The sequence below is a fragment of the Talpa occidentalis genome, unplaced genomic scaffold (assembly GCF_014898055.3).
Source record: "Talpa occidentalis isolate TD23 unplaced genomic scaffold, MPIMG_talOcc4v2.1 talOcc4.7, whole genome shotgun sequence".
NCBI classification, from domain to species: Eukaryota; Metazoa; Chordata; class Mammalia; order Eulipotyphla; family Talpidae; genus Talpa; species Talpa occidentalis.
Window position 1 is genome coordinate 127,492,027 of NW_023605083.1, and position 70,708 is coordinate 127,562,734.

At 51.0% G+C, this 70,708-nt stretch overlaps 1 protein-coding gene and 1 long non-coding RNA gene across 4 annotated transcripts in view; one reads left to right on the forward strand and one right to left on the reverse strand.

Moving 5' to 3' along the window:
* Positions 1–5,436: 5,436 nt before the first annotated feature.
* RGS9 (regulator of G protein signaling 9) lies at positions 5,437–56,528 on the reverse strand. 3 transcript variants are annotated; one of them, XM_037495178.2, is made up of 19 exons: positions 56,334–56,528; positions 47,774–47,870; positions 45,255–45,305; positions 43,750–43,856; positions 43,498–43,549; positions 43,182–43,240; positions 42,118–42,194; positions 40,065–40,146; positions 33,338–33,400; positions 25,223–25,252; positions 24,070–24,131; positions 22,765–22,878; positions 21,816–21,931; positions 19,957–20,044; positions 18,355–18,493; positions 17,753–17,838; positions 15,619–15,736; positions 7,197–7,633; positions 5,437–6,220 (listed from the first exon to the last, which is right to left on the reverse strand). In XM_037495178.2, the coding sequence occupies exons 1-19, from the start codon at positions 56,388–56,390 to the stop codon at positions 6,070–6,072; spliced, it is 1,986 nt and encodes a 661-aa protein (XP_037351075.1). In that variant the 5' UTR covers positions 56,391–56,528; the 3' UTR covers positions 5,437–6,069. The 3 variants fall into 3 exon arrangements, with proteins under 3 accessions (XP_037351075.1, XP_037351076.1, XP_054544526.1); XM_037495179.2 differs by having other exon boundaries at positions 33,329–33,400; XM_054688551.1 differs by lacking the exon at positions 33,338–33,400.
* A 9,399-nt stretch (positions 56,529–65,927) lies between these two features.
* Positions 65,928–70,708, forward strand: part of LOC119230671 (uncharacterized) — a 9,337-nt gene continuing 4,556 nt past the window's right edge. The window contains exons 1-2 of the long non-coding RNA XR_005121784.2: positions 65,928–65,979; positions 68,786–68,967. This is a non-coding gene — a long non-coding RNA (uncharacterized LOC119230671). The remainder of the gene's footprint in view (positions 65,980–68,785; positions 68,968–70,708) is intronic.

Below are 70,708 nucleotides of genomic sequence, written 5' to 3' on the forward strand. Positions count from 1 at the left end.
ACATCTGCAAAATTAAGGTACATGCTGTCCCTATATTGAGGCTTAAATGTAAATATTGAGGATTAAATGGGAATACAGATCAAGGAGGGACTCTTTGAGGGGTTTTTTTGGGGGGGAAAAGTCTGTATCTCAGCTTTCTGGGCCAATAGGGAAAAGAAAAAACAATTAGGATAATTAATTTAGCTACTTTCTATGTGATTTTTCTGGAGGTGTTTGGAAAAATTAAAAAACATGAGGACAAAGCCTGCAGGCCAGACCCGTTCCTTTGCTGGCCCAACCTGGCTGTCCAATGAGGGAAGTTCCTCTCCCCAGCGCCTCTCCCTTAGGGAGAGGCTCTGAGTTCCTAAGAGGACAGCCCAGCCCTCTCTCGTTGGGGATCCGTGAGGCTGGGACTCCCTCTTCTGGTGAAATGTGAGGAGGAGACAGTGCCTGGAGCAGAAGAGGTCTGTGGCGCCCCTTGTCCCTCACACTCCTCACTTGCCCTCTGAGGTACCTCCCAGGACCCCTGGGGTACTTGGCCGCTATAGGCTCTGTAAAGACCCTTGCGCTTCTCTCTCCTGGCAGCGACCCAGGGGGAAGCACTGTCTCCTTCAGGCTGAAAGAATCCATGGCTTCAAATGGGCCACCAAGGGACCCTCCCCAGAGGCTGGAGGCGCAGGGGCCTTGGGAGGCCTGCAGAACTTGCTCTGCTTGCAGCCTTACAACAGAAGGAAAACAAGCACATCCCCAAAACATTGACTGACATAATGGGATGCTAGAGGGGACTCTTGCTGTCTCCATTTCTATAGTGACCCCAGAGGCTGGGAACAAGACGGTGGATGCCAACCACTGGCCAGTCCACCTGAGGTGCTGGGCATATGGGCAGGACCAACAGAAGCGCTGGGGCAAAGGCCATTCCTGCAAACTCGCTGTAGGGTAAGTAAAAAGTATCAGGCTTTTCCGCCCTCCCACCATTAGATTAAATGCATGCCTGATGGTGGACACCTGGCGGAGGGTGTGGGCATGTGTATGTGGGATTCACCTGGGCTGCGACAGGGCTTTTAAGGGTGACGTCGCGGAAACAGAACTACAAAGAGAGAACCAGAGCAGAAGGGACCAAGAGCAGAAGCAGCAGAGCAGCAGAGGCCATGAGAGAATGCCGAGATCCCAAAAAGAGTGAAGATTCGCCGGGGGTTAGGAGGCCTGCCAGCCTCCCAGGCCCCTGGCACCCCTGCCTGCCGTGTACCTGGTAAACTCAACAAAAGCCTGAAAAAGCCACCGAGGGCTCCAGGACTCTCCTTTACCCATCTGCTCGGGTCATAGAGATCCTGCTCTGTGCCATCCTGCCGGTGCACTCGCCCTTTGGGGAAAGGGGTGCTTTGCCCTCTCGGAAGCTGAGAGAGAATTCATAGGGCCCCTGAGAGGACTTCACTTGCACACAGAATGCCAGGGAAAGAAACAGGAGAGCTGAGAACAGGTGAGTCCGCGCAGCAGAGAGGTGGGAAAGAGGGCAGGGCTGCCTGTGGACAAGGACACTGGGGTGACGGCTGCACAGGGGAGCCAGGCTGGAGTTAGTTTTTGTTTTATAAATGAATAGCAGGGCCTCCCCTGGTGGCGCAGCGGTTGATCACTGGGCTGCGAAGCTGCCCACAGCATCTGCAGCGCAGGTTCAATCCCCAGTCACCAGCGGGGGTTCCACATGGCATGACAGACCTCTCCTGCCCTGCCCACTGCTCCCCTCAGCAGTGTATTTTGTCAGTCTGCCTGCTCTGCTCCCCACTCTGGCTCTGGTGAATCCTCTCACCCTCCCGCACTTCTGACTGTACCCAGTGCTTATATAAATAAATAAATAAATCTTTAAAAAAAAAAATGAATAGCAGGGCCTCCCTGGTGGCGCAGCGGTTGAGCGCTGGCTTGCGAAGCTGCCCGCGGCCTCTGCGGCGCCGGTTCGATCCCCGGCTGCTCCCCGGCCACCGGAGGAGGGTCCCACATGGCGCGCAGACCTCTCCTGCCGCCCGCTGCTCCCCTCAGCAGTGTACTTCAGTCCTTCTGCCTGCTCTGCTCCCCGCTCTGGCTCTGGTGAATTCTCTCACCCTCCCGCGCTTCTGACTGTACCCAGTGCTTGTATAAATAAATAAATAAATAAATCTTTAAAAAAAAAAAAAAATGAATAGCAAATCATAACACTTAATTTTAAGAAGTAGAAAGTTGAGGATGTGCCCTCAACTGAGAAGTGGACTGAGGGGTGCTCAGTGGCCAAGATAAAACCTGTGCAACTAACTGGGGGCATTTGAGGTCCCTGTGGCCCTGGAAGCTGAACCCAGAAGCCCCTCATATCTAGGGGGAAAAAAATCATCTAATTGAGAACAAGCATGGAGTCCAGGAGCACATAAGGGTTACGTGTCAGTCCATTAAGAACTTCCTGTTTCTCCCTTCGGTCCTCCAGGAACCACAGTCTGCAGGATGAGAGGGGCAGCAAGAGAAGAAGAGCAAAGCAGGAAAAGGAGAAGAAACAGAGCCCCTCTTTCCAACCACAGCCCCACTAGGAGGTCCAGGCTGAAGAAAGGACAGAGCTTTCCTCTGGATAAAGGTCTGAGTTTTGTTCCTTACCCCAACCTTTGAACTGCTTGCATACAGAGCTGGATTGAGATTATTCTTCTTAACAGTGCTTGGAGGGTCTATTATCTGTAGGTTGGGAGGGGGGAGTTATGGAAACTGCCAGAGCTGTCCTCTAGGGTTAAAGAATTAATTCAAGGTATGAGCTTCAAGGGAGAATTGAAGGAGTAGGAAGGAGGTAGGGATGCAAAGTTGTTGTTTTTTTCCATACCCTGTAAAGATGTGAACAGACAAATGGCTACATATGCACCACCTCATTTGCTTTATCTTCAAATAACACTATAAAGAGGGTTTATCCCCCAATTCACAGATGAGGAATGCAAGGAGCTATCCCAAGCTGGAAAGGGCCAGGGGGTCACTCGCATCCTGCAACCTCACATTCCTCAGTGACCCACAGAAGCAACTTCCCCCGCTGTGACTGATGGAGCTCCATGAGCAACAGCAGAGCTGCAGGTGGAAGTCAGCTCTATCCCAGGGCCTCTTGTGGTCCTTAGCACCCAGCAGGTACTCAGTCTGAGTGACTGAAAAGTAGCCCAAGCATGGACTGGAGCTTACCTGCATTTTATAGATATTTACCAAATGTTTGGCCAAACAAAAACTAATCAACCACTCCTACATTCTCCCCTTTTCCATACTTTCCATTCCTCACCTCTCATGTGGGAGAGACTAAGTGGCCACCAATATTCATTCTCCCATCTTCCTCCCTAGTGTTAGAACCTCCAGGTGGTTATTCACAAGTTGATATAACTAGAGACTACATTTCCCAGCCTCCTTTGCAGGTAGGTGTGGTCATATGACCAGAGCAGACCACTAAGAGGGGAGTAGAAATAACACCTAAGTCCAAGTTATGAACTTAACAAACTGTCTTCCTATCACTTCTTTTCCCCGTGTTTTAGAGGAACACAGACATGGGGGTAAAGAACCAGTTTCAATCACTTCCCCAGTCTAGACATTAGAATCACCTGGGAGAGTCTTTTAAAATCCCTCCAGAAATTCTGATGTGATTGGACTGGATGTGTCCTGGGCATTAGGATCTTCCACGTGAATTCTAATATCCAGACGAGACGGAGAATCTTCTTAGCAGTGACCAGGGGATGAGTGGAGCAACAAGATTCAAAAGGTGCTGGTCCCTGGATTCTCTTTCTTCTTGGAGTTCACTTGCCCTGGAGTGTCCCTTCCTGGGACAGTTATGTGATGGAGACAGAAACTCCTTTGTGTTTGACTCTTCCTTCGGGGGGCTGTTTTTCTTTTTTTTTTTTTAAGATTTATTTATGCATACAAAAACGGGGGTACAGGCCAGAGGTGCAGGGGGAGAGAGGATTCACCAGAAACAGAATAGGGAACAGAACAAGCAGAGTGACCGAAATACACTGCTGAGGGGAGCATAGGGCGAGACAGGAGAGGTCTGCTGCACCATGTGGTTTGCTCCCTGGCCGGGGATCAAACTCGTGCTGCAGTGGCTGCAGATTGCTTCATAGGTTGTGTCTTAACCCCTTGGGCCACCAGGGAGCCCCGGGGGGGGGCTGTTTTTCACAACACTCCACCTTGGACCCTACCTAACTGAACCAGTGAACCCTGCAGTCCTCCATCTTTAATGTTGGGGATCCACATGGGTTTGGTGTCTCTTTAGGACCCCAGGGGCTCAGGAGTGGAGCCCCAGAAGCAGTGGTATTGGGAGTCCAGTCTGGAGATGCTCCTTATTTCCCACACACGGGCCAGTGGCGGATGATGGGTATAGATTATTTGGCCTTTCATCTCATTTTAGACCAGGTTTGCAAATGAAGACATCAAATTAATTAGCCCACTTGCCTTCCAAGGAAGGTCTGGCTTGTATCACTTACTCTGAGAGGCGTTTCCTTACCCCTAGAAGTGAGACTCTTGTAAGCCCAAGACAGTGGACTCTGGAGACACTGAATGAGGTGCTTTTTCTACACTGAAGTCCCTGTGGTCTCTCTGCAGGGTCAGCAATGCCAGGTCTGGGCCCCACATCTCCCCATTATGAGTCTTTAGAAAGTGCAGAGAAACAACAGCAGCCCCAGCATTTAAGGGCTAACTAAGGCCAGTTGTTCGGGGTTAAAGGCAACTGAGGGGGCTTTTATCTACTGATTGAATTCTGATGAAACAAAAATCAATGACAAGGGGCATGTTCCAAGCAGCACAGAATGTGACCTGTCGCCTCTGCTGCAGGGTTTCCCCACAGTGGTGCTGGTTTTTTGGACCAGAAAACCTTCCATTGTGAACTGGGAGGCTGCACCTTGTAGGATGTTTAGCAACATCTCTGGCCTCTACCACCCTCCTCTATAGCACACCCCCCACCCACCCACCCCTTTCTTATCAACCAGAAATCTCTGCTGACTCTGCTCAGCATCCCCTGGGGGCAAAGCTTTCCCCTGGAAGAGAACTGAGGTTCTAGAAGCAAGGGGTCTCGCCCACAGCTCCAATCCAGGGCTAGCAGTACCTGGCACATAGCAGGCTCCATACATACTCATTGAGTAAGCAACTGGAAGAAGAGATGGTGGGTGTGAGTGTGCACTGAAGCCCAAGGTGTCAGGAGTGGCCACTGGTGGATGCTGTGGACATGAAAATGCACACCCAGACCTCCTGTGCAAGGGGTGTGTGGATTGAGGGCCACCAGCTCATCCAGACCCGTTGCTCCCAGCCAATGACCTTGCATTGCGGGATACCAATGTAGAACATATCCCATAAGCCACGGGGACCCTACAAGGGTGGCTTTGGCTCAAGGATACCCCAGTGACATGACTAAGACTTTCTTGGAATTATGCTGCCTCTGAGCTTGTCCCTGCCCACTCCCCCATCCCCAGAGCTCAGCCCTGCCCGTGGTCTAAATCTCTCACCCCTTCATCTGCTGCTACACTTCCTCTTTCACGGGTATTTCCCCCAATAAATCCCTTGCCTGTCTAACCCCATCTTGGTGGCTGCTTCTTGATGGACCTGAACACACCCAGTATTCTAGAAGGAAGTCTTTCCCCAGCACCCCCTTCCTGTGTGACGCCACAATCTGGGGTGCCCCACTGGTGAGCTCTGTGGATAAAAGCATGACGCACAAACCAGTTTAGACATGGAGGGAGATCTTTAAAGTAACTCAATGTCCCTTTGTCCAGAAAATCAAAGAAGACATGAGTTTAGCTCACAAAAAAAAAAAAAAAATAGCTCATGAATAACTAATAAAACCAGACACAGCTAACATTCCATTCCTGGAGACTCTGACAAGTTCGCCTTTTATCGGTTTTAAGGCAGCAAGTAAAGTGCTTGGATGCACATGCCTTTCTTCTGCCCAAGGGGAGGAAGCAGCAGGGGAGGCGGGGAGCCCAGCCAGAGCTTCCCCATCACCCACCCTGCTTGTCCCTCCGGCTGGTCTCTCCCGAATATAATCTCAATGCACTTTGGTTCAAGAGCAAGCGCGTCTGGCGTCCCTCCGTGGAGTCTGACGGGAGCAACTCCCGTCGGGCCAGCTCAGCCAGCCTTCCCCTGGGCCAGGGTCTCCCAGGGGCAGATGACCTCCTTCTCTGTGCCCTGCTCGCCCGACTCTCCCGCACCGGCATCCTCTGGGTCCACCAGGCAGGTGCCGCTCTCCATAGGCACATCCATTTTGATCTGGAAAAAGCTTCAAGCACAAAAAGAAAGCACGTAGTATGGGGGCGGGAGGACCCCAAATTCCCACCTAAACTGGAGAGAGTGACACCCAGACATTTTTGCCAAGAGCTGTGTGTGCAGCCCCCGGGCCTGGAGGACACTCCTGTTTTCCTGCTGAATGAAGGATCATTTGAAAGGCGCATTATTTTCATTTTTGAGGGGCTTACGTTTTTCTGGTTTTGGTGAATTCAGGATGTTCCTATTGAACCAGGACTGAATTTTCAATCCCTTTGAACTGCCTTCAGATGAATCAGTGGCCTCTAAGAAAGAGGCTCCAGGCCCACAGGTGAGGCAGGGCAACGGCCGCAAAGCTAGAACATTCCCTCACCTGGGGCCAGTTGGGAAGAATCAATAGACATGCCTGGATTCTGAGGGCCTGCTGTGAACCCAGAGGGCTGCCTCAGGAAACCTGGCTTCTGGGGTTCAGGTTTGCAGCACCATCCAAAATGGACTCAAGGGGGCAACCTCTTGGCTGATCGTGACACTGTTGTTTTCCCAGAAACCACTTCAAGAAAACCATCCCCGCAAATCCCTCTGAGAGTTTGTGTTGGTGAGTGTTGAAGGGGTGGGGGGCAGAGCACCAAAGATAGGGAGGGGGACTGGAGATCCCAAAACCACGCCCTATGCACCCCACCACCATTGGTTCTCACTGTGACCAGTGGCCTTTCCTGGCCTTTAAAAATGCAGCAGATGTCTTAGACCTTCTTGAGATGGGGCAGGGTGGGAAGGAAAAACATATCAAGGGGGAAAAAATGGGAAAGAACTCACACCGTCTCCTTTACCAGCAGACGGGGGGCGGTGTGTGGGGGCTGTCTGGAAGCTGTCCAGCGGCCAGGGGGGTCAGAAGGCCCCTTTGCGGGATTGCTGGCCCAGAATCCTCCATTCCCCAGCCCCCAGCTCTAGCACCCACACTCCGCAGCAGCCCCACCCCCACCCCGGGTCCTTACTTGGGGACTCTCCTGGACTTCAGCCGTGGCAGCTGCTGGCCCACTTCCCCCAGGGGCTGCACCTTCCCGTGGGCCACAGCGGGGCACTTGGGCGACAGCCGGGCAAAGACCGGGGAGGCTAAGCAGCCTCGTCTCAGAAACCTGCTGAAGGACAGAGCCATGCGCGCCTTGGGGGCGCCCCGGGCCTGGCTGCTCTCGGTGAAGCAAGGTCCCCGCTGGCCCCCACCGGCCTCATCCTTCTGCTCGGAGCCCTCCAAGGCCACTCTGATAGGCGAGGGGCACACGGTGCTGCTGGGCCTCCGGATGAAGCGGGCGGGTGAGGGGAAGGGCCTGCGGGGCGAGCGGCAGGAGGGGGACAGCGGGATGGAAGGGGAGGGGGGCACGCAGGTCCCGGTGTACACGGTCAGGTGGGGGCTGGGGGCGGTGTGCTGGCCCGGCTGCAGAGAGAGAGAGAGCTCAGGTGAGTGGTGAGGCAGGACCGCAGGGCGAGCACAGGCCTGCTCTGGCTGTCCCCTGGTACGTCATCAGGAAAGGTGCCCAGAGCCGCTGTGACTATGGCACAGCCACACAGGGGCCTCCTGCCAAGGGGCCGGCCTGGCCCACGTCCTGGGCACCATCCCCAGAGCTGGGAAGTTTCAGCCAAAGACACAAAATGACCGTCTTCCAGGCCTGAGTTGCTGGATGTGGCCGGCTGAATTTCCAGTCACCCCAAACGCCAGCCCCTGCCCCATGCCACACCCCCACACCCCTTCTCTACCTTGGGTTCCCAGCAGAAGAAATGGAGACACTTCTCCCAGAGTGTAAATGTGGCAGGAGGCCCAGCTTGGGCCTTGCTGAGTCTCCCAAGCCCAAGACCGCCCACCTTGTCCTGAAATCCAGCCTGTGACCACACTGACCTTGACTGACCTTGGCTAACACCTGGGGATGACCTAGCTCCAGCATGGTCCTGAGCCACCTGCCGGCCCGGCAGGGGTGGCCAGGAGGAAAGGCCGCTTGTGGGACATGGACAAGCCACGAGAAGGAAACGGGAAATCCCGGGCCAGGACGTCTCTCCATGGAGAAAGGAGAAGCAGCCCAACCCCCTGGGCCTGGGAGCTGCCTGGGCACTGGGGTGGAGGAGCCTGGGACAGCTTTAAGTGAACAGAAGAAAATTCTAGCTGGGAGTTCTGGGAGGAGCTCTGCTTCTGCAAGGGCCCATCGGCCGGGGTCTGTCTCCCAAAGGCCTGTGTGGCCTGCACCGCGTCGGAGCCTGGCATGAGTGGAGCTGGGGTAGTACTGGTCCCTGCAGGCAACGGGACCCTCTGGGACAGTGAGGCCAACAAGGTTTCCAAGGGAGGATTGGAAATGTCTTCTGGAAGAGCGGGAACAAGCCTCTCTGAAGCTGCCGCCATCTTGGGAGTCCCTTGCTTAGAGGCTCCCACCTGCCCCGGGGCCTGGGCCCTGCCCTGCTCCAGGTCACCTGGGTGTGTCACCCACCACAGGGGAAGCACAGCAGCAAGCAAGGCTGGCCTTTGGAGGACAAGGAAAGAGGCCACAGAGGGCTGGCCTGGAGCTAGGGGGTGCAGGGGTTTCTCCACTCTTGCCCACCAGCTCCCTGACGTCCTAGCAAGATGCCATTTTGAAAGAGCAGCTCAAAGCACTAATTCCTCTGCTCAGACACCCACAGCCCACAAAGCAGAACCAAGCCCAGTCTGGGCCCCAATGCATCTACTTCCCAAGCCATTCCAGGTTCACCCCAACAACACTGCTGGGAATAATGAGGGGCTCTGAAGTTTGGGGGCCACCAGCTGCAGGTGTCCGTGTGGTCTCACAGTCAGCACCACCCAGGTGGTCTTTGTCTACAGACAAAGATCCTGTCCCACCCCCTACCCACTGAAGAGGGGTCTCAGGTGGGGAAAGCATCTAGCCAGCACCAAGTTTGGGGTGCCCAGCACTGCACTTCCAGGCCCTCCCACAGAGACACATGTCTCCACATAGGACAGTCTGCAGAGAAGAGCAACAATGGCGGGTAGGGGAGCCCTGGGGTTTGGGAGAAATCAGGAAGAGATGAGGATGATAGGAACTTAAAGCAAGGAGAATTTCTCCTTTGTTGGCTGTAAAGCTGGAGGAGGCCAAGTGGCAAGGAATTTGGGGAGCTTCTAGAAGCTGAGAGCAGCCCTCCTTGAACAGCCAGCAAAGCCTGGGGCTGTGAGCATCACGGGGAGAAACTGAAGCCTCGGAATGATCTGAGTGAACTTGGAAGCAGATTCTTCAAGAGCCTCCAGGTAAGAACACAGGTGGCCAAGTGAACCTGGCACGGTGGCGGGGGGTGGGGGGTGGGGCTCCCTGAGTGGTGACCCGGCTGAGCATCACCTGCAAGAAATGGTGGCTGCTGGTGCTAAGCTGTTCTGTGGCAACAGGTAACTAGTACGGTGACTAAGAATCCGAACCCAGGTCCGTGCAGCCTAAAAGCCCAGCTTGTCTGGCTGATCAGTGTTGCCTTCCCCTTCCTGAGGGGCTTCAATTAGACTTGAGGCTGTGGACAGTGAGACCCCAAATACCAAAACCAGGAGATGGGATTTGTTAAGAGAGTTGGAGGCATCCAAGTTCTCCCCCTTCAACAAGTTGACTGAGAAAACGCACACCCCCCAATGCGTTCCCTTGAACCCCACTTCCTCAGCATTTGTGCTACACACCTGTAGAAAGCCCCACTGACAGGTAAGAAAACTGAGGCTTGTGTTGCTGATGCAACTTGACCGAGATGGAGGAGACACTCCATCACCTCCCACCCAGTGCTGTGTCTCCCTGCACCTCCCACATGCACCTCTCTGTCCTTCTTCTCCCAACTCCCCTCTCCCAGAACCTTCTCTTTTCCAGGACGAATGACAGGGCAGGACAGGTAAGGGCGGTGAGGCTGCCCTGTGTCACTTACCTGGCCCAAGCAGCTCTTGTCTTCTAGCCCAGTGGGTCCTGACACTCCACACTGGATGGCTTTCTGCCCCTCCCCGTGCCCAGGGACCCTCTCCCAGAGGCCTGGGCTCACCCCTGCGATGGCAGCCCTTCCTGCCCATGGCACTCCACCACTGGGGCAGGCGGCAAAGCAGCGGCATGCATGACAAGTGACAAAGAAAAGTGACACGATAGAGACACGGTGAAGGAGAATTGGGTTCGGTGCTGCTTTATTACGTGTAGGAAGCAAGCAAAGGGGGCGAGGAGCATGAAATGGAACAGGTACATTGACAGGAGGACACGATCACAGGCGTTTCCACGGAAGGCAAAGCAGATGGCGCACAGATGCGATTCACTTTCGGTCCTGAGACTCGGAGGGAGCCCAGGGGCCACCTGAACTCCCACTTCCTGGGAGCAGGACGGGGAGAAGAGGGTCTCATTCAAGTTCAGCATGCAGGTGTGCAGCGCCCCCTCCAGTGATCTCTCCCACCAGCCATATCATCTGGCCCAGCCCACACCAGATGTTCCCATTTTGAAGAGACCTTTACTTCACCCCTGAAATTCAGGTCTGACCGGTCACTGCTGCACCTCCCCCTACAGTGACCTTTAGGGCTAACCGTCCCTAGGTCCGGCTGGGCAACCAGCGCGCAGGGGGAGAACAGCAAAACCCTACATACCTGCTGCACCTCCCCCCGCAGCGACCTTTAGGAATGGCTTTCGCCAAGGTCCCTAGGTCCGGCTGGGCAACCAGCGCGCAGGGGGAGAACAGCATAACACCCTGAAGCAGAGGAAGTGCAGCGGAAGTTCCCTGAAAAGGCAGAAGCTTATCAAAAGATAACGACCACCAGGAACCACTACAAGAATGCTAAAAATCTTATCCCGTCTTTCTAGAACTACACACTTTAATCCCTTATTTGTCTTTCTAAACTTCCTTCTTTCTTCTATAAAAGTCATTGCTTGTTATGTAGATCACCTCCCTGATGGTGATAGACTGAGCCCATGAGCAAGCTGATTTCATTGATATTCATTGTCCCTGTGCCTTTGGAAAACATATATATATTGGTCACAAAGAAAATTACACTCAGATTTTCACTCTTGAAGTGTGTCTGTTTGTCATTTCTTTCACCGACGCCCTGACCACCCTGCACGCTTCTCTCAACCCTGAGGTGGCCTCATCGTCTACTGCTGTGCTGGTCCGCGGCAGGTCACTATGCTCTGCTGCTAAGCCCCCTCCTGGGAGCTGCAGGCACAGGACGTGACACCAATACCCAGCGCTTCCCCCCCCTCCCCAATATATCCTAGTGGTCCCTGGAGAGCTGGGAGGGGCTTCATGCAAGACTGAGAGATGCAGAGGAGGAAAATAATTGGACAGCCACGCCCTAAATGTACCTTGGGAAATGCTTAAAAGAATAAAGAATCACTGGACAACACCGACAGACGGAAGAAAGCACGTGCTTACTCTCAGACCGTGACACTCTAGGGGTGGTGGTGATGGTGAGCATGACAGTGGTGAAGATGGTGGTGGTGATGGTGATGATGTGGCAGAGCATAGTGGCGGTGGTGACAGTGATGGTGGTGATGATCACGGTGCTGGTGATGCTGATTGTGAAGATGGCAGTGATGATGGGGGTCTTGGTAATGATGATAGCGATGATGGTAATGGTTCTGATAAGAGCAGCTGGCATTTATTGAGCATTTATTAGATGCCTAACAGAGTGCTAAGTGCTTACTTGCATGTTACTGTCCCTGGTCCTTGAATTTCCACTTAATCCTCACAACAAAAGCAGTCTCTTCTCTAAAAGCCAGGCTGGAAAATGAAATTCTACAAGGGAAATTCTAGTACCTTATAGCAGACCTTATAGCATATGCACTCTCTAGCATAAGAGACCTCCCGCTATGGGTAGAGGGGCTCAAGCTGCCTCAGAGCTTGCCTAAGAGGGAATATCCTAATGATATTTAAATGTAGCCAACTCCTGTCCAAGTGAATACAATTGTTGATGCTGTTTGAGATTCAAATGGGCCCGGGGGGGGGGGGGGGGGGGGGGGGGGGGAGGGGAGGTTGCCACTTACTAGAGTCTGGCAGCGGACACTCTTACAAAATCTCAAAACTGGGTAGACACCTGCAGCAACTTGACTACTAACCACGGAGATTTCCTGGTGGATTCCAGGGTTGGGGAGCAGAACACGAGCAGACACTTAGGATGGGACTGAAATGTTGATGCTTGGAGCTGAGATAATAGTGAAGCCAAGCAAATATATGAAGTCCCAGATCCTCCAAAAAGAATAGAGACCAGGGCCTCCCCTGGTGGTGCAGAGATTGAGCACTGGGCTGCGAGGCTGCCCGCAGCCTCTGCAGTGCCAGTTCATTCCCCAGCCACCGGCGAGGGTCCCACAAAAAAAAAAAAAAAAAAAAAATAGAGACCATCCAGGGTGAGTGGTCCAGGCTGGTCATTGATCATAATCATGTTCACCTACCAATTAACCCAGTACCCCTCTGCTTTGTCTTCTCCTGATCCTCCCAGCCTCGCGATCCTTGCATGCCCTCCCAAAGCAACATGTGGCTTCCCACCCTGTTGTTTAATTGTCTTTCCTGCTGGGCTGGAAGCTTTCCAACCTGTCTTTCTCCCACCCATGATCCTAGCACCTGGCATGATGCCCAGAGCACCTGGTAGACTCTTGGGGGATGAGAGACTTGGGAAGCAGACACATCTCACATGTGGGGACCAGGATGGTGGATGGTGGAGTCTAAGGTAAACATGACATAGTCTGTGCCCCATAGAGTTCATGGTGAATTCAACATCCTGCCATCCCCACCGCCATTTTGCTAGCTCTGTAATCTCAGCTCATATGGGGTAGCTAGAAAAGATAGCAAATATCTCTGATTTCACGCTTCTCAAACTTTCCCACAAAAGTAGGACAAACAGCAGGAGAGCCGGGTAAACATGCTTTCCCAGGAGTCTGAGGGCAAAGCTTCAACCTGCCACTGCCAAGCATGAAATGTCTTTGAAGTCTCAAATTTTATCTTAAAAAATTCATGTATATTTTGCATTCTAATTCATAATATATTCATGATTATTTTAATGTGAAATTTTAAACCACCTAACTTTCTTCCCATTCCAAATCTTCAAGTAAAGTTGCTGCCCCCGGCTGGGTACCCTCCTGGAATTAAACAAAATCTGTTTGAAGAAGCTGGGATCTGGTCCCAAGGCCTCATTTCTCAAGTCAGGAGGGAACAAGGTTAAGTGACTCACTCAGGACCACATGACTAGTGGTAGAACCACGTCCAGAGTCCAAGAGACCGTCTCCAAACCCAGGGCTTCTCTTCATTCATTCTTTTACCCACTTGTGCAATACACGTTTATGCAGCACTTGCTAGGCCTCAGGTATTAGGCTCCAAGTGGTAAGTAAGAGAGACATGGTCCCTCCCGTCATGTCATTCAATTTACAATGACTCTACCTGAAATTTCTACCTGGAGTTCCCAGGTAGGACCTCAACATTCTTCAAAAGAAAGAAGAACAAAGTTGCTCTTTCAGAATATAAACTTGCCTATGATTAGGGAAAGTCGGGAGAGTAATGGAATCATTTTGTTAACATAAAACCAAGAGCCACAGACTCTTTCCAAGGGCCTACTAGACCTTGTACACACCTGGCCCCGCCCACCTCACAAACCTCATCTTATACCACTTGCCCTTGTCCAGCAGGATCCATTCACCGCCTTTCAGTTCACTCCAAGCCATTCCTGCCACAGGGACTGTGCCCATGCAGGCTCCTCTCCCTGCAGAGGCCTGCTGCCTAGCCCATATTCTTGGTCTGACCAACTCTTTCTTACGCCACTGCTTCTCTGTCACCAACTTACAGAGGCCTCCTTAACTCACAGGCCTTCCATCCTCCCTGTCACGGCACCATACCCATTTGCCATGAAACGCATTCAGAATTTGTGCCGCCTGTGACTGTTGTCAATGGCAGTGTGGCCCCAATGGCTCACCCCACCCTGCCAAAAGACTTTGAAATTTCTCTCACTCAAGAGCTAGAGTCCATTTCTCCACCCCTGACCCCAGACTGCATTTGGGACCCCAGTTGGGTGAGCTGAAAGAGACCAGGTGCGGTTCCAGCTACATCTCCAGAACCCTCTGCATCACTCACGCCCTTGCGGTTCTGCCATCCCCATAGGATCGCGCCAAACTAGCTGTTGGAGGATGAGAGATGAGAGGCTGGTGAAGCAGAGCACAGAAGCATTCCACTCGACCCGGCCTGGGCACCGAACATCAAGCCCAGACAGAGTGAGTCCCTCCAAGGTCAACAGAGCCACACAGACGAGAAAGAAACAGAGTTGGAAGTCGCTCTAGTTTTGTGGTCATTATACAGCAATAGCTACCTGAGAGTTGCAGTTGATTTCACTACTTTTTGGTGAGTCCCAGTCCATAAGCTTCACAAGACAGGGAGCATGTCTATTATATTCACCAGTGCCGGGCACGCAGTAGGCACGCAGTCAACATGTGGAACGAGTCTTTTTGTTGTGCAAGAGCCCTAGCTCACTCACCAACTCATTCTCCCTGCTTTGTACTCTAACCTAAGGGCACAAGGCAAACTTAACTTCAAGTATTACCTTCTAGGCCTCCCAAGGCTAGGGGTGACCTGTCCTCTGCGCCACCCCTGACCTACTGCGGAGGGAAGCACAACATCTGGACTGTACCCAGGAGCCCTCTCTCTGATTCTCACTCATCTCGAAAATGTAACAGACATCTACCATCCCTCCTCCCGCGAAGGGAGACATCAGCACCTTCAACTTCATCCACAAGACAGCAAAGACCGTTTCCACTCCCTGCCCTGGAAGTCACAGGCTGGAATCCTTCTGCCCTACACGCTGCTCTTCCCCGGCATGCAACAGGGCATGGGGAGACCACAGAAGGAGGAAGCCCAGCGACCCCCTATAATTGTGACCAATAAAATGATCTAGTTGGGTGTTTCCAGGCAAGTGTAGCAGGCATCCGGCAGGTGTCCATGTATATAGGGGATCCTTGTAGGGGCACCTGCTTTAGAAGCAGGGGCTGAATTGCAGCGATGGGATGAGGAACTTCCTAAAGCGATTTGAAACAAATGTGCATGGAAGCACCATGCCTGAGGCGGGTGGGGGTGGGAGAGCCTTCTCTAATGTCCGAAAGCAAACGTTGGTACCGAGGAACCTGGTTTTCCCTATGCAAAACCCCCACTATGAGAACCCCCAGAGCTACTCCACCAGGCAACCCCTGCCCTCCACTGCTGACCCTGACAGTCGCCCTAATTGCTGCAGAACTAGGAAGCCCACCATGCAGAGGTCAAAGGGACATGGGGTGAGACTGACTAACGGGGCTTGGATTCAGCCAGACGCCGACCCTGCCCCTCTTGGTTCAGCTTTCCCAAATGCATGCCTCTGCCCCTCCCCCAGGGGGTGCAGATTTATTTAGGAGACAGCTCTTTTCTGAGTTGGCTCCTACGGTCCAGCTTGCTCATGACCTGGGTGATGTCCACTGTGTTGGCTGCTTCCCGGGCCTTGGCTTCTTCTTCCAGCTGCCTCAGGATGACGGGGCTGGGGCTGGAGCGCAGGTGACGCCGCATGAACGGGAGGCTGGAGCTGGAAGGAAGGACCGGGCAGAGGTTGGCAGAAGGCACATGCTCTAGGCCCTGGCAGGAGAAGGGGCTGGGAGGACAGAATCTGGGCTTGTTCCGATTGCCCAGCAAACCTCCACGGGGGTCCTCACAGAGTGTGAGCTCTCAGGGGACCAGAGTGCGTCTCTGCTGTGGTCACACAATGTTATGTTAGACATAAAGGAAGCTGCTTGGCTGGTGACATTCCAGATTCAGCTTCTACAAAGCTCAGAAATCAGTTTGTCATCTTAACTCCCTATTGGCTCTTCCTGAAATGAAGCAGGGTTTGGACACTAGAAACTGGAAGGTTCTGACCTCACGGGAGAGTCCAGCATTTGTTTTCCAAAGCCAAAGTTCTGGCAGGAAGGAGAGGGCAGGCCCGTGCAAGAGGGCTGGCCTGGAGGGGCAGAGAAAGCCCATAGGGCAGAAGAGGGACAGGAGCTGGTGGCACCACAGGACCAGCTGGAGCCTTCCAGAGAGGCTCACAGTGGATTCTCTCATCTGAGGCCATGGGGCCAGGACAAAGCTCCATGTGAAATGAGGTGGAGCCCCACTCCCTGCAGGCCTGGAAACAAGCATTGCAGCAGAAGTGGACTTGAAACCTAGGGCCCCGCCCCCCAACAAATGTCTGGGCTACTAAGCACCTAGAACTCTTCCAGCCGCTTCAGGGAGGAGGAGAGCCCTCCCTACTTCTGTCTGGGAATCTGTGCCTGAAACTGGGTCTCCAACCTGCCTTGTGAAGAAGGAGGCTTAGGGCTTGATTTCACTTAGTCTAGAAAAATTAAGTTTTCAACCTTTTATACATTGTCTTACACGTCGAGTCAGGAAGCAAGCAAGCCCACTGTGATCCTCACAGATTTACAGGCTGAGCTTCACCTGCTAAAAGCAATGAAGATGGACCCCCCCCCAAAAAATTCATATTATTTAGTAAATTAATAAAATTTTATTTAAATTTTTTTAAAGCATGCACACTTGTGTGCTTGCTCCCGGCAGCAGGGAAGGCATTATTCGACCACAGTACCTCACATGGAAGCCAAGCACTAGGGTTAGTGCCCCCAAGCCCCAGATGATTTCTCAGGCCCCCCAACTTGCCTCTGGAGAGAGAAGTCTACGGCTCTCCTTCCTCCCCCTGCTCTCTGCAGAACTTCTGAACTATTACAGCCCTTAAAGGGCTTAAAGTGACTTAAAGGAGATGCTTTCAAGTCCCAGGACACTGACCTCCCTTCCTTGCCGGTAAACCTCAAAGGATGGCCCCACAAATATCTCCTTTCTCTCCTTTCCACAACAGGGACATTAGCCTCCAGACCGAAACCAAGTTGGTTATTTTTTTTAAGCTCCTTTAATAAAGCCTCTGATGCAAACACCCCTCTTTTGAATTGACCGAAGGTGCTAGAAAGGAGCCCAGCATGGGCTGAGCTGGAAAACAGGGGACACTGACCTACCCCAATGGCTCAGACGTGTGCGGGCACCGGGACAACCTCCATGCAGCTGTCCAAGCTGCCCTTTGGTGACTATATTCGGAAACTTTGATCACTGCAGAGTTTCCCCCCTCCCCAAAAAGAGTTCAATTGGCCCCTCAGAACTGGATTTCATTCTTTGCTGAAGGATAACCATCTACCATTGGGGAGAGTCTGCTATTCTCTTGAGGTGTCTGGAGTCTACGAGGACACGTGGATGTAGCTAAATGAATCCCCACACGTCAGCGTGCAGCTGGAGAAAAGCAGCAGTTAAAAGCCAGTGAGATGGTGCTTCTCTCTGTGATAAAGGTAACGATCAGTTTGAGAATCGAAACTCTTTCAAACCAGCATGAGGGAAGCAAAGTACTCTAGCAGTAATTACTAAGGAGACCTTGCTGGGGGGATTTCAGGGCATTTATGGAGCCAAAGAGGCAATCACACCCTCAGAAACACTTCCCAGTCCCCAATATCCTCATCAGGCAAATATCTCAAGAGAGACCCTCGCTCACTCTCTGCGCCCAGCAATCCCAGACCACCCCACTTGCCTTCTCTTGGAGGTTTCCTGAGGCTCGATGGCTTTGGCCAACATTTCCTTATAGATTGGCGATTTTAAATAGCGAGCATAAGAATCCTGGTGGGAACAAGGGGAAAACAGTGATGATGCAAGAGACAGTGTCAACCCCAGTGAATTCCCTGATGGATCCCAAGGGCTCCCCCACCACCCCAGCAGCAGCAGCAGCAGCAGGAGCAGCAGGCCTGCAGAGTGAAGGAAGATGCTTCCTCGTCTGAAAGGCGCTTTGGAAAGCCACAGTCCCCAAGCATGGTCCCCTGCCAGCTGCATCAATTTCACCTGGAATTTGCCAGAAATACCACTCTCAGGCCCACCCCAGTCCTACTTTGTCAGGAAATTTGGGGGTGGGACAGTCTGAGCCTTCTCAAGGTCCTGTGACCACTCTGGACAGAGAAGCTGGTCTATACCCCCTCCCATGCCTCACCCCCCCCCCCACCACACACACACATTAAAATTCACCCCTGGGTTCTTGGTGAAGCAAGCATGAGACAAGAAGCATCCCCGCACCCAAGCACTCCCACCCACTACCTTCTTCCAAGAGAAGGGTCCCCGCGGACCCTCCGCACCCGCCCACACCTTCTTCATGAGCATGTAGATGTGGGTCTGCGCCGCGTCCAGCACGTAGCGGTGTGGGTGCCGCAGCCCCTTGACCGTGATGTCCATGGTCTTGCCGTCGATGTTTATCCACCGCCTCGCCCCGGGGGCCAGGAATAGTCTGTGGGGAGGAAATGCTAGCATGAGTAGCTAAGCCGAGTCAGTGAATGAAAAGCTCACATCTGCTTGGGGGAGGGGCTGGCATGCGGTGAAAGCCCTTTTTTAGGACACACTGAAGAGTTTCCACAGTTGGCAGGCAACCTCTGAAGCAAGAAAGCTGCTCGCCGGTGCTGGAAGGTGAGTATTTACTTTGGTGTTTCCTCCCGAGGAGACAGAGCAGAGGACATGCAGTGACCCCAGCTTGGGGGGGTCCTCTGACTTCACTCTTCTCACCCCTTAATTTCCCTGGAGCCCATCTGGAACCAGGCTCAGCCACCTCCAAAGTGGTGCTTGGGAGCTCTAGACGGGGTCTCCACGTGTTTGGGGGTGAACCTCCCCGGCTGAGTTTGGAGGCAGCCCACGATCCCAGCACGGTGGTCTGAAGACCAGGGCGCCCTGGCCAGTGGCCCCAGGGGGAGCCCTCTCTCAGCCACGCCTCCTGAGTCCCACGGCCCCATTGGGGCTTCGGACACTCGAGCTCTTCCCAACATTTCCCGACTGAATTGTGCTCACTCAGATATTTTGCCCAACTCCTGAGCTGTGCTTTCAAATTCTGGAATTCTGCTTCAGGTCCCATAGCTGGGGAGCCTGGAGAGGAGGGCACTAACAGAAAGATGGAGGTGAGTCCTGGCTGCAGATTTGGGGGCTCACAAGATGCCCGCCCACCAGGGTCGGGTTCTAGGAACCAGTGTGAGTCTGAACCCGAAGGGCTGGACCTCAGAGCCCTGAGGGGTGTCCACCATGGCCGGTGCCCACAGAGGGAGCAGCAGGGACGCAACCACTGCAGGTGGGAGCAGCTCCAGGCTGGGCAGGGCAGGGGTGCAGACTGCAGCAGCCCTGGGATCCCATCACAAATTCACCCTTCTGTTTGGAGCTTGGCCCCTGGAGAGGTGATTTGGGGACAGACGGCTGCACTGTGCAAATGGGAGATAGAGCCACTCCGTGAAAACAGGAGCCAGGCCCAGCGTCAGCGCCAGCTGGGCTGACGGTCTTCCTGGGGGACCCTCGGAGAACCTCCCCGCCTGTCATGGTCTGCAATTCTGTAAGATGCTTCCGGGGAGAGGTTTCCCATCTCTCTGTTTTCTTTCTTCTCTCTCGGCTCTTTCTAACTCACACACCCCTCAGGAGACCTAAGGGGCTTAAGTCACAGACAAAACACTTTGCACGGTAATTGGGGGCAGCTTGGTTTTTAACTCCCAGGCACGCTCCCGCGGGCATGTGCATCAGTCACGTGCTCCCCAGACATTCCTCAGAGGAGCCCGCAGAGCAGTGGTGAGTATTTATAGCTTGGTGGACAGAGCAGCGATGACAGTGACATGTGGGGTGCAGGGCGCCCCCCCCTAGTCTATCTCCACCTCAAATGCCAGGGGGTGACCAGCAGGGGGTCGGAGGGGAGGCTTCTCAGACAATCTGGCTAATCCTCACTTGTAAATCTCCTCGGCTTTCTCCTTGACCTTGGACTGATCTCCATACTTCAGATCTTCACAGGCTTCCCAGAATCCCAGATTCTCCCCTGCACAGGCGGGCAGGGGTCCACACAGATGAAAGCCAGGCAGGAAGCAAGTCGGGGAAGAGAAAAGAAAAGCGTCTGCTGAGAATGAGCTCCTGCGTGGTGAACACCCCCGTCCCCTACAGAGGACCCCAGGTACAGGTGAGCCTGGACAGACACTCCTGGGGGGTGGGGGCAGGGGAGCCACACCGTCTCACCTCCCACGCCCGGGGTCACGGGCAACCCGGGAACCTCTCCTTCGTGCTCTTGGGAAGGAACTGCTTGCACCCAGCATGTCCCCAGCCAGGGGGTTCCCACATATTATATATGATTTGATTTATATGAAATGTCCTGAATAAGCAAATCCATGAAAGTAGATTAAGTGGTTGCCTAGGGCTGGTGTTGGGGGAGGCCAAAGGAAGGGGGTTTGGGGGGAGTGATCTGGGGAGCAGAGGAAGACAGAATAGGGAATGATTTCTAATGGGCAGAGGGTTTCTTTTTGAAGTGGTGAAATGTTCTGGATTTATAGAGTGGGGCTGGTTGCATACTTCTGTGAAGATGCTAAAACCACCGAAGTGCAGGCTCTCAAAGAGGAAATGTTAAGCATGCGAATTATATATCAATAATAAATTAATTAATTAAGTGACTCATACCTGAAACCTGAGGAATCTCACAAGGAGATACCAATAACACTCTTTTAACAGCACAGGGAAACCTTTTTTGATGGGTTCTCACTGTTACTAAGTGACGTGGGGTCCGCTCAGGCATAGTTTGTCATTTTGCCACTAGATGGCACCCCAGCCGCTTACTCGCCAGGAGCTTCTGGCCGAGGCTCAGAGGGCTCCCTTTTTCTGTCTGTATTTCCTGGGTTCACCATAGCATGGCAATTAGCCTTGAGTAGAGTGAAGGGTTTTCATAAATCCATATTATAGTGTAATGTGCTGCAACAGGCACTCATACAAGCTGATGGCATGTCCAGAGAGACTAGTTTCAGGAGCAATGTGGGACTTGAGGCCCAAATGTAACACTCCCAGACCGCGGATCCGGTAAGGAAGTGATAAACCTCATGAGAGTAAATATTTCGATGAAGGGGTGACACCAATTTAATGCTCAGCCTAATGGATTTGGTCCTAAGTAGGCCTTTGGTTTTTCCAAACGTTTCTGGAAGCAGTATAGTAACATTACAGGTGCTTACCCTGAGGAGGGATACAAAGTGTAACCCCAACGACCCTTAACACTCCAAGGGAATGGGCCATCCTGGTGGTGCAAGGGGTTAAGTGTCAGCACTACGAAGCTACCCGCAGCCACTGCAGCACAAGTTCGATCCCCCGCCAGGGAAGTGACCCACATGGCGCGGCCGACCTCTCCTGACTCGCCCGCTGCTCCCCTCAGCAGTGTATTTCGTCAGTCTGCCTGTTCTGCTCCCCACTCTGTCTCTGGTGAATCCTCTCACCCCTTCCCCCACCCTGCACACACCTCTGACCTACACCCCAGCTCTTACATGCATAAGTAAATAAATAATCTTTAAAAAAATAAGACCCCAAGGGAAGCTGACCCGGAGCCAAGGCCCAGGTTATCCATAAAAACAACACATCAAAGAATCCCTGGGGAACATTCAAAACCCCCAGAGATTCCACCCCAAACCAATTAGAAAGGCACCTCAGGATGGGATCGAGGCAAATGTGTTAAAACCTCCCCAGAGAATTCGAATGTGCTGCCTGGGGAGAGAAGCAGCACCCAGCTGAAGGAAATCAAGCAAAAAAGCCAAGCTTTGCTAGAAAAGTTAAAGACCCACCACTGAATTCTTTCTTCAGAAAGTACTGGAAGCTCTGTCGACCCTTGGGGTCTCGAATCAACTCACTGAAGTTGAATGCCCACCGCTCCACCCGCATCTTGGTGGGGACCTCCACCCTGCAAGGACAGAGAGGTGTAAGTCATCAAATGCTCAGTGTGAAGGGGGGCCGTGCCCAGGGCTCTGCCCAGACATCCCCACCCTCCCCACCCCTGCACCCATGCACAGGCCAAACAGTCGCTTGCTGGAAAAACGCAGCCTTGGCCAGTACCCCGGACTTGACCTCCAGGGTTCAGCCTTCCCAGTGGAGGGGGAGGCCCACAGTGCAGCCTCACAGTTCCATAGGCTCCCTCAGCCTTCAGGGCAAAGAATGCCAATGTCCCCATGGAGACTGCCCAGCAGAGGTCAGGCTGCCACACCGGGCCAGGCAGGGATTCAGCATATCCCGGTGACGTGCTGTGGCCACTGCTGCCTACCACACAGGCACCCCTCTGGAGTACACGTGGACACGCACCCCTCGCCCCACACCATTTATCATCTGTGCAGCGACCCCAGCACCTCTTCTCCGAAGCCCACCCCTCTTTCCCTCCTCCCTGTTCCCAAAGGTCTCCCTGAGCCCAAGTAGGACATTCGAGCTTCGCTGGCTGAGCTCTAACATTCTAGGAAATCACAAAACTCAAGGGTTTTTCTCTCATTCCTCTGGAATCCCCCCATAATCCAACACAGACCCTGGAAGCAAAGGTTTCCAAGCCCACAGCATCACGCCAGCTACAGGAGTTGTAGCTGCAGCATGAGCAGGGCCTGAGGTTCAGCTCCAGGGGCTCAGGACCAGCCAAGCCAGGATATGAAGCCCGGGTAACAGCGCCAGGACACCAAAAATGGAGAAGGGTATGGCACGGGGCTCCTAGCTCAAAAGTCATTCTTTTAAAGCCCCAGCAGACAGAACACATACAATTTGGCATTCAGGTCCCAGAACTGGGTGTCATCGGAGATCCAGGGGTTACTGGGGAGGCAGCCTGACATGAGGGCGTCATTGGAAGAAAACTGCTCGCTGTATTTGACGATCCTGAAAAGCAAATGCAAAACCAGCTCCTAGAAGTCCCACGCCCAAGACATGAAATCAATACTCAGGTTGGCTGACCAGCTGCCCTGCTTTTCCTATATTGACTCAATTACACACGTGTCACTGTCTTCTTAGAAAACTCAACCCTCAAGACTGCTGGGTATCTGATGAGCTCTGTCCCGGTTCTACTTGTGAAACGAAACATCTCCCAGTCCGATCGTTTTGTTGCTTTGCTTTGTGAAAATACAGCCGCCTTACATTTTTCAAAATCCCAAACCAACTCTATCTGCCCCCGTTCTGGGGCCCAACCCAGAAGCACCGGGTTGCAGGGACTCCCTGAGGTTCTGTTGTCACAGTGAGTGCTGCCCGGTCAGGCTAATGCCTGTGTCTGGAACTCAGACCCATTATTCAAGACCTGTGGTCTCACTGAGTGAGGGGTGACTCTGCAAGACTTCAAGTCCATCTAGTCAAGTTGGAGCATCTGAGCTAACACGTTTCCCAGTATTGGGGCAGTTTGGGAAAACCTGGCATGCCCCACCCCCCACTGGGGAGCGGTACCCACAGGATACTCAAGGTCCCACCACCATGGGACAGGGCCCCTGAGACAGTTCAGAGCCCGAGAGTGAGCTGGGCAGAGCCCACACCTCTTCATTTCCCCCAAGGCCTTCTTAATCTCCCATCAGATCTTTGCAGAAGGGAAGGAAAAAAGCCAGCCCACAAGCCCAAGCAGGACTGGCGTCAAAACTATAGTAAAAAGGCACTGAGATCAGTAAAAATTGAAAAGTGGGTCTAAGGAGTTTCCAGCAGCCTTGAGTCTCCTTCAAGTTCCTTCCTATTTAGTTCCATGAAACCGGGTTTCTCAAACATCAGAGTACACTTATCTGAGAACAATCTGCATCGTTATAACCCAAAGCGACACTCACAGAGCACACGCACTCTCGGTGTGATCCGGGCTTAGCAGCGACAGAAAGAGGTCGCTGGAGAACGTGAGTGAGGTCAGGGCACATTTTCATGGGCAGGAGGGATTTTTGCAAATTAGGGACTGGGGAAGATACCAAAAGATATCTGAAGGTTTTTACAAGAGGTTACGGTGACCCCTAACCAGCTTGGAAGAGAGACACTGCACAAAACAAAGCATCTCTCTTGCCTCATTATTGCTTAGCCCTCACCAAGACCAATAAACAGGGACCATACCCTCCAAGGGACACAGAAGACTTCACGGTGGACCTCATTAAAGCCTGTTGGTAATACATGATCTGGAAGAGAGAGAATTGTTAGAAAAATCCAGTTCCCTGCCCTGCTGTGTCAGCAGCTGACACTCACATCTGCCCTCCAGAACGACACCCGTCCCACACCCTCAAACCAGCCACCCAGGACAAAAGGACTGAGTCACCGTAGACAGGTGACACCAAGCGCCAAATTAGGAGCCTCCTGTATCGTTATAACCCAAGGCAATGCCCATGGAGCACACGTGCTCTCATCTGTGATCCAGGCTCAGCTAACTCACATGTGTTAATATGGAAAAGGCACCATTGAAAACAGTAAGTTCTAAGGAGCATTAAAACTAGACCCAGGAACAGATGCTTGGCTTTCCCTCATGCACCTCTGGCTGACCGAAGCAGGTCTAACTTCATAGCCAACACTTCCCAGAACTCAGTCTTGGGTCCTGTATACAAGATTTGCCACCTGGAAGATTCTGAAGGGCCCTGGTTCTGGAGGAGCAAGGATCAGCTGGTGATGCAGATACCCTGAAACCTTTGCTCCCCCATTTCTCAGTTCTGTGGCTTCTGAGGATGTTTCCTACCCCAGCTCTCCGCATAAGACCCACTCAGGGCCTCCCCGGTGGCGCAGTGGTTGAGCGCTGGGTTGCGAAGCTGCCCGCGGCCTCTGTAGCGCCGGTTCGATCCCCGGCTGCTCCCCGGCCACCAGAGGAGGGTCCCACATGGCGCGCAGACCTCTCCTGCCGCCCGCTGCTCCCCTCAGCAGTGTACTTCGGTCCTTCTGCCTGCTCTGCTCCCCGCTCTGGCTCTGGTGAATTCTCTCACCCTCCCGCGCTTCTGACTGTACCCAGTGCATGTATAAACAAAACAAACAAACAAACAAACAAATAAATAAATAAATAAAACATGCCTCTATAAAAAAATTAAAAAAAAAAAAAAAAAAAAAGACCCACTCAGATCAAACAAAAGATGCTTTGTCATTCTGTGCCTCCGTTCATTTGGAAACAATTGTTTGGAGGTTCCACGTGGCTTTCATTTCATTACCGAGTGCAGAGCAGAAAGCCAAAGCACATAGAATCTGTTCAGGATTTGAAATCAAATTTTGCTGGAATTGGGAGACTAATTACCTCTTTTTTAACAGCGGTGATTGTTTGTTTCTGTAAAACAAAGAAGCAAAACCATTAAACAGGGGCCATTAAATGACAGTTCCAATACCCACTTGAAAAATAAAAATCCTTCCCCAGGAGGGAACTGGTCCTTTTCTTACTTAAAAGCAGACTCTCCCCACCTCCACCACCTCCACCCTATTCTACGCAGCCACTGGAGAATTAGGCCAAGTAAGAGCTGGGATGAGGGAAGAGTGTGATTTACCACTGTAACTTTACCTTGCCCTCCTAAAAGCCAAGGTAAATTAAAGACTGAATGTGGGGTTGGTCCCAAGCTACCATAGTTGTAGCAACAGAGCCACCGGAGATGGACTCTGAGGGATAAAGATGGGAAAACACACAAGATGCAACTTGAGTGTTTCTTTTCTCACGAGAGAGTTCTAAAGGAGCCGGGATATTCATTCCTCAGGTATGCCTAACAATTTGACCAATACCACAAGTGAAAAAAGAAAAGCCGCATAATCAAAAACAAAACACACAATTAACAAACTTAAGACCAGCACCCACTGAAAGCTGAGGCTCAGCGTGGAGACATAATTTGGAAGATCCTATCAGGACCCAACCTTTCACTGAGGCTGCAGAGCTTCATCCTGGGGGCCAGCTGGATGGACTCATCCAGGACTCATAAAGGACTCATACAGTCCTTTCTCTGGACTGTATGAGTTACAGCAGAGAAAGGCTGGCTGCAAGAGGGACTCCATGTTAGGATCTTAGAAACTCCTGGAAACCATCTGTCTCCTGAAATCTTCTACACTCTGACAAATCTTCTACACTCTGAGCCTTCCTGTCTCAGTTTTCTGAGGTTTGGTTGTGTTAGGGGCTACCTGGTGCTGACTCTTATACTTCAAGCTGAGCATTTTAACTCTTAGCTGCAAATATCTATGCTGCTTCATGCAACCAAGTCTTCCCTTGAAATAGAGTCAGAAGTCACTGGAAGATGTGATTTCCCTTAGCCAGTTAGTAAAACAGTGCTGGCCCAGAGTCACTGACAAGGAAAGAAGGTGGGTCTGATCTGGAAGGGCCACATTCTCTTGCCTTTCTAATTCAAAGCAATATTTACTCGGGTTGCTTCTACAAAAACAGTGCTGGCCCAGAGTCACTGACAAGGAAAGAAGGTGGGCTGATCTGGAAGGGCCACATTCTCTTGCCTTTCTAATTCAAAGCAAAATTTACTCGGTTGCTTCTACATAATTGCTTTTCACTGGAAACCTTTTTGGCTGGGTGGGGAAGTAGAGAGCATTATCTCAGAAAGGTAAAGCCCAGGTGGGTGTCTCTGCTTTGCACTCACACACACTCCTCCTTCCTATCACTCATCACGGTTGTAATTATATCTTTGTTTGCATGACTCTGTTTAATGTACATATTACCCACAAAGAACCAGGAAGAGCAGGGAGGCCATATCTACCCTCCCAGCTTAATGTCTGGTGGAAAGTAGCTGCTTAACAAATAGCAAATAAATGATAATCCCAGTGCGCTCAGTGGCCCAGAAAGATGGAGATATATATTCTAAGCTTAATAGATTATTTTTCCACTTAAAAATTTAAAACACTCCCCCAAAGGATCCAAATTGTTTTGGCAACACACTGATGTCCTGCTCCTGTTCTCTCCAAACACAGGACAGGTTTTTAGAAGATGCACGTTTCAGGTCAAAAAGGGCCCTGGGGCCAAAGTGCATTTGCAGTCAGATACTGCAGTGAGATTCTCCTGTTAGATGCTGAAGCTGATTATTAAGAATGGTATCTGCTGATCTACGTCCTCTGCTCAAAGAGGAAGCTGGACTTCAGTGTAATAATAACCACCTAGTGCAAAGCAATTTACACCTCCCTGAGCCCTTACAACGTTTAAAAGAAGGAGGGTTTATTATTCCACTTTTCAACTGAGCAAACCTAGGCTCTGAGAGGTTCTGGACAATTTTCTCAGCATCTCTTTTTTGGTAATTGGTCAAGATTCAAACCTAGAACTACCCTTTACAGTGATCCATGAGAAAGAGAAAATAGCCTGCTCTCTTCTTCAATTCCTCCCTTGCCCTGGAGCTGTGAAGCCACAGGATGAAAAGACTCTGCCCAGTCGCTTTATGTAAAAATAAAACAAAAAAGAGAATTAAATCCCTATCACAAGATGAAACACAAACACAGGAAGCACTCTTTAATTAATGTTGATGATGGTAAAACAAACTCCCAGCTACAAGATAAATAAGATCTGAGGAGCTAATGCACAGCATGTGACTATAATTAACCACACTGTATCATACACTTGAAAATTGCTAAGAAACTACATCTTAAATGTTATCACCAAACACACACACAAAGAGACACACGCACGTCATAATTATGTGAGGGGAAGGAGGAGCTAATTGTGATAATCATTTTGCAAAATATGCAAATATCTGATCATCATATTAATATTACACACCGTAAACTTCTGTAAGTTATATGCCAATAATATCTCACTAAAACTGGCGGTGGGGAATCATTAATGATGTAAAGATCCTAATCATGCTGTACCCCTCCCTCCCTGCTCAGAAGATACTGTCATTTCAAGTACCAGAACCCAAAATGTAAATTCCTGTCAGCCATTGCTCTGTGGACACTTCCTGTCAGCCACTGTTTTGTGGCCACTTTCTATCATCCACTGTTCCGTGGCCACTTCCTGTCAGCCACTGTCCCGTGACCACTTCCTGTCAGTCACTGTCCCGTGGCCACTTCCTGTCAGCCAATGTTCTGTGGCCACTTCCTGTCAGTCACTGTCCCGTGGCCATTTCCTTGCAGCCATTGTTCTGTGGACACTTTCTATCATCCACTGTTCTGTGTCCACTTCCTGCCAGCCATTGTTCTCTGTGGCCAGTAAGACTCCTGCAGGGATGAACACAGATGAAATGAGCCAGATTCTTAGTCCTGATGTTCTCTGCACCCCAAGGGAGCTATCCTTACAAGTCAGTCACCCACACATTCATTTCTAGTCGACCTAACATGGTCTGACTTTGGACTAATATGTTCGTCTCTGGGGCCATTTTCTCAATATTAAGCGTTTACAATTTTTTATATTTTTATTCACTTCATCTGATTTATTACCTTTGTAGGGCTCTGAATTGATGGTATGGTTTACTGTGGCTTTCTGATCCCCAGAACTTAGCAGCCACCTTTTGGGAATCAGAGAGCAGTGGGTTCGCTTGAAACCGAGGCTTTCCTACCTCACCTTGGATTGTCTAATGGATTTTTAGCATTAATTTCTAGCTTTGAAAATAGATGCCCCTCGTCCAGCTTCCTCTAGATTGATATGCTGAGGATCTCTGACCTTATAGGGGTTTGTGTCTATCAGGGTGTTGGTGGAAAGGCTTCTAGACTTTTCTAAAAGACAAAGAGCGAATTTGATCAAGAGGGGGATGGGGGAGAGGTGAGGATGGTTCAGGAAAGAGGCTGCACTCTGGTATCAGACTCAAGTCCCTGTCCTGCTTCTGGCGCCCACATAGCTTTGGATGAGTTATTAAGCCTCCAAAAGCCTCTGTTTTCTCCTTTATAAAAAGGGAATAGGGAAAAAGGAGGGTTGAACGAGATAATAGACACAGGCAACCAGCACAGCAGAGACTCAGCACACACTGGCTGTTGATTTGGGCTCATATACTCTCCTGAGAATAACAGCGTTAACCCTCATCACAGAATAAGGTAGATGCCCCTGCAATCTTTAAAACTATACTAGCAACAAGAAAAGCTGTTCACTGTTTACCTGAAATTCAAATTTAACTGGTCATCCTGTTTTTATTTGCTAAATCTTACTATCAACATTATTATTGATTTGTCAAACGTGATAAGAAACATTGATTTAAAGAAAAGCAAAGTTATTAAAAATTACATGATCACACATACTTCTAAGCAATTCAAAAAAAAACCACCTTAAAGAAAATAAGGAAACATTTTCACCCTGGAGTTCATGCACAAATCCCTCGCTTTCCCAGCCTTTCATTCCTGCTGGCGTGAAGTCACTTCTTGAGCCCTCATCCTTGGCTGCAGAGGGATGCCCTGCCTGAGGATCCTCAAATTCCCTGCATTCCTGGAATACTGTCTTATTTTTTTTCCACTTGCAGCGTTGTCCAAATAGGGACACAGTGAGAGCTTGTTTACACAGCTCCGTGGCCAGCTTGTCAGCCTGAAGCCCGGATCCGGCCGCAGACAATTGTCAGGGCAGGCGGGGTCACGGGGTACACTGCAGGCGGGAGCGAAGGAGCCAGGGAGAGAGGCAAGGCCCTGGGCTCAGGCAGCCAGGCAGGCACCTGCGCAGACACAGCAAGGGGCGGGCAAGCCAGGAGCAAAATGCAGATGGGGAGAGCCGTGAGAAGTGGGGGATCACAGACACTGAGGGTCAAAAGGGGATATCTGGAACTGAAGTGGTTAATGCGAAGCAGACAGGAAAAGAGAAAGGCGAGGCTGTCCATGGAGACAAGAGTTCAAGGCTGTGACCATCTGATGTAGTATCTGTCCTGCCAGGTACTTCCTGCTCAGGGGAAGGGGAAGGCAGCCCTGCCTGCAAGCTGTAGGACCCGGTGCAAAACGAAATGCAGGATCCTTGCCCTGACAGATATACGCATACGTGCATACATTAAACATACGTTGCAATGGAATACATGTAAAATACTGTGAGATAATATGTACATATAGTAAACCAAGTGGGGTCCCGACTGACCGTAGGGAGGACCCTGGGCCAGCATATAAATCATCTGCCCAAGAACCTGGCCTTGCAGCAGGACCAAAGGGCAGGGCTAGGGGCAGGTAGGGGGATAGGGGTGTCAGGGAAAGGCAAGAGCTATAGAACAAAAGGGGAGACCTAAATTTGATCCTGGCTGGGCCAGCGTGGGCAAACTGCTAAATGTCTGCCTCTATTTTGTCATGAAAAATGGAACTGCTGTTCCTTCTTTATCAAATCCCTTGAGAATTTAATGAAATCCCACACACATCCAGAAGCCATGACACAGACATCAGGCCCCACAGTGGACGTGGAGTGGGTTGGATTCCGGTCAGCCAAGGGTCAAATCCCTACTTCACCATGTCCCAGTGTGTCTTGGCGAAGTGGCCCAGTTTCCCTGCCTATCCTCTCACCTCTGAAACTGAAATGGTAACGAGACCCACTGCCTCCTCAAGTTGTGAGTCATCCCTGAGCCGGGACCTGGGGGAGCCCCTCAGCCCCACGCCAGGCCCCAAGCCCTTAGAGTCACCCCTTCCCCGCCAGCACCAGTCACTAGGGGGCCACAAGAAAACCGTCCCCACTCAGAGGGTCCGTGGAGGGAAGCTCTCACTCACTGAGGCCCCAGGCTCTGCAGAGCACAGAAACTAACATGTGGGGCCATGTTTCTGCCTTTCACCCCAAGACCAGTGTGCAGACCAGCACCAACTGGGCTGCTCTCAGCAGCTGTCTATAGGGCTAGGCAAGGAGGGTGCAACAGGAATCTCATGTAAGGGCAGAAGAAAAAATTGACTAGAAAACTGATGGCCCCCAAAACAGGGTCGAAGGTCCTTGGGGCCACAAAAATCCTCTCCCTCAATATTTGGGGGAGTGTCCACACTGGCGACCATTCTAGACACTTGGAGACATTTCACAAATGAACTCATTTAACCCTCCAGGGAAGGAGTGATCATCATTCCCAAGTCTTATTAGATGAGGAGACTAAAGCTTCGAATGGCTCCAGGGCTGGTCCCAGGCCACAAGCCCAGGCAGCAGCAGAGCTGGGGCTCACCCCCAAGCTAGCTCCCCTCAGCATGCCCGGCTGGCCTCCTGAATGACCATGTAACCCTGTCGGGATCGAGGGAGGAAGGGCCAGCTCTGGACACCACTGCCCAGCCAGGCCAGGGGCTGGCTGCCACTCTGCTTCTACTTCAAAGGTCAAATGCTCCCTGAATTAAAGGGAAAGCAGGGGGACTCTGTCCACTTGGCACCCCGTATGCCTCCAGATAATGGAACCGAGAAAGATTTCTCTGGGGGTGGCCCCAACCCCCAATACCAGGCCTGTTCCTCCTAGGACCGGGCAGCCACACTGGCCAGAGACCCTCAGCCTGAGGCGCTGGGTCACCCAGGGCCCGGGACTCTGCTGGCCGAGCCTCCTTTCTGACACTTGATGCTGCTTGTCTTTGGGGTTTTTTGCCTGCGTTTCAAGAGAACAGATCTCGTTTCCAGTTACTAATGCTCAGAAATGGCATATTCTCTCTGCAAGCTAGCTCTGCTCCGAACAGAGACAAAACTAGGACACCGTTGTACTCCCAAGGCCTCATGAAGATACTTCATGTTCTGGGCCCCTCTCCCCTCAGGGCAGATAAACACAGCAAAAGAAGGGGTGTTTGTGGGAAACGCTTGAGGCTGATAACACAGCCCCCGCCTGCCTTCCCAAACCGCTGTGTGTGCGAGCCGCTGGGGTGGGGGCAGGGCCGCAGGGGCCAGTTGGCATGAAATGACAGCTCTTTGTTCTTCTTGATATTCCACAGTGACCCGGGTGCACAGATCGGAGAAAGAGAGCTGGTGGGAGAAAAAGAGACAGAGAAGATGAGGGTAAACCAGAGAGAAGCACCCCGTGGCCAACACCAGCAGGGCGGAGACAGCCCCTGCCTCACACACACTGAGGGCACCGCCAGTATCTGGCAGGAAAGGATTTTGAGATCCAAAGGCAAGCTCCCTGCCTCTCCCTGAGCTGAAGTTAAAGTACACACACACACACACACACACACGCATACACACATGCACACACATGCATACACACACGCACGCGCACACACATACACACACATGCATACACACGCGCATGTGCGCGCACCCACACAAAAAATCGCGTGCGCACACGCACACACGTGCGTGTAATCCTGGCTGGCTGGGGGCAGACTGAGCAGTGTGCTTTCCACCTCGACCCTCCCCTCCTCCAGAGAAGCTTCCAGAGCTGCCAGTTATCCTTAAAAAAGGCAAATCTTCTACCAGGGTTCAGTGCTTTCCCTGATGATTTTGTTTCCATGGAGACAGAACCTACCAGGCCTCGGCAATTACCTGTTCTCTGAGGCAGGGAGCGTGGAGAAGGCCGGGAAGCTGACGGTGCCAGGTGTGGGTCAAAGGTAAGGTCACCGTGTGCTGGGGACAAGGTACCTCAGGATGTCCCCCCAGGACGCCCTCTGGCACTGGGGGGGGGGGTACCCACTGACATCTTGAGTTCCAGATCCAAATGAGCCAAAGTTCACACACATCACAGAGCTGCCTCGCCTTGTTTTTCCTGCTCCCTCTGCCTTCTCCTGCCTCTTGCTTCTCCCTCTTTGCCCACTTGGGCCTGAAGGCTTGAAGAGGACAGAGAGAGCCCCAAGCCCTCCCTGACCAAAGACAGCATTCAACAGGAGGCAGCGAAGTCTCTCAGACTAGTTAATATGAGCTTCAGGCTGGTTTAGTGGGATCAGTGAGTCTCCACCGGGCAGTCCTGTCCCCCCGGGGTACACTGGACAATGGGTGGACTCAGCACGTCAGACTGGGAGGCCAGCAGGAAAGGCAAAGATCCTAGGCCGAGGCCATGGCTGCTCCCCGACACCCCACAGGAAGCCCTAACCTGGACACTCATGACCGACGTTTCTTTAAATAAAAAACCCCACAGGAAATTGAAATCGGTCATCCGTCGTGAATGGCGGCCTATTGAGGGACAGGGTCCTCATCAAAGAAATTTTTAAACAAAACTTAAAAAAAAAAAGGTGGAAATTGTTTGTAAGATTGCCACCCCACTGACATGTGAAATTCCAGGGGGAGTAAGGTCTAAAGCCAACTCTGATTCCAGGGTGTTGAGCCTGCAGCTTCTAGTTGCCAGGGGCCTGGGAACTGGCTGAAAATGGGCGGAATGTCTGTGTATTTGGATAGAAGGGTTCATAGCTGGCAGCAGATTTTCAAAGGCTTTTCTGTGGTTCAGAAAAGTCTACAAACCCGCTGTCTGGTCACAGGGCTGTGCTCTGCAGTCTCTCCAGGTTCAGGCCCCAGGCCATGGCCTCCCTGCTCTGACCCTCACACCATCTGCAGCCTCATAGCCCGACCCAGGCCTGCCCACAGTCTGCAGCAGACACCCACCTGGTTTACCTGAACTTCATTCGGATTGGTCACGCGATCCAGGCCATAGTCCAGCACATTGTTCATCCCTGGCTGGATGGAATAAAAATAACATAAGGATCGCTCCAAGGAGATTCTGATTAGTTTTAGAAGTTGACAATTATTAGATTGAGCTGAGAAGGGCTTGTGGCCCAGCCCACATGGGGCTATGAGGGTAAATAGAGGGGCTGCATAAGCTGGTGAGTTGTACTGGGGCTGTTCTACTATCATGGCATCCAGGAACAGAACATGGTGGAATGGATAGATGGGTAGATGGGTGGATGGATGGATGGATGGGTGGATGGATGGATGGGTGGGTGGATGGATGGATGGGTGGGTGGATGGATGGATGGGTGGGTGGGTGGATGGATGGATGGAGCCCCATAAGAGCTCACTAAGATTAGTACATGTGATTCCTGCCTCCTTCCCACTGGGGGAATGCTTTAAAGAATCCAGACATCAATCAGCATGTCTTTTCAAAACTGGAGGAACCTCCTAGTTGTGAGGAAGATCTTGGAAGTACTTCCCTCTCTGCAGGCACTCTCCCTTCTGAGAACTAGCAATAAGCCCCCTACCTGTCAGGCTCTGGCGAAGATTTAACAAGATGGGGTGTAAGGCTCTCAGCACAAGTCCACGGCTGAGCCAGGGGCAGTACCACTCTAAGGTCATGTATGCAAAGGCCTGACCCAAACCTGTGTCTTAGTTTTCATCAGTTCCTTTCTCCACTGGATCACTTAACTCTCTAGATGCTCTCTTGTTTCCTGGAGGCCAATAATAAGGGTTTCCTGCTTCCCTCTGAGCTGGTTGGGTGCCAGGCACCCATCAGTCACTCAACACCCGTGACTAATCAGGCTGACTGCCCCAAAGCAGAGGCAGGGAGCACCCGGTTTTAGTCTCATCAATAGAATCCACCACATTTTTAGCTCAGCAGTAAGGCTGCCAAATAAAACATAGGACGCCCAGTTTGAAATTTGAATTTCAGATGAACAACAAGTGATTTTGATACACAATCTTATATAAAAATATACTCCATATGTTTCAGTATAAATACACAATAAGTATAAAAAATATTGAGACGTAAATCATTGACTGCTTATCTGATATTCAGATTAACTTGGCACGCAGTTGTATTTGCTGAGTCTGGCATCCCCGTTCATCAGGCTACTGGGGGCAACCACTGGACATACAGTGGGCGAGAAGGGGAAGAAATAGAAAGTAAGTGGGGAGGAGAACAAGGCAAAGAGGCTAACATGTCCTCGCCCTGGTGGTTACACGTGGACCTCGAGCTGCAGATGTTTGTCGGGCGCTTACGAGCACAGGCGTGCACTTGCCCTGGGGACCCGCAGTGAGGGTCACAGGGACGCCTCAGACATTCCCAGCAACCATCTCCTGGCATTCCAGCCTCCTGGGGAAGCAGCCACTTGTCAGTTAACCCTGCAGATGACAAGAGGCGCCAAGAGACAATAGAGAAGCCCGAACCTGTGCTAGTGGGCCCCTGCTGAGCGCGGAGGAGCCTGCACTGGGTGGGGGGTGGGGGGGTGGGAGGTCTAGAAATTGCCTCCCCCCCACACAGAGTGACCGAAGACATCACACACACATTCACACTCACACCATCACACATTTGCACAGTCACCCTTTACCTCACACCACCTTAGACTCAAAGATACACCCTTGGCTTACACACTCTCACACTTAGAACTCACACCCTCACCTCACAGGCAGGAATGCACAACTTCCTTACATACAGTCACATGTGTTTGCACACTCATGTATTTGCACACTTACATTCATTGATGCACACTCTCACCTACATGCACACACATACTCATGCATACACACCCTCACACTTAGAATTTACTCATTCACATGATCACATGCTTGCATACACAGGCTGTGACACACACTCTTTGACTCACATACACACCCTCATGCTTGCTTGTATATCCTCACACAACTCACACTCGCACACACTCACACACAAGAATATACTCATATCTACACTCACACATATATCCACGCTCACATGTTGGCACACACATGTTCACATAAACTCACATGCATGCACACCCAGGCCACACCCAAGGAGCCTTGACAGTCTGGCCAGCTGCCCTTGCACAGGCTTGCACTGGCTCTGCAGCTTCAGTGCACAGATCCTGAGCTCCTCCAATTCTTCCCTTTGAACTTGACCCCCTCTGATAAATCCAGTGCTCAACAGTGCACCCACATAACCATGTTGTCACAGGGTTCTCAGAGCTGTAACCAGCCCCAGGCTTCATTACTCTGCCATCCTGCCAGTGCCAGCCCCTCCTGACTCTGCAGCCACAGAACAACCAGGATATCCCCCTGGCTGCCCAGCACCAGGCATCACCTCTCAGGACCCCAGTGGCCTCAGTCATTCCCTGCAAGCTGGGGTCCCTTCTCAGAGCCCCGCCTTCAGAACTCCCCCTAGAGCTGCCTGTGTGGGGACATGGGCCCCTGCCCCAGGCTCTATTCATTCACTCCTTCATCAAGTGGCATCAAGTCTTTGGTCTCTTGGGCCTCCCTGGTGGCGCAGGGATTAAAGTCTCAGCACTGTGAAGCTATCACCAGCCACTGCAGCACAAATTCGATCCCGGGCCAGGGAGCTGACCCACATGGCGCGGCAGACCTCTCCTGTCTCCCTGCTGCTCCCCTCAGCAGTGATTTCAGTCAATCTGCCTGTTCTGCTCCCCACTCTGTCTCTGGTGAATCCTCTCACCCCCCTGCACCTCTGGCCTGCACCCCAGCTCTTGTAGGCATAAATAAAAAAAAAAATAAGTCTTAAAAAAAAAGGCTTGGTCCCTGGGACAGTCACCAGAGTCACTGCAGATAGTTTCTGGCTCGCAAGTGGGTGGCTCGCAAGAAGATAGATAAGCAGAGCTGATTGTGTGCGCTAGTAGCAACCAGCAGTATCCCTGCGGCAGGTGGCAGCAGATAAGGAGGCACACAGGTGCATTCAGCCCATCACCAGGACGCCCACGAGCAGCCCCCGCCGTGGACGGGGGTAGTGACTGCCTGGACAGATGCCCCAGCTCCACCCCTTGGGCTTCAGCCAAAGTGGCAGTTTGCTATGCTCCGTAATTCAGATGAGGAAAGGCCCTTCCGTGCCCCACCACCCACAGCTCCAGGAAGCCATTCCCAGAACCAGCCCTCCAGAGCAGGGCACCGCCCGGTGAGCTCTGTCCTTCTCCCCCCTAGCATGTCAGTCAGACCCTCTCGGTGCATGTGACAGAAAACAAACAATAAATGAAACACCAGATGGTTTCCTAAACAAAGGAAAGCGGGGAAGAGATGGAGAGACGTGGGCTGAAACAGGGAGGTGAGTTCAAATGGAAGGGTCAGAGAAGGGGACCCCAAGCAGATCTCGGCTTCAGTATCACTTCCAGCAAAAGGTGCTCCCAGACCCCCATGCAACGGGCCCTGCTCTCCGAGCTATCCCTGTGTTGTGCACGTCACACATCCAGGTGTGCCATGGCCCCGGTCTCCGTCTCTCCACCAGGCATCGGGAGCTTCCTGTGGGCCAGGACCACATCTGTCTTGGCTCATTGTCCTGGTCCCTAGTAAGTGTCTGGCGAAGACCGTGTGTGGACCATGAACATTGCACTTGTTTGAATCTGGATCAGAGCAGATGAAGTTTTCCATCCTGCTTTTGTGATATCATCTTATATGCTGGGCGATTTCCTTGCGTCAATAAATGGCTTTGGAAGATATTATTTTAGCAGTTTCACAACATCCCACCCTGTGGGTAGATTTTCATTTGTCTTGCTATTCTCCATTTTAGACATTCAGCCCAACCTCATCAGGAAGCGGAAGGCCGCCATCTCTCCCCGCCCCCGGCACAGGCGGACCTGGTACATGTCTGCATTTGTGGTTGAAACAAGGTCCATGGAGCTTGACATTTGGTAAGTGACAATTTCACTCAAGCGTACACCACCCGAGGCAGCCTGCCCCAGACCAGGGCTGAGCAGAGGGCCAATTCCTTGGCGACACAGAAGCCACAGAGAGGGGCAGCAAAGTCACACGGGAGCCCCACAGTTGCATTTCTAAAGGCGCCGTGTCTCCTTCTGTCCATTTACACAACTAGCTGTTGTCTGCATCCTGCCCAGATCTGTGTTTGGTTCCCTTTGGGTAAGAAATGGAAGTGGTGTGTGGTTTTCCTTCTTGTGGGACGCTGGGTCACACTGAGCTCAGCACGGGAACTGGCTGCTGTCAGAGCCCTCCCCACCACCACCACTGACCTTGGCCTCTGCCGTGGCCATGATCGACTGTCATCCCTTCCCCTCCCTTAAATCCACCATCCCTGGCTGTGCCCCCAGCACTGGGGGCTTATCTCTGGGAGAGCACTGCTCACCTGAGTGATGGCTATGGCTATTTGGATTTTAATATCCCTTGAGCTGAGAGGAGGCACCACCCCTGGGTGCTCCCTCCAGAGCAGCGTCATGTCAGATAACAGGGATTCACACCCAAGCACTGCGCAAGGTGCCACCACTTTCTGGGCCTCGGTCTTCCCATCTGAGCAGTGGGACAATGATTCACCGCCACCAGGTGAAGTAGATGACCTTGCGGAGAGCTTACACCACACTCAGTGTCACTCCCAGTGGCGTGGTATGCCCAGCCCCGAGCCCCACAGCTGGCAGAGTCAGGCCCCATGCAGGTTCCATGGACTCATGAACAGACATGCAGACAGGAGCTCAGGGACGCAGGCCTGTCCCTGCTCCAGCATGGGGAACGTTCTGTCCACAGATGGGCTGCCTGGCTGGCTGTCCTCCCACAGAACCGACAGTTTGTTTGGGTCTCCTGGAGACAGTCCCGAAGATCCTGGGCTCCCTGGCCCATCAGTCAGATTGTGCAGATTCCAGGACAGCTGACGTCACATGGGATGCTCTTCCGGCAGCACGAGCCCCTCACCTCCCAGGCCGCCGAGGGCTGAGTGTTCTAAGGCAGGACTGCAGGCTCCAGATGCACTCAGCCTCATCTTTGACAAACTGTCCAGTTCTGACTTCTGGCAGCACCAGTGAGATTAGGGGTGAAGAGCAGTTTAGCAGCCGAGGAGGTTTACAATTGCTACCAAAGCCTCCTTCTGAGCCTTGGGCCCGCAGTGCTCACAAAGCCCCAGGCACACGGGGAAAAGAGCTTAACTGCGCTAAGACACAGCCGTAGGATAGGAGGGAGGCCCTATGACCCGTGGGTCCCTATCAGTGTCAGATTAGCCAACTGTCAACATCCCTGAGCCTCAGCTTATCACCAAAATGGGGGTAAAAATTCTGCCTTCCACACAGAGGTACAGGTGAAATGAGACAGGAAATGCGGGAGGAGGCAGAATCAGGTCAACCATGAAGATAACAATGGCAGAGCTGGGGATGGGAGTAAGGAAGTGGGGTAGTAAGGGACTGGGGGTGGGGGGTGCCTTGGCCATGAGGGAATTAGGAATCACAGAGACATGCTGTCACGTTTATGTCCTCTGAGTCACATTGGCCACCACCATCGCTCAGCCATTTCCCTGCTATGGGGGCTGAGAGCTCACGCCAGAGAACTTGGGTCACTGCTTCTTTTCCCACCTAGCTGAGGGGCAGAGGGCAGAAAGGGACTTGGCAGGTCATGTGTGCAGCAGTCTTGACCACTTTGCAAAGCGCGCCGTCACACTGGCACACCCACCCTGCAACCCGCCCACTACCTGCAACCCGGAAGCCACGGTCCATCCTTCAAGGAGCAGGATTCCCTTGTCCCAGGGCTGCTGGGCACCAAGGCATCTTGCCAGATGGGTGGCTTTCTGCTTTATTCCCTCCTCCTCACTAGTCTCCCCATTAGGAAGAGATGACCCCATGCAGGCTGAATAATGAAATACTGCTGAGCCGCCGAGGAACAGGCGTGAGCTTGGGGCTCTCTCCCCAGCACCCCGTGCTCAGTCATCACCCTTCACCCAGCCCCCTAGGTTCCCGTGTGGGCAACTGGTTTGTCTACAGGAGTCCTGGAAAGAAGCAAAATCAGGCAAACTTCTTGGGCATCCACCCCCGGACCTTATCTTCGACGAGACACCCAAACTGATGCACAGAGAGAACATCTTCACTTTCCAGGATCCCTTCACCTGGTCTCCACCCTGATCTGTAGCCAGCACATGGGTCAGACACACGAGGAAACTGAGGCAGCAGAGCTAACCACAGTGGGGGAAGATTCTACAGCACTAATGGACAAGCCTAGAGCCCTCTGCAGAGACAGTCTGGGAGCCAGAGACACTGGCGCTGTGAGCAAGAGGCTCAGTGCCCAAACTCCTCACCTCCTCCCAGCTCAGCAGGGGGCACTGGGTCCAGAAGAGGAGGGGAGGGCCAGCTGGCACCGGGCCTGGATCTGGCGATGCAATTTCAGTGCTCTACAGCATTTTGTTTTTCTGCTTTGGCGCCTGTGTTCTTTTTTTCTTCTTCTTATATTCCTTTTCCAAAGCACACTGAACAAACCAACAAAAAGTCCTACCCTCCTGAAGGCAAACTCACCCAGGTCCCCCCCTTAGGATTCTGCACCTCTTATCCTCAGCAAGGGCTCACCCAGGGCCCAGGAGACCAATATGCTTCCTCTTCCAAGCAAGCAGGGTGGGGGGCAGCCCTCCTGCTGATTCAGTTCTAGCTCCAGAGGGAATGAGCCAGCGAAAGGTGTGGTGATACAGGAGGAGGGAGAGGAGGGAGGTACCAAGCCGGAGGATACTCACAGGGCACCGGTGCACCAGCCAGTACGCCTTCTCCTGGCAATCCAGGGCATACCTGTCTGCCTTGTTCCTTTCCTTTCCAGTCCTGAAAGACCAAAAGCCAAGTCAGAGACCAGTGGCCTGCTCTGCAATGCTTCTGATTCCTGATGACCTCTGGGGTTGCTTTCATCGTGATAAAAACATAAAAAAACATAATAAAAACATCACACAGATGTACCAGGTGCCCAGAGTACTTTCACCTGCATGAACTTATTCCATCCTCCTGGTGACCTTTTCTCATGTCACAGTCCAGGAGACTGATGTCCAGGAGACTGACATACAGGAGACTGACACAAAGAGAGGCTCAATGCCCTATGGAGGGCCCCCCTCAGCAGGCGCCAGAAGTGGGACCTGAGCTGGCTATCTGGCCCCAGAGCCCAGCTCGCCCAAAGAGCCAGAGGCAGTGTGGGGTGCAATCGCCCTACCCTACCAGCCTAGAATCGAGTCGACTCTATCAACTTCACCACTGGAGCCATGACACCCTGCTTCTTCCTTTCTCCCTGCTTTTAGCATGGAACACTATTGTTCAGACCCTATTTAAACGAGGCCAGAGGCCAGAAAGAGTCCACGCATGCATACATCTGCAGGACCCACCGTCCCCCACAGGAGATGCTGCTGTTTCTCCCTCCAGGGAAACTAGGAGGCGAGGGGTCCCACAGAGGTTATTTAGGAGGCTTGTTAGCCTTGGATTCAGGAAGAGCACAGGGGGCTCAGCATGACAATGCACTTTCCAGTCTGGCCTTTTTCTGCTGTTTGTTTCTGTGCAGACCCTAATTTGTTGTTGCAACAGCCAACTGCTTGTGCTCAAGGTCGACAACCAACCTCATCACCCTGTGGCCCAGCAGGCACCAATCAAGACCAGAGCTCATGGCCCTAATCTCAGCCCCACTCTGTCATGCCAGCCATTCATGCCAACTCAGGGGCTTTGCTGAGCCTGACTTTTTACTGTCAAAGGCTATTTAATGTCCCTGGCATGGCTCGCCCTGTCCCATTATGGGTAGGAAATGATGCTGGCTTCCTTTCACAGGAACCAGGTAGCGTTAATGATCGTGCACGGGCGCCACTGAGCACCATTTCCACGGCGACCTGCGCGCGAGCTCGGTAATCCTCCCTTCCCCACAGCGTGGGATGACGCACTTGTCCTCTCTGAGACACACTCAGTGCATTTATTTGCCGGCTAATGTACTGTGAATAACATAATAACATCCAGAGAGCCAAATGGGGGCACGCCGCCATTCCAGCGGGGTGGTTTGCCAACCTCCTCTGGAAATTAAATATAAACACTGTTGTTTATACTGTTGTTTCAACTTCCCCTTGGCAACCTAACTGCATTTTCCACCAGGTTAACTACCCTGTGGCTCGGGAAGATGGGCCACGGGTGGCCTGCGGCACAGCGGAATGTCCATAACATGACAGCCTTGATAATAGAGTCCATCGCTAACTTACTCCAAAGGTCTTGCTGAAATTATTCCACTTTGTTCTATTATGATTTTTTTTTTTAAGCAACAGAATGACTTCATCATTCATTCATGTATCTCTTGATCCCCCACTGGGCATATACAGGTGAACCAAAAAGACTGTTCTGAACAAAATGTTTATGTTCCCCCAAAATTCCTAAGTTGAACTTGGCTCCAGCTCAAGGAACTGCATCAAGATGACACCCTCCTGCCTCCAGATTCTGGTTCCACCTCCATAGGACACCCTTCCCCACGCCTTGCCTCACCTCTCTATCCACCATCACCACCATATGATTAAATTAACATGGATAAATCACCTGGATACCTTGTAGGAAGCATCCAGGCTTGAGGTTGTTCCTGCAGCTCCTTCTGCAAACCCCAGGGTATAGTCCCACCTCATGGTTCCATTACGGCTGTTTGTTTATCTGCCTGCCCCACAAAGCTGTGTCTTTTTATTCCCTTTGCCCAGTCCCGTGTTTGACACAAAAATGCTCAATAAAGGTTTATGTTAACAAAAGAAGGGAGGGAGGGACGGATGACAAGCATGAGCTCTCACTCACCTGTACTGTTCCTTGGCCTGCATAATGACAAAGTCCCACTTGTAGTTAATCTTTTGGTTCAAGAAATTGTAATTTTCCTAGAGAAAGACAACAAAGTGAGACTCTGAGCTCCTTGACATCAGTTAGGGCAGAATCCCTAAGAGGGTGAGGGCATGGCCCCGCACCACCCTGTGCCACAACCACAGACCCAGCAGAGGTTTCACTCCAGTTTGGCAAGGGCCTGCGTTTGGGTAGCACTGGATTCTCAAAGAGACTTCAGGACAAAACTACAACTTGGTTTGAGTTTTCTTTAATACTGTTATCACAAATATGATTAGTAAGGGGAGATAAAGTGGAAACGAAAATGGAAATTCAATATTTAACAATGGAGCATCACAAATCCACAGAGATAAGCCCAATACTACTGTGATGTTTGTTCTTCTAAAAACATGCTCGCTAAGAGTAAAAACACATGGAGAGAAAAGGGAGAGGATACTGTGGTGGAGGACTGTGGGTACCCAGACCCACAGTGGGGGTGGTGTGGTCACATGCATCTGAAGAGGTGTGAACCTGTACCTCTGAATCACATACAGTATTTTAAACCAATGTTACCCCAATTAAACACATAGCCACACACACAGCAAGGCTATTGCTATTTGCCAAGAAATATAACTTTTTGAGGGCTAGGGTGCATACTTGGAGAAATATGACTCATTCAAGCCAAAACAAAAGCCTATAATATGGTTTTTCCATCACATACTCAAGCTCAAAATCTGTTAGTCATGTGATATGCATCATCATGCATGTTAATTAAATCATAATGTTTGGGGATGGCAAAAGGGAGGTGGTGGCCACTGTGTCCCCAGTAGTCACTGAGGTGAGGGCTTAAATTACTACAGTAGAAACTGAAGCTACATGGAGGGAAGAATTTGCTTCAGCAAGCTGCTAAGTAGATGGATGAATGGATGGATGGATGGATGGATGATGAGGGTACACTTAATGTAATAATGGGGGGAACAGGAAAAAAACCTCAAGACCATATCCCACTGAATTATAATAAGTTATACTTGAAAATATCTCTGTACCTTTTCATATTCTTCTAAAATCCCTTTCTTCTTGATATTTCGCTTGGCTAGATAGATGGCTAGAAAATAAAACAATGACATTTTCTATCATCATCATATTTCAAAGCCATACTTGCAGCCTCTCTCTATGCACAAGGCTGCTATGCTGTTTGATGGAGGGAACACTCAGCAGATGCGGTCCCCTCCCCCAGGGACACTCCCAATACAGATGTAAACCGACATAAAGGTCACATTAAGACAAATGCTACCGAAGCACATCAAGTAAATAAACAGCCTGTTAAGTGCTATGAAAGGCAGACATGGAGGGGAGTTTTACCATAGTCTGTATCTTCAGCCGGCCACTGCTGGGTGGGCCAGAAGTAGGGCGTCTACAAAAAAAACCAGGAAACCTTACTTAAACAATGAGCTGAGACACCCTAGATTCCCAGTCCTGTGACTGAAGACTTGAAACTACCTTGGACCCTGTACTGTTTCCATATTCCTGGTCTATGAGAATATAAAGGCAACCAATTATCTTTTCAGATAAGATGAACCCATATTAACAGTCAAGGTCAAGGTCAAGACTCACCTGAAATCGGTAGAGGCTGCTATCAGGCTTGAGAACCAGATTCTTAGGGTCTTGCAGTGGATAAATGTAGCCATACTTGACAATAAAGTTGCCCAAGTTCTGTGCCTCTGGGGAGAAGCAGTTGAGACATGAAGTTAAAAGTAGGGGCCTAACGCTTACATAGCACCCCAACACTGGAAGAGATGCCCCATCCTAAGGGCTCTTTGTGCAAAGAGTGAGGACACTGGTTCCCGAACTGAGCTATGGACAAGTATGAGCTGGGGAGTGTGTTGAAAGGAAGATCCCCAGCCCAGCAGGCTGAAATGCCAAGTCAGTAAATCCAGAAGGAAACCAGCCAACCCAGATGTTGATGGGTGTCAGCCGTCATCCCCTACAGGTGTTTAGGAGTAGCAGTGGAGAAATACTGGAAACATTTCTTTATTCCCTTTGGGACTGGAGAAGTTTCCAGGGCAAGGGAGAAATGTTCTGTGTGACCAACAGGCATCCTCAAGCAAAGAGAGAAAGGAAAGGGAGGACATGTTTGTTATCAATTTCTATCCCCAAACAACTCTGCCTACTGACCACACCCAGATCCTTCAGCTTCTCGCCACTTCACTTTAATTCCCACCCACCTCCAGTTTCTTAGAACCTAGTCTTATTTGTGAATTTGCATCCATTAAAGGAAAATCTTTCTGGTTCTTTCTCAGAAGCACCAATGAAAGCAGGTGTCTTTCCCTCATGGAGAGAGAATTCCATCCCTCCAGGCCACCCTGCCAAGGACCCAATCCACATGCCTTCCCATAGCTCAATCTCCAAGGCTTGGCAAGACTTTGCCCTCACCCTTCTCTTCATGTCCACTCCCTCCACCATAGACCAGGCCCTCACTCTACCAATCGCCTATTTTCGGACAAAAGGCCTGGTTCTGCGCCAACCCATCCTCCTTCAAATTGCCACTAAACAGTCTGGCTTTAATATCAATTATCAGTCACACTGCTGTGCTCAAAATCCCTCTGGCTTCCTATTGCCTTTCTTCCAGGCAAAACTTGGGAGCTACAAATATACCTGGTGCATCCCCAACTTCACGCTGCCCCCAATACTCGGGTGGAGTCATTTCTCTTGCTGGCTGTCACTCCATTTCTGGCTCATTCCATTTCTACCACCCTTACTTGCATCCCCTTCTGGAAAGACAGACTCTCCAAGTTCCCCTTCACATTCACAAGATTGCATCTTTCCAGACCAAGTATGTATATGCCTCCCCCTCCAAGAAGTCCTTCTTGAGTGACTCTTCCCCAGTTACCCGTGTAATTTACATGCTCTCAATATTTTGTTTGAAACAATGATGGATTTTGTCCTTCAATTATCGTGCTTTCCATTTTGATAATGGTTGGTTTATGCAGGGAAGCTTTTGTTTCTCCAACTTAAGTGTCAGTTTCTCAGAGACTCAAGCTAGTCCTCCACTTCATATCTACCCTCCAGAGATTCTCGTGGTGCAGTCCTTGGTAACTGGGTGCCGGACGAGCGCTCACCCAGATTGGAGACCCAAAGCCGCTGGACAATCCATTGGAGAACATCACTTCCTGCAAAACAGAGGTATTTAGCCATCATCAGCCCAAACTCTGGGCTCCACGCCCCTCCATCCCGCTGCTCAGCTGGCTCCTCCCTGCTCAGCAGTGACCTCATCTTTTCTGCTTGAAATTTCCAGGGACTCCCCCCTACACACACACACACACACACACACACACACACACCCATACTCTCTCTCTCTCTCTCTCTCTCTCTCTCTCTCTCTCTCTCTCTCTCTCTCAGTCCAAACTCTGCAGCCAGTAATTCAGGCCAGCCGTGATGTGACTCAAGCCAGGTTTCTAGCTAAACCTCCCTAAACAGCCTCCATCTTCACTTCTCTGGTGGAACTCATTTTCTTACTTTACAATCATTTGTGCATGAGTTATTATTATTCATCAGCTGAAAAGTAAACACCTTGCATGTTAACAGTGAAAAAACAAAACCAGATGCAAGCTGTCCTTGGGGTTCTGGATGGAGCCTGGACACGGGGGAATAAAATTGAATACAGAGGAGGGAGATGTGAGAAGGCTCGAGGGTGGGGGGTGGTTCCTATGCACCCCCATACTCCTGGTCAGAACCCAAGGAGTCAGAGGATTCCAAATTCAAATCTGGCCTTTCAGATCTTGTAAAGGTACTTTTGTCAAACTAGGAGGATGGGGCATATTTTGCAGGTGGATTGATAACTTCCAACAATGGAATGCGGGCTCCATTTGCACTTTCACCCACACAAGACCTAGAAAGAATGCAGAGTAAAGACAGGCATGGAAAAAAAAAAGCAGGAGAGGCAGACAGGATCAAGAGCAGAAAAGAATGTGCCCCCTCTCCCACCCATCTCTCAAGGATTCAGATTTATCTAACGACAAATGTACGCCAAGCTCAACCACCAAGAAGCTGTGCACCTACTCCCAACCTGGACCTCCCTGGAGGAGGCAGGCAGCAGGATCCAGAAGAAACACAAGGTGTCCTGGAACCAAGCACTCCGACTCTAGCTCATCTTGCAAACACCATGACCACATTCACCAGCAACTTCAGCCTACGTTACAAAGGCCATGCTGCATGGAACCAGCCCACAAACTGGCCCACAAAATACACCAAGAAGGAGAATCAGGACCCGCCTCTGTCCTTATGGCTGGACTATTGAAAATGCTGCCTCCCTCCTCAGAGGTGGAGCGGGAGCATAGCCTCTGCTGCCCTCCACAGAGGGTGTGCATGGCCCATCCCACACTCTCTGGGCTTAATTGCCTCCCCACAGCATGGCTGAGGATGGACAACCTGTAGCTCTTCCTTCCTTCCACGCCCCATCTACACGCCGTCTGTTATTGCTGTCGATGGATTCTCTACTATTGCTCTTAGCTTTATTTCTCCCTGATGGGCTGTTCAAAAGCAACATTTTTCATCTAAAATCTGACTTAAAATCCTAGTACTGGGTGTTTTAGACTTTCCACCCCAAGACTTTTTAAATGCTATAGAGTGGTATGCAGGCCAAAAGACACCCAGGCAGCCAGCAGACGGATGGATGCTCTCCACCAAGGAGCGAAGGCTTTCGCATCCACTTGACTGCTTCCTGAAATAGATCAAATGAGATTATGGCGTACCACGTGATCTGTACTGACAACGACACAAGCCGCTCAGCTCCCACATCAGACACCCTCATCCCAAGAAGTCCTGGGTCTGAGGAGTTGATGGCAATTATCCAATTTGCTTTTATTAGAGCTGATGCCACAGGACAGGGCTTCTCCCTCTGGTCTGATCCAATAGCCGCTGAACCTGCCTGTGCAGGAGGAACAAGGAAAGATATGGCCTGGTGGGCAGCCTGGCCCCAAGGGTGCCATGTGCAAGGAAGGGAAGCAGCTCACACACACAGGCAGTGAACAAGAGCTAGAGGCCATAGCCGGGTTCAAACCCAAGTTCACTGGGAGCTTACTGCAGGTTCTGTGGAGTTAGTGACATGGAGACAAGTTGCTGAAGCTCTTTGCATCTCATGGTCCCATCTGCAGAAAGGGGATGGTCCTGTCCATCACTGATTTTACACTGGGGGGCTGATTGAAACCAGGGAGGAAACTGCCAGCAGCCACGGCTCATAAAAAAATCCACTGGGGATTCCACTTGCACAGCGCTACCTCATTTAATTCCTGCACTCACTCTCTAGGACAGGGGTTGCTATTCTTGATTTTAAAATCAAGAAGCCAGAGCCACATAGCTAGGAAAAAGCATCCCAAAAATGCAATCCCAGCTTTGTCCAGTGCCCTTGGCCAATGCAAGATCATGACTGATTCAGGCACTTGATCAACTTGTATTAAACCTCCACCCTGGCCCACAGCTATGCCAAGCAATGGGGTTACCTAGAGGAGCAGGTGGAGCTATCTGTGTGCCGATAAAACTTTACTGAGAAAAAGTACTGAGGGCCAAATTTGGTCCATGAGTTCTAATTTGCCGACCCCTATGTGTGGTCTCTTCCAGACCAGGACTCAAGATACATCACCTGTCATGGCGTGAGGGACACTGGTGACTAAGACCTTCTGGTTCTGCATCCGGACCCCCGTCTCTGGGTTCTGCATGTCCTTCACCAGCGCTTCAATCTGCAAGATAGAACCCAGGAAAGCTTACTAACTGGACCATTTCAAAAGTTGAGCCAAAGTGCTCCCTTTTGAGACCCGAGGAATCAAACGATGCAGAGGTGAACACAAGGGGCATACAGCCCAGATGGGCACTGAGTGATATGTGCAAAAGAGCTAATACGAGCTATGCACACACCAGCACACTCCCTCCATGGGAAACCACGGAGTGATCCACTCTGACTTGGAGATTCTGCAAAGGCTTTTAGGAGAAGAGGAAGCTTAACAGAAAAGGATTTTGCTGCATAGAAAGAGAGAAAACAGCACCAGCAAAGGCATGGGAGGGAGACCAGTGGCAAGAGGGACAGAAATCAAGATATCAGAGCAAGATGAGGCTGGAACAGCAGGTGGAGACCAGATCACCACAGGCCCCAAATGCCGCTCTCAGAGAGTAGATTTTATTCCAGCAGCTATTTCTAGACAGGTGCATAATCTGGTCTACATTTTGGAAATGTGGCCCATGCCAGAGAGAAACAGGCATAATAAGTTCAACCAGGTAAGATAAAAACTGGAAAATTGTTTAAAACTATTGCACTCTTTCAAGCAAGAAATGACAGGGCTTCCACCCTGGCTGGGTCTACCGTTGTGTCTACTCTCAGCAGGGCAGCTGGAGATGATTTTGGGACATGGTACTCCTCTGCTCAACCCCTGCAAGAGGGTAGTGCCATGCTATGCACAGAGCATCTACTAACTAGTTTTGCCAACCGGATCAGGCGGGAGGAAATAGAGACTATACCAACTGTCAAAGAACCAGAGAAGAGGATGGCTCTGATGATCCAAAAAAGAGGATGTACAGAGGGGAACAGGATCTTCCTAGATGGTGAGGAAGAAGCTGGAATCCAGGGACGGCAGGAGAGAACCCCAGGGCTCTGGGCACTGGAAAGTGAAGACATTGAGACTGGACCCCTGGCACCTGGTGAGTGAAGCTGGGAAACCACAGAGGGGTTCCTCAAAGAATTAAAAATAGAACAACCAGATGATCAGCAGCCCACTTCTGCATAAGTATCAAAAAGAATTGAAATGAGAATCTTGCAGTATATTCACAACCACCAAGATGGCCACGGACAGATGAATAGATAAGAAAACGCAGCACACACCTACCGTGGAGACTCAGCTTTCAAAGGGAGACTCTGTAAAATGGAGCACATGAACGAGCCCAGAGGCCAGGATAACCGGAAGAAGCCAGTCACGGAAGGGCCATGTGACCCCACATATGTGAGATGTCTACAACACGCAAATTCATGGAAGCCAGGGTGGAATGGGGTGACCCAGGCAGGGGGTGAGTGGGAGCTTGGGGAGTTGCTAGTCAAACACCTTAATGAAGTCTCATTCCAGGAAAATGAGTAAGTTCTAGAGCTCTGCTGTGTGACACTGTACCCACAGTAAGCAATGCTGTACATAGGCATTTAAGAGGGTGGATTCTCACCCTGTTACCACAAACAAAGTGTTTAAAAGAGAAAGAGAGAAACCGGCCCGGGTGAGCTGCAGGAGTAGGATGTTGCAGGGCAGAGCCAAATCCGGATATGCCCCACCTGCCCCCTACCCCCTCCCTCTCGGCCAGTTTGCTCCTGCAGCTGGGGGGCTCCCCCTTGCCAAAGAGGGAAGAGGGGCAGGACCATGTCCTAAGTCAACAGTGAGGGCTGGGGGGTTCCTGTTTCCAGCCCTGGTGCTAAACCAGCATTTGCAGCTGAAGCGCAAGCTGAAGGAATGGCCAAGATCGGGTGCACCTTCCAGGCTGCTCCAGGCCCAGTGCCAGCCCCTCAGCCAGAGCACCAGACCCCGCCCCCCCAGTGTCCAGGCAGCACCCAGGGCTCCTGGGGCAAGACTGACTTTGAGCTTCATGTGCACGGACACTTTCTTGGCTCACACAATCACTATGGAACAGAAACTATTCATTTCTGCTCCACTGGGACGTGAGGTCTTGACCTCCTGTAATGTCAGGGCCAGGCAGGATCTCAGGCTCAGCTGACAGCCCACAAGGACCAAAAAGCTGACCCCAGGGGGTAAAGGAGAGGACATAGGAGGCATGGGCTTCAAGGGTCACTCCTTCCAGAATTTTCAACTATCCATAAACCACAGATTTTTTTTTTTTTTTACTGAGCTAACATTAGTTTGCAACACTGTATGAGTTTCTCACCTCAGAAACTGTGTATATCACTCCACCCCCACCCACCAAATGTCCTGTCTCCAGCCTCCACCCACCCATGGGACCTTCTCCACCCATGCCCCTTCCTTCCCTTCTGGGAACCTGCCCCCTGCCAGGCTGTAAGCATTTGTAGCCGCTTTTGTTTTGTTTGTTCATTTGGCTTTTACGTTTTACTATATACCACAAGCCCGTGAAATTGTAGTCTTTATTTCTCTCCTTCTGACTCCACTTAGTGTCACACCCTCAAGGTCCAGCCCTGTTGCTGACAGTGGCAGGAGTTCACCTTTTCAGAGCTGAGTAGTATTCCACTGTGTGGACTGGACCGCAGCTTCCTGGCCCTCTCAGCTGGCGCCAGGCCCTGGGGCTGTGCCCATTCTTGGCTGTTGTAAACACTGCTGCGATGAACCCAGGGGGCACATGTCTTTCCTAACTCAAGTTTTCATATTCTTCGGGTAAACACCCAGAAGTGGGATGACTGGATGATAAAGTCGTTCTGTTTTAAACTTTATGAGTTCCCACCACCGCTTTCCACCGCGGCTTCACCAGCTCCATCCCCACTGCCATTTTCCACACCCTCCAACGTGACTGCTTTGACTTTTTGGGAATGGCCATTCTAAGCGGGGTGCGGGGTGCGGTGAAATCTCGCAGCGGTTGTGATTTGCATTTCCCTCGAGATACACGGCGTCCAGCACCTTGTCATGTGGCTGCAGCCCATCTGGGTGCCTTTTTTGGGTGAAATGCCGACTTAACTCCTCTGTCCCACAGATGTCTATACTCCCCAAGAAGGGCCTGCTTTTCTGCTGGGAGGGTCCAGGCAGGCTTCCTCACCCCAGACTTATTCCAAAAGGTTTCTTCAATAAAAAGCAGCGTTTCCAGACATTGGAAAAGCAATAGAAAGCCTCGCAAGTTAGGAGCCTGAGTTTCCCGGATAGAAAATCAACGGATTTGATTCCTTCCCTTCAGATTAAAAAAAAAAAAAACCTACTTATAAAGAGTTTGAAAATAACTTTCAGAGGAGGAATAATGAGAGTTATTTTTAAAACGCCACGAGGGGAGTCAGAGTTCTGACTCCTTCACAGGTGTCACCCTCACAGACAGACAGGCTTGGTGAGAGGCGGGAAAGTCACACGGACCTCCAGAACATTCCAAGGGAACTCGGCCCATTGGGATCGCGACCAGTCCTACTCACAACTTCCTTCAGACAAATTCTTCGGAGGGGGTCTCCCCAGACACCCCAAAGGAAAGGACAGGATTCTGGCTGGTGGACTGTCTGAGGAGGCTGTCAGGGGCTGCATTGTGCCCCCCGCAAAATTCACATGTTGAAGTTCTAATCCCAGTACCTCACTCAGAATGGGATTGTATTTGGAGAGGGAGCCTATAAAGAGGTAGTTAAGTGAAAATGAAGTCATGGGGCTGGACCCTAATCCAGCATGACCGATGTCCTCATGGGAGGGCCACCCGGAGGGAAGACCACGTGAGCACTCGGGGAGAAGACAGTGTCCTCCAGCTCAGGAGAGAGGCGCAGAAGGAACCAGCCCTGCAGACCCCCTGAGCCTGGATTCCCCAGCCTCCGGAGTTGCGAGGACAGAACCCTCTGCGGTTTGAAGTGCCCAGCCCGTGGTGCTTTGCCATGGCAATCCGAGCTGAGGGTGTAGACGCTGGCTTCTGTCTTGTCCCAAAGCAGTGAGGACAGCACCTGCGTTCTTCACCCAGTTCTCCAGAGAGCGAGAAGCCCCTGCCTTTTTGCTCCAAAGTGCTGCTAACTCTCACCTCCTCCTCATGCCCCGTGGGTGTCCTCGGAGGTGACAGAGAGGAACGGCCATCCCCACCTGCAAATGTCAGCGCCCCTCCTAACCACACTCAGCCTCCCGGGGAGGCGCGACTCCTCCCCAGGGCAGCATAACCCAGACACCCTGACCTCATGTTGGGGGCAGGTGGGCGGGGGTATCGACCCTACATGTTCGCCCTCAGATGCCACCGCATCTCAGTGTGACTGAAGGCGTGCCAGGGAACCCCAACATTATGGAGGAGCAGAAATGATGGCTTTGACGGCCTCGACGGCCCACCCTCTCCTCCCACAGGCTCCTCGCATTAGAGCTGTCACTCATAGCGCGATTCAGGGCTGGAATTTTCCTTTAAGCCAAAGAAGGCTGGGGGTGGGGCGTGGGGGGCGATGATAAGCAGCACTGTTTTAGCCAAAGATGGGGAAAGTGACCCAGTGACCTCTGTTTTGCTAATGGACGGCAAGATGCTCACACAGAGGCCACCACCTACAGGCATCCTGCTGTCCCACAGTCCCTTGGGAGGGCCGTACCCTCATTGGTGCTGAGGATCGTGGTCTTCTCCAAACCTGCTCTGCGCACCCTGGTCAAAAGCACAGGAAGCCTTGCAGGTGACCCCAGCCAACACTTGTTGACTCTGATCTTGACTCTGAGTGCCTCCTCTCTGTCTTCTGAACCCCATTTGTGGGGCATCTAGCACCCCCTGGACTGTCAGGTTCTCCTCCCAACATCTCCCTTACACCCCACGTCTCCAGCCTACAGCACGACTTCCAGGCTTCCACCATGGCACTGCTGACATTTGTGGCTGGATCATTCTAGAGTGAGAGGAATGCCCTCCTGGAGCTTAGCAGATGCCAACGCCCCCAATCCAGCTGTGACAAACCACTGTCTCCAGACATGGTCAAACCTTTCCAGACACTTTCATTGGGCCTGTACCTGCAAATGACCTAAGAAGTTTCTGTAAAAACACCTGGCTCCACCCCCACACACAATTATTAAATTACCTCTTAAGTAAAGCAGAAAGCTTGGAGGATGGGAACTTGACATTGGTACTTTGTGAAGGGCAGAGAAGCAGCCCCACCTGCCATCAGGATCATCTTTCCGGCAAGCAACTAACTCCTTTTACTCACCCCTGATTTTGAAAGAGCAAACGGCATCTCGCCGAGCTCAGCGTCAAACTCAGCGTGACACGCAAAGCCCCCACTTGGGGGCCCTTCTTCACTCCACTGGCCTTTCTGTGTGTCAACCTCCTGCCACTCCAGGCCCGCGAGCCCCCACCCCGTCCGCCCCCATGAAGCTCCCAGCATGCAGTTTCACACTCCAGTCCTTTGTACGTGCCTAGAATGCCACTCATCTCGTCCTCCTGGCAAAAGAATCTACCCGTGCTCCTATCTCCCCTCACTGGTAACACCCCCCTCAAAACCTATCCAGACTCACACACACAGCAAAAATCACCGCTCCCTCTGCCCTTTGCATCTGTGTAAATTCCCTCGAACAACGCCTACAGTAACCTCTGTCTGTCTCTCCCTGCTAGACACCAAGTCCCCAGACGAGAGGGATCGAGTGTTAAGCCCCAGGCAGCCTCCAGCACCAGGCTAGCCAGGCACTTGCACAGAAGTACCAGGCGTGTTTGGGGGTGAAATAAAAGAATGATCAGAGCAAGAGGCCAGGCTTTGTCATGGTCTCCCCATAGTCCTGTATCTGCACTCCCTTCCCAAGCAAAAGAAGATGCCAGAAGCCACACAGGGAAGCCACTAGCAGAAGGCTCCACGTGGCACCAAGAAAAGCAGCCCCTGGGCCTCCCTGGTGGCGCAAGGGATTCTCAGCACTATGAAGGTGTCCGCAGCCACTGCAGCATGAGTTCCATCCCTGGCCAGGGAGGTGACCCACAAGGTACAGCAGACCTCCCCTGTCTCACCCACTGCTCTCCTCAGTATGACCCTCCCCCTGGAGCCCCTGCCTGCTTTTCCAGCCTCCCGCTTCACTTGAACTTCCAACTCCATCCATACTCAACAGCACGTCCTCACCCCCCAAACCTCCCAGGGTACTGCGCCTTAGCACATGCCATTCCCTCTGCCTGGAACATCCTTCCCTTTCTCTCCACTGGAATCGCCTCTCATCCTCACAGGTGCACATGTCCCAGACACATCTCGCCAGACCCTCCCGGGACCCTCCCGGGCCTCTGTTCTGCCCTACAGCACAGGAAAGCTCAAAGCATTGCAAACCACTCAAATGCAGGTGATGGACAGGCCAGCATCTTCTCTCATTGCGCCACTTGGGGGCTGTGTGACTAGGACAAGTTACTCAACATCTCTGAGCTTTCGCTTCCTTTCTGTAAAATGATTTATGGTTTACTGGTTTATGGGATAGATGAGAGCCTGTGTGCAGGGGCCCTGCTGGGACAGAATTCACTGTATAGTCAGCAAGGGCGCCTGATCTTTGCATTTGAGTGCTTGTTCCTTTGTTCTGCGACCCCCGGCTCAGCTCATGGTTGAGGGCCCCTGGCATGGCTCTCGAGACCAGGTGTGCAGACCTTTATTGCTTTTCCTGCTCGAAAAGGAATACCTGAGAGCACACAGGCAGGCCCTTCCCACAGGGCCAGGGCAGGGGTGGTGCGGGGGGTACAGAGTCTGCAGGTAGAGAAGGCTCTGCTGGGGGGGTGGAGAACCTGGGAGGACAGGAGTCTGGGGGAAAGGGGGGAAGGCTCCCTCAGTGGAGGAACCTGAGGCCTGGGCCTCCTAGAAGGTGAGGACATGGTTGAGGCCGGCCCCCACACAGCAGCGCTTGTGGCTGCCTTGCGGGGTTTTCCTGGAAGGCTGTGCAAAAGGCGGGTGTAAGGTTAAGCCAGAGGGATGGGCCAGAACATGATCCACGGTGGCCTGGCTGAGAAGTTTGGACTTTTCTGTGGGTGTGGGAAGCCGGCGGAGATGCTGGTTGCGGAGATCAGTGTTGGTCTGGGGAAGAAAGTCGTGTGTTTATAAAGGATATTGCGGAGGAAGGCGGGCAGGGGGGAGGCGGGGAGGCTGGAGTGAAGAGGGAAATCTGGGGAAAGGAGGGCAGGCTGGGGTGAGGAGGGAATTCTGGGTAGAGGAGTGGGAGGCTGGGCGTGGAGGGGAGGCAGGGGTCAGGAGGGGATGGCGGAGGAGGAGAGGAGATTGTGGTGAAGAGGAGATGGCGTGGAGGAGTCGGTTCTGGGTGAAGGAGTAGGAGGCTGGGGTGCAGGAGGGGGAAGCCAGGGTGCAGGAGGGGACACTGGGAGAGGGGTGGGAGGCTAGAGACAGACGCCAGTCAAAAGGCCAAGATAAAAAGAGGAAAATCTGCCAAATAACACTCATGATGGAAAAGAATGTCTGAGATTCAGAAAACAAACAGAAGCTCTCCAGAAGGTTACCCTCTGACACCCCCAGCCCGTGTCTTGTCTGGGAGGAGCAGCTATCCCGGGCTGGGCGCTGGAAGAAGAGCAGAGGCTCGGGCATCTTCTGCTGGGAGGCACTGGTGTCTACACCACAGGCCCTTCTGGGGAAGACAACTTTCCTCCCCCTCTGCTTCACACCTCCGCCACCTGGACTGTTGTCCCCAGGTATCCACTCTTCCTTGAGGCAGGCGGACAGAGTAACCAACTGTCCACGTTTTCACTAGGAAAGCCCTGGGCCCATCAAGACAGGTGGCACTGTGCCCCGGGGGCTCAGGGTATGCTCTGCTTGTCACAAGGCATTCGGCTAATTCCACTCGAGGAGATAAGTCTAAGAAGGTGGCCTGATGAGAAGCAGCCACAGATGGGACGAAAGTGACCAGGGATCCAGGATCTCATGTCTGTCCATCTCTTTCAACACTGGTTATCTCAAAAGACCAGAACAAGATGAGCCACTTTGCCCCCAAACATAGAACCACACAGATGCACTCACCCCCACACATCCACCATGGCCTGTGACAGCCTTGCATAGGCTTCCGAAGAAAAAGCTTCCGACTTCTGCCCCCATTACAGAGACCAGAGATACACAGGTACCCACACCGAAAGAGGAACCCAGGGTGCTGCAAGCGGGGTGTCCCTTTATCCTACAAATCACACCATTTTCAAGGTCTGTGTGTACACGCTCACTCACACACTGCATCTTGGGATTCGAAAAACGACCGAAATGTTCACTTAACATCTGGGTGTCTTATAAGAATACCAGGAGACTGTCTCCAATCTGACACCGCCGGCTGCATTGTCCTCTGATACCTTCCTCTCAGAGTAACAGGTTGTTTTCAGCCTCCAGCAGCCCGTGGCTTCAGATTCCCTACCCAAACAGGTTACAAGGAAATCCAATCACTAGAGTCTTTAAAAGATACACACACCCCACAGCCCATAAGTCGTTTATAACAGCAGGCAGCACCGAGAGAGCCCAAGGGATGCCCTCCACTCCTGCCCACACCCCAGCACCGCCAGCATCTCCTCCCACACTTGCCAGAGTTGGCCCCTGCGCGCCTCCAGGGCCAGGCGGGCCGGACCGCGCTCACCTTCTGCAGAAATGCCATCCTCGGCCTGTACTGCTGGCCTTGGTGTCGGATTGTCATCGTGGACCCTGGACCAGTTCAGAACCAGAACACGAACGAGAGCGAGAAGGGAAGGCCCCCCCCCACACACTCAGAGCCAGCTTGGCCCGCAGGCGCCCCGGCTTGCAAAGGGAGCGCGCTGGATGGGGCGCTGCTGCCTGCGGCGCCCCTTTACTCGCGCTGGGCACACCCCTGGGAGAGCAGCTGGAATCCGCGCCGGCCAATCAGCGAGCCGCGCCGCGGGCTCATTAGCATGCGCTGCGCTGGCGCCCACCTGCCGCCAGGGGGCGGCGTCCGGCCCCGCCGGGACCCCAGGGAGCCTCAGGTGAACGCCCCCGAGTTCTGGACTTGCAAGGGCGGGCGGCGCTGCAGAGAGACCCGGCCGCCCCCCTAATAAGGACGGTGGAAAAACGCGGGCTTTCCCGTGCCAGCTTGCCAGTAGCCAGCGAGCCATCTGGCCAAGTTCCTGATAATCTCTAAGCTTCGATTTCCTTATCTGAAAAGTAAAAATAAAAAAGGGGATTAAAAACATCCAGGAGATGAATTGCTCTATCACGTCGCGGGGGAGTATGTGACACAGGTCTTGGCCCTCAGCAAATGTTCAGAAATGTTTCGGGGCAGAGGGAGGTAGGGGAATTGGTGCGATGCTGGTTTCAAGAAAGTAAAGATGAAAAGCGTCTCCTACCTGGCCCAGGTGCCTTGTCCAGGCAAATTGCATTTCTTGTCTCTGGCCCTTCATATTTTCATCTCTAGGATATGAAGGATGAAGCTGCCAAGTAATTTTCTATACAGACTGGATGGCTATCAATTGTAGCAGAGCACATGTTTAAATTAGAAAAGAACAAGGAGGAATTTGCCTCTGTAAGGCACAACTAATGTCTCTTCCAAGCAGTTCTTACCCATATTTTTGGCCACACGTGCCTGTAAGCATCTCAGGAAACACATCGTGTTTGCAAATAATTTGCAAACAATTGCATTTTGCAAATGCGTTTGCAAACAATTTCAAGAGGGTCTGAGCTGGTCCCCTCAAGCCTTTTTGTGGGCTCCTAACTCAAAGCCCTCACGCACCCACTTTAGAGGGGTCTGGACCCTGCAGCTGTCCGTTTGTGCAGGAGACCATTCAGAGAAAAGCCAAGCAAATGAGGCCATCAAGAAGCATCTCCCGGTGGGAGCTAAGACCCAAGGAAAGTGCTGGACTGTGTTCCATTTCATGGCGGTCTCTTGGCCCTTGTGTTATACAGAACACACCTGGCATATTCTGGAGTGGATGCGCTGTGGGGGTACCTTCAAGCTGCAACATTCCTTAACTCTAAACCCTAAGCAGAGAGGAGCTAAGTGACTTTCCGAAGAATGAAGTTGAGAAAATTTATTCAGAGGAAAAGGCAGAAATGCAAGGGCCTCTGTTCACTATGAGGACAGGAGCAGTCCCAAAGTGTCGTATCTCCTCCCACCCAATCCTCTCTCAGGCCCTGCTCTCCACCCACCCACACTCCGTGGGGCCCACCCTCAACTCCACGGATAGGGATGTCGGGCATGGGACCCAGGAGCCCGCCAGGTTCACAGGGTGGCCGCGCCATGGATGTGAAAGCTGATGAGCCTGATGTCAGATTATCACTTCCACAAACCTCAGTGTGAGCCGGGCAGATGGAAACCCAGGGCCAGAGGAAGCACAGGCCACATGCAAGGGGAAATTACGAGGAAGCAGAAATGAAAGCTGAGCAGAAGAAGCAGGAAAAGAGAAGCAAAAAAACTAAGCCGCGAGAGAGCACAGGGATCCCCAGAGTTCTCTGGGCTCCTGGCCTTGCCAGGGCCAAGTGCTGCTTTACAAACTCGCCCACATACAGAAAGTTACAGACTGTTTGATTTCATTCCTGTGCGGAAGATAAACAAAGTAAATGAACTAAAACAAAAACTAACTCTTAGACTATAAGAACCAAATAGTGATTATCAGAAGAACCGGGAAGTGGCTATAAATTGGATGAAAGGGATCTGTTACGGGGTAAAGGATGGAAATCGGACATTGGTGACAATCCTAGTATCATATGTTTTGCAACCAAAAGGGTCTAATCTTTAATGTGTTAAAAGTTCAGTGATAGCTTCCTGAAAAATCGATTTAACTCACCTATTCATTAAAACAACTAACATGGTGAGCCAAGTCTTGTGCTAGAGTTAGTTCAGAGCGGAATATGACCCTGGAACCCCCAGGTTCTCAAGGAACCCCCAGGTCAATGCAGGAGAAGTTACATAGGATGGAGATCCAGTCAACACAACACAGGACTTAACAGAGGGGCACCTTATTGAAACTGAGTGGAAGAAATCAGGGAGACTTCCTGGAAGAGGAGTCTTAAAGGAGGTTAAGAAGAGTTATCAGGGACAAAGGAGAAAATGCCGGTATGTCATGGAGCACAGCAAGATAAGACTCAGAGGCAAAGATCGAGATGGCCTGAGGGTGATGACAAGGAAATTAATGAGACAGAAGCAGGCAGGGAGTAGCCAGTGGCTTTGGTGGTGAGGTTTGGAGAGTGTGGGTCAGGCATTAAATGGAAAGGGGCATAGGAACTTTCGGTAATGACAGAAACACTCTTTATCTTCATGGGAGTGGTGGTTACCCAGGTAAATAAGTTTGGGAAAATGCCAACTGTACTCTCACCACCAAAATATGGCATTATATGTGAATTCTTCATCCATACACTCACAAAAGGATGGACCCCAAAAAGCAAAGATTATGTTGCAATATGGCAGAGGCGCATAGCACTAAAATGAAATCCTCCTGTAACCGGGCCAGGTCAATGGCCTCCTCATCAGCAGGAGGGTGTGATTCAGAACCTAAACTGGGTCAGGCTGTGTGAACACTACATGGTGCAATCAACGTGGGCTGGACCTTGCCCCGAGGTGCAGAGATGTGGTCATCCACATGGCAGTGCCCTCTCACACCAAAGGCAAAGGTCTCCTCCCAGTACAACATCCCAACACCCTGGTCAACTCAGTCCATGGTGCTAAGTGCTGAGGATAAAGCTTGTAAAGCCAAGCTCAGCTCCCTTGAACCCTCTTTCCAGACTGGGAGAGGAGATGGCATCTTAAACTGCTCATTCCATGATGATGGATGTTCCGACCACTTCCACCACAGGCTTCGGGCCAGGGCTGCTTACAGGGGGGGGCAGGGTGAACCACGGAGGGACATCCCCCCGAGACTCCAGGGAAAAGTCCCCATGGGAAGCCACAGCTGTCACCTGGGCCCAAAGGGCTGGAAAGCCGGGGTCCAGGGGAAGGACATGCCCACTGTCTCCTCCTGGCTCTACCTCTTGTTGGTAACTGCCATTGTTCCAGACCAGGAACAATGGTCTGCCTGGAGCAGAAGCCAGGGGGGAATAAAGCCCTCAGGATATAATCCGTGAGGGTGGGAGGCACAGGAGGAGGGGGGGGGTGTTAAAGGAACAGCACAGGGAGTCATAGGTCAGCGATATTGTGCCCAGCAGGCAGGTCTCAGAACTGATGCTGTCACCAAGCTCCTCGGACAGTGTGGGAACAGCACCTCCAGAACCTGCAGGGACAGCTCCGTCCCTGCGGCAGAAATCACGTTGAATCCATCCCACACCCGTCTGCTCCAATCTTTGCCTTCTCTGTCCTCTTCCTCCAGGAAGCGGACCCTCACCCTCACTGATTCTATCCCCAGGGCTCTATCCCCCTCTGGCTTCTGTGGCTTGGGCTCCAGCCCTTGTTTGCATTTCCTGGAATTCTACCTTGTCTGAATTTGTTACAAGTATGCCCTGCATTTGCAATTCTAAAATAATCGTTAGAGTAGGGGAATCCTCTATATCTGTCTTTGTGGTTTCCATTAAAGAGACAGTTGCACGTGGAAACTAGTTCTGGCAGGGGCAGCAGAGGGCCTTCTCCTGAAGGCAGTGAGCATCCTGGGCAGTTGACAAAATTGCTCTGACAGGCACGTAGGTCCTCAGTTAAGCCCTAAGGGAACTGTAGGCGGGACACACTCACCCTTCTCCCTGCACTTTCTCCTTCTCCATAGAAGCTATTTTAGACCTTCGGAAGCTGACCTCTCTTGGTGGCCTGGGCTATTTGATTTTGGAGAAAGGAAGAGGAAAAAGAGGGGAAGGTGGAAATTTCTGGAAGATTTCCTAACTCCATCCAGGGATTTTCAGAAATAATTTTGACCTAGCGGGAACCACTAGCTACCTCCACCAAGTCCAGTCAGATCATAAAAACTCCACTCCTCAGATCTTTTCTGTCCTAAATTAAATGGGTTAGATGCATCTGGAGATGAGACTTTTCACAAGTGTTTCAGAGAGACCAGGAGAATAGAAGAAACTCACAGTTCCCGGTCTCCACCCTCCCCCCCACTCCGGAAGGTTCCTTCTGTCCACCTACAGGTTGGGGCTGCTGAATGACAGCTGTCATTTTTTTAAAGGGTGTTGTTATTGATCACTATAGAGAATGTGGAAATATAGTCTTGAAAGATGACATCATGGGAAAGGGTATTCTGCTGACATGGTTTTGGCTTTGGTTTAAGCAGGTGCTGGGCTTAGGGGAATGTCAAGTCGTGTTCTGCGAGAAAAGCAAACACTGGACATCTACACCAGGGATGATTTGGTCACGTAAAATATTTTCAAAAAACAGAATAAATACTGTCGTGGTGGTGTAACAGGGTGGTCCCCAGGAAAGGGGGAGGTTCCCTGCCCCACCCAAGGGAGGGTGGAGCTGAGCAGGAAGAGGAGAAGCTGCAGAAGAGACTGAGGAAGGAAGCAGGATGGAGCCTAGAGACACGTGAAGAAACTGTGCTTGTCTTTTGGTTGTGGACTGGGTGACACAGATGTGGGTGAGACCTGTGGGGAGGTGACCATGGCAGCTTTTATCTTGATGTTGATTTTGCTCTTTTCCTTCCGGGCTTGTCTGGTTATTTCTGACCCTTTTCTGTGGGTCCCCACTGGAAGATGCTTTAGACTTGTGGCAGGCTTTGGGGCCTTGCTCTGCGCCATTCCCATCTGGATGGACTTTTACCCACGAGGGGACGGGTAACTCTGGATGCTTCATTTAGAAACTAGACTCTTTGCCTTACCTGTATTGTTTCCTAGTTTTTATTAAAGTTCCTTCCCATTAAAGCGTCATATGTTTTGTGTTGATGCGGCGGATGGCAGAACCCATGTAGAATAGGCAGGTTTGCGGGGTTTGGGCTGCCCCTCTCCCTGCCCTATAACAGTGGGGCTCTGAGGATAAGAGGGAGGGGGGAAATGTGTAAAGTAAAAGCTAATAAAAATGAGAGCAATGGCAATATAAAGAATGTGGTAGGCAGATGAAAAAAGGAAGGCAGGAAGAAATAAAAATATTTTAGTAGTAGGAAAAATATAAATATTTTACACAAATTTAAAATTAAAGAAGTGTGTTCTGTTCCTTACTCTAACAGGTTGGGTGTCTTCAAAGCCTTATTGAGGTTTCTGGAACCAGTCTTCTGAGATGCCAGTGAACTATGTTGCTTTGTCTTTTCTCGCTCTGTGATATATATTTTATGTATATTCATAGATATCATGTATATTCATAGACATGCTCATACATATTCATTTATGCATTAAGTGTAACTATATATGTATAGTCACGTCACCTGAATCTTGAAAAAGCTAGAGCTGGTTTTGCTTTTCCCCTCTCCCTTTATCTTTGTAAGACAGCCTTTTTGAGTTCACTTCAAGATACAACATTTGTCTACAAATTTTACAAAACCAAATTAGTTTTGCAAAAAAAATACAGACCCTTAAAGATGAAAAAAAGATGTAAGAATTAAATAAAATAAAATATTTAAATTTAATAAATAAATAAATAATATACAGACCCTTAGAGAAGGAAGGAACGAACTGCGAATGAACAGGGACTTTCTTCTCCAGGTGATGAATATGCTCTGGCGTCGGATAGTGGTGCTATGGCTCTGCCTTGTGGATAAACTAAAATCACTGACTCATACATTCTAAAATGTATGTTAATTACAATAGAGAAAGTAAGATTCAGAAAATTATTTGTTCCCGGGTATTCCTATTAGAACATCCCTCCCTTTCTCAAAAACCTTGAGGGTCCCAGTTGCTTCCCTTCTGAAATCCAGTCTTTCATAGTTTGGACCCGTCCGATTTTTTAACCATAGCTGCATTTATTCTCAACATGAAGTCTCTTCCCTCACCAGACCTCACATCTGCTTTATTTCCCGCATGCGATGTGTTTTCTGCTTTCAGGTCCTGTCTTTTTGTTCTCCTGAAAATCCCTTCATCCATGTGTGTGACGTGTTAATGGTGCCTGTCCGGTCGCCCCTCCAGCACTGAGTCTGAGCCACACACACGGCATTCCCCACTCACAGCTTCGGTTGTATGCCATGAAGCTCATCCCCCAACCCAGAAGCTGCCCCAAGGACAAGGGCAAGGGAACCCTGTGGCTTGTAAGCAGTGGGTTCTGGGTTTGGGTTTGGCAGGAGGTAGATGTGATTTGTGCATTGCCAGTTTCTGTGGGGTAAATATTCCTCCTGAAGTGACACCACGGACCCCAGAGTCACTGGACAGAAGTGGGGAGACCTGCACACTGTGGGCTCTCGTAGGCAGGTACAAGTGGGCTCAGCACCACTGTCTGGCCGATATTTTTAGCCTCTCATTCCAGCTCGACTCCACCCACCTCCCCTTGCCCCATCATCCTCCCTGTACAGTGCTTGCTCCCTCTGCTATCCCCTCAAGAGTGCTCTTCAAAAACACAGTCCTTTCTGTTCTCCTAGAACATTCTAGAATGTTCTACTAGATCTATGTCCTGAGCGCAAGTGGCCTCTGATCTCAAGATATCACCCCCATTATAGTGGTGGTTGCTTTGCTTGGGTGTCCTCACCCCCAATTCCAGGTTGGCACTGGGAGTCCCTAGCATTCCAGGACCACTCCTAAGCCACTACTCTGCCACTTCTGTGTTAAATCCTTCCTCTTCTGAGGCTCCCACACCCATCTCCACAACCCACCTTTTGGTGCTCATTTGCGTTATCCAGAAGTCCCCCCAGAAGTTGAGCACATCCTCCTCTTGCCGTTATCCTGAGTGAGCCCCCTCTGCACTTTGCATGGTATGTGTGAATTTTTTGCACAAGAGTATTGGGATTTTGAGGTGGTATCTGACAGCATGAATGTGGATTGGATCTCCATGAAGGCAATGGTCATTGCTCCTGCCAATCTCCAGCGGAAGAGATGTGTTCTAAGGCAGAAAAAGAAAGCATTAATTCAGATAGTAGACCTACCTGCCACTTGCTAGTTACCTATCTGGCAGGTAGGGCTTACCTAGCAGTCTGTTCCTGGGAACTATCTCCCTCCCATAGGAGTACAAGTTCAGGACTAGGAAGAAATGGTACCTGTAACCCCCAGGGATCAAGCCACCTGGGGTAAGAAAATTATTCTAGCTTCCTGTGGTTCTCTCCATTTTCCTTTGACTTTTTCTCTAGAGTTTATAATTTCATTAGCTGTTCTAATGCTCTCTGCTCTGTGTTAGGGGTTATTCGGCTTTGTTTAACAAATCTTTCCTGAGTATCGTTTCTGGGTCTGTGTTAAACACCCATGGTAGAAAGGTGAATAAGACATGGTCCAGCCTTCAGGGTATTTCCAGTAGGAAAGGAAGATACAAAATATAATTCTAGGGGACCTCTCTGGTGGCACAAGGGGTTAAGATGCAAACTATGCAGCTGTCCACAGCCTCTGCAACATGAGTTCAATACCTTGGCCAGCCAGGGAGCTACCCATATGGCACAGCAGACCTCTCCTGTCTTGTCCGCTGCTCCCCTCAGCTGTGTGTTTCAGTCAGTCTGCCTGTTCTGTTCCTCACTCTGTCTCTGGTGAATCCTCTCATCCCCCGCATCTCTGGCCTGTACCCCAGTTCTTGTATGCATAAATAAATAAATCTTTTTAAAAAGACAAAATACAACTCTGGAATAAAGCAATGGGTAATATTGGAGTATGTAGAGACAAAGTGAAAGTTAAAGAAAGGTGGTGAGAGGCATGGAGGTAGGAAAGGATAATGATAATACAAAACAGACCTCATGTCCCCACTTAGTACACCTGGTTGTCACTACAACCCAAAGAGACCGATGTCTATTACAAATATTCCTGTTTAACAAATGAGTGATTTGAACTCAATTTACCAACAAGGATAAATCACAAGCTGAAGTTCACGCATCTATTAAGCATCAGGTTGAGGGCTGGGACCTCAGCACTCTGGCCTCTGACATCATACTTGCCTCCACCCATGCTGGGGTGTTGTGGCTGGCCCTGCTAGTCCTCCCAGGAGATAAACTCAGACCCAGCTATGTTCCCACAGAAAAAAATCATCATATTAAACTCAGAAAAAAGAAAGCATTCCATTGGGCCAGCAAAATCCACAGCGGACCATTGTACAATGACTTTAGAAATGTACTTTTCACTCTCCAGGATGAATTATCCGCAGATGATGTCTCATGGGTCAGAACGTAAATACATTAAATGTTTTTTTTATATAGAAAGTCAAGTAGCTTTTCAAGAGCGTGCACACATTTACCATCTGTTTGCCCAGAATGAACTAGATTCACTACACTCTTATTTGCTATTACAGTTTAAACAAGTCTAATTTTACTAGATTCTGTATTTATATCCGTATAGGTTTCCCTTTCTCTTTTTAAAGAAAAAAAAAATCTGTTTAAGAGACTATATAGGGCCTCCCTGGTGGCCAAGGGGTTAAGTACCGCACTGGGAAGCAATCTGCAGCCTCTGCAGCACCAGTTCCATCCCCAGCTGGCCAGGGAGCAGCCCACATGGCGCAGCAGACCTCTCCTGACTTGCCTGCTGCTCCCCTCAACAGTGTGTTTCAGTCAGTCTGCCTGTTCTGTTCCCCACTCTGTCTCTGGTGAGTCCTCTCACCCCCCGCATCTCTGGCCTGTACCCCAGCTCTTGTATGCATAAACAAATCTTTTTTAAAAAAATTTTAAAAAGATACTATATAGAAGTTGGTTAACATGCCCCTCGCCCACCCACACCCCCAACCCCAACAAATGCGTCTTTTGGGGCCCCAGGGATGAGAGAAGAACAGGGGACAAAAGGGTCTCGTTCGGAGAAAGAGACAAAACCCCAGGTCCAGCCCCAAACTGGGGTTCGCGTTCTACAGGCACATACTTCCAATATAAACATTGCGTATTTAAGATCATTTCAGTTGCATGACTGCATATGAGCTAGACTTCATTTCAGTTAAAATGCATGCCCACCAACACTAATTGTTAACAAGATGAAGAAAATGATGAATTTGGGGTGCCCTAGGGCATTCCTATTCATTTTGTTTTGTTTAGTTTTTTAATCGTAATGAGAGCTATTTCCGAAGCTGCTGGTGCTACTGCCAGGTGTGCACAGGTACGAACAGGTTGGCACGGGGACCCCGAGCCCCCGGCGCGCTCCGCCCCAGCTCGGGCTGGTCTTCCCTTTGCAGCGCCGCAAACCCCCGGACCATAGAGGTACGGGTCCTCCAAACTGCTAGAGAGGAAACGCAGGAGGCGGACTTCCGGCGGCCCACTTCCGGCTCCGCCCCGCCGCGGAAAGCGGGGCGTTTGGCGTGCGCGGCTTGATGTTCCGGACTCGTGGTGGGTGTGCGCGGCCCCGAAGCCTGCCCGGGGTCCCTGTGCGGCGGAACCCGCGCGCCGCGGGACTGGGGCGGGGAGGAAGGCTTCACCGGGCGGACACCTTGGAGCCTGGGGCGCGGGTCCCCCCCCTTCCCCCCGGTGCTCGTGCCTGGGCTTCGCCGCGCGAAGTTTGCCTTTCCCTGGCGGCCGCCGGCTTGCAGGATGTGGGGGCGACGGCGCAAGTTAAAAATAAGTAATTTAGGGTCCGTGTTCGGGTATTTGAGGGGACGGCGAGCTTGTCCGTCTGAAAGCAGCCGGGGCAAACCCCGCGCGCTGGTGTTTGTTGTGGCCACACAGTGGGGAGAGGGGCTGGGCCCGCCGGGGCGCCGCCATCCCGGGGGCGGGACGCGGGGTGGGGGGACCCCAAGGCCCCGGGAGGGGGCCCCAGCGCCCTCCCGCCGGAGAGAAGCGTGAAGGCGCACTCAGATTCTGTTCCAGGGCGGGGAGGGGGCACCCCAGACCCGCAAACCTGCCTGCTCTGAATAGGTTCTGCTGTCCCCCGCATCAACACAAAACATACGGGACTTTAGTGGGAAGGAACTTTAATACAGTTAGGAAACAATACAGGGAAGGCAAAGAATCTAGTTTCTAAATCAAGCACCCAAAGTGACCGTCCCCTCGTGGGTAAAAGTCCACCCAAGCAGGATTGGCCCAGAGCAAGGCCCCAAAGCCTGCCCCAAGTCTAAAGCATCATCCGGAGGGAACCCACAGAAAAGGGTCAGAAACAACCAGACAAGACTGGAGGGAAAAGAGCAAAATCAAGATAAAATCCGTCATTGTCACCTCCCCACGGGTCTCTCACCCACATCTGTGTCACCCAGTCCATGACCAAAAGGCAAGCGTGGTTTCTTCACGTGTCACTCTGCCCCAGGTGCCTCCTCCAGGTCTCCTTCTGGCTCCATCCTGTTTCCTTCCTTCCTCAGTCTCCTCTGCAGCTTCTTCTCTCCCTGCTCAGCTCCATCCTCCTTTGAGTGGGGTAGGAAACCTGGAACCTCCAGCTTTCTTGGGGACCCCCCTGTTAAAATTCTACGGAGGAGAAATACACTCTGGCGTTGTTAGGTCACTTGCAGAGTACTGGCCTGGGTTTTTTTATTTTCTAGGGCAGCCACTTAACAGCTTAATCTTCGTGTCCTCAGTTTTCAAATAGGCTGATGTCTGCAGTCCTGTCCCTAGTGGGATGAGGCAGTGAAACAGGTTCTTATGTAAAACGTATTTCCTCTGACACTAGGATGAGACTGTGTTGGAGAATTATTTCATATAAGGAGGATTTTACCATGTGATAATAAAGGGAAAGTGGAAGATAAGCAAATAAGTTTGGGATTTGAACTCTGGACTCTCAACACAGTTACAGTAAAATGTTAAGTTGTTCAGAGAAGCCCTGTAGTAAGGGAACGCGTGTAACTTTGTTTAGCCTGATGTTTCTCAAGTGCATGGACCAGAGAAACGTTTGAGTAACATCTTATTAATATCTCTCCATTCCGGGTTTTTCCCAGAGCACATTTTTGGGAAATGCTGACGTAAGAGATCATTTACCTTGTCACAGACCTGCTCAAAAGGCACTCTTACTTCTCAAAAGATATTTCAGAACTGCTTTTTGAAAATCATCTGACTGGATCTCAGGAAGGATACCTTAAGTTTTATAGACATTGGAGGAAAAGGTTCATAATAAAGTGCTACAGGTCCTATAACTTTGGAAAAGGAAGTGAACCTTCCTGGTCCTTCCTCCTGCATACATTATGGATAGGAGATAAGCTCTCAATATCATTGAACAAACAGTAATACATTTCTAAAATGATGGGAATAATTATTTGGGAAAAATGTGAATTTTTCCAAATGGAAATTCTACAGTTCAGTTAAATAACAAACAGGAAATTTGTCCATGGGCTTCTAGAAGGATCTGATTTTTTCCACTAAGTAGAGTGTAGCTAAAAACTAAGGTTTTTAAATGGAACATGCAAACTTTATTTAATGTAACAGGGAAAATCAAATAGGCATTAAAATTAAGAGAAAAACTGACTAGAAGAAATTTTGTCTTAAACATCTTACAGTGACTTTGAAGTTACATTTAAGCTCTTGCTGTGAAGAATACAGTTCATCAACAGGTGCGAATGAACTTCTCATATTTGTCAAGTATTCGTTCAATACTACTTTGTATACACATACATATTAAATTTGAAAAAGGGCCTCCTTGATAGCCTAGGGGTTAAGTCTCAGTTCTGTCATCACTGTGGCCTGAATGTGATCCCTGGCCAGGAAGCTGACCCACATACAGCTCAGCAGACCTCTGTCTCACCTGGTGCTCCCCTTTGCAGTGTATTTCAGTAAATCCACCTGTTCTGTTCCTCACTCTGTCTCTGGTGCATCCTCTCACCACCACCCTCCCCCCCCACCTTTGGTCTAAACCCCAGTTCTATGCAAAAAATAAATACATCTTTAAAAAAAATTGAAAAAGATTGACCCTCAGACAGCCTTCATTTTTGGTTGATACTTTGGAAGATGTCATCTAATGTGAGGAATGTGTGGTTCTGGCTCAGGAATCATGTAACAAACCCACCTAGGTTTGCCTGGACACCAGGTCTCCTCCACTCCTCTTCAGACATCATGTGGGGATGGGGTACTTGTATGGAAAGTTTTTAGGTAACACAATGTGCTAATATTCTTAGTCCTGGTTGAACTACTAGTCTAAGTAGTAAATCTGCTTGTGAGCCAAACTCCGATCTCATTTTCATTTTTGTCTTATCCTTGGAAACATTGTATTTTCTTCTAGGGTTTTCACCTACAACTCTGCCAATTCCTTTACAAGTCCAACATTACCCATTCATAGATCTTGTGCATGAAGAAGCTGTTCCTTCTAGAAGAGTCTTAAATATGTATCCCAAGTACATGTCCTAAGCCGATGGAAAGAGAATCTGTGGACCCTCCACACCCAGCGAAATCTAAACTCTACAGGTAAGAGACAACAACTGCTTGAGAGGAGAGTTTCCGCAAAAGATTCTCAAATATGAACACAGAGAACTCCATTCCATCCAGTTGGAAAGGGAAGTAAGGAGCAAACTTCTCCCTAGGGAAGGATCCCCTAGACCACTTTGACTCATTGTCATCCAATCTCCCCAAAGCTTTGCCTGCACATCTCCTTCTTGTGAGAACACCCTTTTTTTTTTGAAGGTTTATTTATGGGTGCAGGCGAGAGGTGCAGGGGGTGAGAGGATTCACCAGGGACAGAGCAGGGAACAGAACAGGCAGAAGGACCGAAATACACTGCTGAGGGGAGCAGCGGGCAAGACAGGAGAGGTCTGCCGTACCGTGTGGGTAGCTCCCTGGCTGGCCAGGAATCAAACCGGCGCTGCAGAGTCTGCGGACAGCTTCACAGCGCTGAGCTCAACCGCCTGCGCCAAGGGGGAGGCCCGAGAACACCATTGTTACGCAGAGACAGATGTTCAGCAGGGTGTAAAATGTGTGGTTTCAACATCTTAACATACAAAGGATACTAAAGTCACGCTGCCAGACAGTCCATTTTGTTTGCAGTGGCCTCCATCTCAGGGCTTGCCACGTCCAGCCATCAGTGTGTAACTTTTTAACATCCTTCCCTTTCTGCAGGCCTCAGACTAAGCCCCATCATCTCTCCCATTCTTTTGGGCCTCAGGCTTGTGGAATTGAGTTTGTGGCGCACAGACGTCACGGTTCCTCCAAGCCTGTGGCCCTTTGTTTATTCTGTGTGTTTCCCTACCAGCATCGGGACAACCCACGAGTCAGCATTGCTAATAATGTTCACATAGAAATAAGTTCCTCTCATCCATGCCTCCCTGTCTCCAGAGGCGGCTTCTCTCCTAGCTTTGGTTTTCTGTTTGATCACGTATATTCCTATCTAGGCAACATACCATGTAATTTAACTTCTTGAAAAATTAAAAGGGGCTCTTAATGGCATTTTGTCTTCTAGGATTAGCGTTTTTTCACACAACTGTATGCTCCAATATGAATCCAGACAGTGACAGTGTAGCTACAGCTCATTCATGGTCACCGCTTGTACATTATCCCATCTTCCCCAGCACCATTTCCCAACCGTCCATTGTTTTAGTTTCAGACCCTTCCCTCATCCAATTGAAAACAAAAATTTCTTGGGCACTTTTGGTGCTCAATTTTCTTCTTTATTCATCAAGCACTATTGAACCATAGTAGGCAGAGGATTAACAAAGCCATTTCTGAATGAGCTAACCCTCATATTAACTATTGCTAAGTAACACATTTTCACAAAACACAATATGTAGTGGCTTAGCACAGCAAACATACACCATCTCACAGTTTCCAGTGGGCCAGGGACTTGGCGACAGCTGGGTGGCTCTGGCTCGGGGTCATTGGAGATTTTCTCTGAAGGCTGCAGTCCTTGGAGGCTGGGGTGGCCTGGAGGATCCACTCCCAGAGGGTGTACTCCCATGGCTGCTGGCAGGCAGCCCCGTTCCTCTCCACCAGAACCTCCACAGCTGGAGTGTCCTCACTACATGACCGCGATCCCCCCGCCCCCAGGCAAATGACCCAAGAGAACAAGGCAGAAGCCATAACATCTCATATGACCTAACCTCAGAAGACACACATTGTCTCCCTGTTAGCCTCACAGTTGCACAGGGCAGCCCATTCAGTATGAGAGGGCAGGACTGCAGCTGAGAGATCACCTGTCATCTTGGAGCTGGCTCCA

Bases quoted from the DNA above. Each gene is read 5' to 3' on its own strand.
- RGS9 (XM_037495179.2), bottom strand. From the start codon at position 56,390: ATGACAATCCGACACCAAGGCCAGCAGTACAGGCCGAGGATGGCATTT. The intron at 17,839-18,354 runs GTGTGGGCGGGT...TGTTCCCACCAG, and splicing joins TCTACATGCTCATGAAGAAG to GATTCTTATGCTCGCTATTT. The intron at 7,634-15,618 runs GTCATGAGCAAG...CTCTCTCTGCAG, and splicing joins ACACAGTGGACATCACCCAG to CCGGGCCAGCACACCGCCCC.